Source organism: Aedes aegypti, chromosome 2 (genome assembly GCF_002204515.2).
Source record: "Aedes aegypti strain LVP_AGWG chromosome 2, AaegL5.0 Primary Assembly, whole genome shotgun sequence".
Lineage (NCBI taxonomy): Eukaryota > Metazoa > Arthropoda > Insecta > Diptera > Culicidae > Aedes > Aedes aegypti.
In genome coordinates this window covers 38,887,792-38,957,155 of record NC_035108.1, presented here as the reverse complement: position 1 = coordinate 38,957,155, position 69,364 = coordinate 38,887,792, and the positions used below count along the sequence as shown (strand labels likewise).

The 69,364-nt window shown below is 38.5% G+C and overlaps 1 protein-coding gene across 1 annotated transcript; it reads right to left on the bottom strand.

Annotated features, from left to right (window-relative positions):
* Positions 1-8,886: 8,886 nt before the first annotated feature.
* On the bottom strand, positions 8,887-54,729 carry LOC5580002 (JNK-interacting protein 1). The gene is made up of 5 exons (XM_021840595.1): positions 54,389-54,729; positions 24,057-24,466; positions 23,282-23,997; positions 23,040-23,224; positions 8,887-10,758 (listed from the first exon to the last, which is right to left on the bottom strand). Exons 1-5 carry the CDS (start codon positions 54,469-54,471, stop codon positions 10,686-10,688), a joined length of 1,467 nt encoding a protein of 488 aa, XP_021696287.1. The 5' UTR covers positions 54,472-54,729; the 3' UTR covers positions 8,887-10,685.
* Positions 54,730-69,364: the final 14,635 nt, after the last annotated feature.

The following is a 69,364-nucleotide window of genomic DNA, read 5'->3' as shown; positions in this document are numbered from 1 at the left end:
TGAGAATTCAAGAAGGAATCTGTTGGAAATCCTGAAAAGATCGTATTGAGAATCCTAGATAGATTATTTTGAGAATTTTAAAAGAAGTCTGATGAAGTTCCTGGAAGAAATCTAATAGAATCCTGAACGGGTTTTGGATGAAAATCCTGGAAGATACGAATGAGAATTCTCGAAGTGTTCTGATGAGATCTTGAAAGAATTCTGACGGGTGTCGTGATTTTTGGTCATCGCCTTCAGCGGTCGCGGAGGGACAGCAACGTGGTGCTGTGGATCAGCCATGATGGCTCTTGTGGGGAAGGAATCGACCCACTACTGCATCAGAACGAATCTTAAAAGTGGTACTCAGCAAATAATTTGAAAATCTCTCCACTCCCCATACCATGGCTAAAGCCTCTTTTTAGGTGTGAGGATATTTCTGCTCCGTCGGGGATAACGCCTTAGAGGCACACGCAATTACTCTTGGGCTGAAATCTCTATCAAATTGGACTAGGACCGCACCCAGACCGTGAGTGAGGCATCGACGTAAAGCTCAGTTTTGTCGGTCTGGTTATAGTACCCTAAGGTCTTGATTTTCGTCCAAGCGGTATGAGTAAGGTATTCAAACTCCCGATCTAAATCCTCTGACCAATAAAACTGATCCGCTCGAGCTAGCTCCCTCAATTGCCATGTTTTGTCCGCTCGATGAGGAATGAATCTATCAATATAATTAATCAAGCCAAGGAAACTCCTAGCTTCATCCTGGTTCTCTGGCTTCCGAAAGTTCTGAATTGCACGACTCTTCTCGTCTTCTACGCTCCATACCGCAGCGGATAGATGGAAACCAAGGAACGGCACTTCTTTTTGGCTTATCAAGCATTTGTTCTGATTAATGCTCACATTATGGTCTTCCAGACGCTTCAAAACTTCCTTTAAATTCACATCATGTTCTTCCTTAGTCGCTCCAAATATTAGTACATCGTCTAAATAGTTTACCGTACCCTTGTAACCAGACAGAATAACTGACTGCATGATCTCCTGGAATATGTCCGGGGCGTTACACAGACCAAATGGAAGTCGCCGACATCTGTGTTTCTCCAGAGAAAAAGTTGGTCAAATGTCGACAGAGTTCATCCAATTCGACGTGGAAGAAAGCATTTTTGAGATCAAGAGTAGAGAACCATTTTGCTCCATGTAGGGTAGGTGTACCAGTTATGGCCATAGTGGTTCCCTATTTCGCCATACGTGATATTTTGAATGTCTCAACATTTTGAAAAGTTTTTTTGTGTTTTAGCAGTAAGATATAGGATGTATCTTGATGTTAAAACATTCAAAAAGATTAAAAATGTAAAAGCTATCCGAATTTCACTTATGGCCAAATAGGGAACCACTATGTCCATAACTGGTACACTTTCCCTAGTTTCATTAATATCGACTCAAAAGTGGGCATTTTAAACGGCGTCCAGTAGATACACTTGTTTGGGCCTCTTAAATCAACAACCAAGCGTATATCATTTTTGCCTTTAGGCAAGCAAAACGAACGATCCATGTCGTCTGATACTGGTTCAATGATTCCAGACGCTAAAAGCTTGTTGAGTTTCAACTGCACCAATCTCTTGAATCGTGGAGGTATATGAGCCTATACACGTTTCTCGCAGGAGGCATATCTTTGTTGTAATATAACAACACCGGTGGAACGTTAAATTTTGGAAATTCCTTGGTAACTGAGGTTATCAATCCCTTCACCATTGCAAGTTCAATTTTCCAGATATTGCCAAATCCGCCAACGGGCACTCTCAATCCAATATCCAACAAGCTGTATCTAGCTGCTGTTCCAAAACTCAATAATGATCTCATCTCTTCTACGACGTAAAATTTTTCCAGACAGACTGGCCTATCTTGAGATACATACAGTTTCGCCGAAAACGTGGCAATCACATGAATCTCCCTATGTGAAGCGTAAGCACGCAAAGTTTTGTCCGATTTGTAACTTAAATTGAACAATTTATTCGTTTTAGACGGATTGCTCAGTATCTTATCGAGCGTTTTTGTGTAACGGTATTCACTTGTGCACCAGAATCGATAAAGAAAACCACACGTGTACCGGCTATGTGGCCGACGACGTATGCATCTTTTTCAGACGGAATATCAACCGTTGATATTTCACAATTATTTTTTTCCGAATGTACTTCATCAGATAATTGTTTGACTCTCAAACATCCTGGTTCCTGAAATTGAATACCATACAGAAAATATTCTTCAAACTTTCTTACTGAACATATTTTGTCTCTCATTCCTTGATGTTTTTTGGGAACGCATCCTGTCAATTTCATAGCTTATTAAAGTGGATTTCAAGCGTATCAATGACACATCCCAACTCTTCTAAGAGAAAGCGAGATACTTCTCGGACAATTGTAATGAATAATCATCGGAATTTTCAGAAATGCAAACCTTTTTTTTATTTCATGTTATGCAGCGTTGCTGGGGGGTTCATCTTTTGGTACTCCACCTCGTTGAATAATTCCATTTCACGGTCTCGGGCCATTGCAATCAGGCTGTTGATGTCCCCCTGACTAGTCCAATTCCGCTGAGCCAGCACACGAACACGACTATCAGAAGCGCCCTTGAGTAGGGTTCGCACCACAGCCTCCATCTCTTCTTCAGACTTACCGTTTTGATTCATATTACGGACAGCTTCTAATTCCGGACACTCTACTTTGTATGGGAAACATTTCACGCGAAATGTTTCAATTTTTGCTGTTCAAAAGTTCTCAATTTCTAGGCTCGTTTTAGTAAACTTTTTCCATAAATATCTTTGAAAATTTATAATGCCCAACTACCTTAGATGTCTCTTTGGTGGTTTAACCATTTCGATTGATGATTTGACTGTTCCATTAATGATTATCATGAGATGTCCGGAATTCGAATCAAAGTGTCCGGAATATGAGGCAAAAGTGAGGTAGCGTCCGGAATAAGAATCATGAAAAGGCCACACATTTTGATTTCTAGAAAGATTCGCGAATTAGGCGAAACTGACAAAATGTACACAATTTAAGAAACTATAGCGGTGGAATTGTAGCTTGATTGTCTATTCACTGCACTTGAACTTTTCCCCTTTCGATAATTTAACTATTAAAAAAACGCAAATTTGTAGAAGACGAAACTTCACCTGATGCAAAACCACACACTGTATTGATTACGCCTGTGTTTTTGTTTATCAAAGTGATGGGCGCATCTGAAATCGAAATCAAAACACGGCGAGAGTAAACGGCGACACTGCAAACAAAAAAAAAACAAGGCGTACATGGCGGGCTTAATTGAAACCAGAATGAAAACACGGCGCAAAAGTAATAGGCGACTAATAATAAATATCTAATAATATCGATTACAGGCTCATAACATTGGGCGATACTGGCATTCTTGAGAGCGTTTAAGGCGAAACCTTATAATATTTTTTTATTACGAAATAGCTAGGAAAATTGAAGGAGATGTGTGTGGTATTGATGAGGATTTTAAAACTAGGTTTATGAAATGTGTATTAAAGTGAAATAGTTAAAGTTGGAGTATATATTCTCCAATTGGGATTAAAAATTGCACATGCAAATTTCATTGGTTATTTTCTCATTGTTATTGATTTGTCAGATAGGCCCTTATCGCGAATCCCTCCCGATTTATTTAAAATTATTGAAGTTGCGGAAGCGTATTCTTCACCCACCGTTCGAAAGTAAAGGGCTTCCGACGCTCGATAGCGCTAAGGAATCATACAGAATGATTTATTTTGTATGCTTTATGCTGGGTTATATTTCCCTGAGTCCTTAAGTGTCCGTAATATGAATCAAAACGGTATAGTCGCAGAGTTTTGCAGCCGCCGCCACGCGCCTACCGTGGGAAATGATTGATTCCCCTGCACGTTGTATCATATTCAGTAGCTTTCCACGCTGTCCGATAATGTAATTTCTCGATCCGAAATAGTGATCAAGCCGGGCGATAGCGTTGGAGTAGGGTTAGATGCGTTCATTGGGCATCTCCGGTGTAGACGACGTTCCTTTCATTATTTCCAACAATTTTGGACCGGCTTTGATCCGAAAGATATCCATCTTGGCCCGCTCGTCAGATGCGCGCATCAAATTGAATGACGCGGCAAGAATCTCTTTCCAATGCTCGTAGGCCATCTTATCCACATCGGTTTCTCCCTCCGAAGGTTTGCATTCGGGGATGTTCAGGGAACCGAGAGACATATTACTCATCGTGCTCAATAAGGACTCGTTTTCCAAAGCTTGGTTCGACCCAAAAACTTCGCTGGGTCTTGAACTATTCTCGGTACTCGCCTCTGAAGCGGTTACTCTTTCGGATCTGATGCTAGCCAATTCGGATTTGACTGCCTCCAATTCTTTCGTCTGCATTTTTTTTGGTAACCTTGCTTGATTTCCTGCGAAGGAGAAAAAAAAACTTTCCGTTACCTTCTCTTCGTCAAGCTTTCAGGATGCTCTGTCTCGACTATCAGAGATCACAAAATGTAGCTAAATACTGCCTCGTCTACAGTATCGCTCTTTTATCTATCATAGTTTACAGGAAACTGCCTCGCCTACTGTAACAGTTCCGATTGGATACTCTGTCTCAACTACCAGAGCTCCTTCAATATTACTGTCTGAGTGATCCAACGATACTTACCTGATGGGAGCTGCCGATGGTCTGCTATCACATGCGCCATTGTCGTGATTTTCGGTCATCGCCTTCAGCGGTCGCGGAGGGACAGCAACGTGGTGCTGTGGATCAGCCATGATGGCTCTTGTGGGGAAGGAATCGACCCACTACTGCTGCCGCTGCTTCGTAGCGATGCTTTCGCTACAACGTCCGAACGAAGAATGAGCGGTAGTGAGCTAGCACTAGAGATGGTCGGGTCTCGGGTTTTAAAACCCGAAACCCGACCCGAACCCGAACCCGACGGGTTCGGGTCGGGTTCGGGTTTGAAAATTTTATTTTTTTCGGGTTCGGGTTCGGGTCGGGTTTGAAGGCTACAACATTATCGGGTACGGGTCGGGTTCGGGCTTGAAAAAAGTCGGGTTTAGTCGGGTTTGAGTCGGGTTTGGTGAGAATGGTGAAACGAGTAACAACCTAAAAGCTTCCCAATGCATCAGAAACGATGAATTTATAATCTTTTAAAACTCGGGTCCTATTCGGGTTTATCTATGAAATTATTTCGGGTTTCGGGTCGGGTTCGGGTTTGAACAGCGGAAATTTTTCGGGTTCGGGTCGGGTCCGGGTTTGCTTTTCAATTACAGTCTCGGGTTCGGGTCGGGTCCGGGTTTTAAGAAATAAAATAAGTCGGGTACGGGTCGGGTTCGGGTTTGAAAAATGTGAAACCCGACCATCTCTAGCTAGCACTACTGCTCTCATAGCCAAAGAGTGGGGAAGGAATCGACCCACTACTGTTGCCACTGCTTCGTAGCGATGCTTTCACTATGGCGTCCAATCACAGAATGACTCATGGCTCATTCGTGTGCTCGTTTTCTAGTTACGGATTGGACACAAATACTCCGCCCCCTTTGTTAGTGTGATTAGCCTCGCAACAACAAGATAATCAGCGTTTTCTACTGAATGAGTGTCATTCTTCCGATTTGAAATGAAAAGGTAAAGTTTCATTTCTGATGATTTTATTATTAACTTGCTTTTCTTTTATGCACATTTCCAACATAAAATTCAATTAGGTCTTGTTTTCACAAAATTTTAATACTATTGTATTTACTTGCACAGCCAAGGATGGAAATCTAGTGATCATGATAAAACAAATGATGCATCGTGGTTGTTCTTTGTCGTGCGATCATAGCAACAACGATAAACCCTTAGTCGTCAAGCCATCACAACAAACTTCGTTCCGGGAAAAATGAATCGCTCGGCATGTGTGCTAACGATCAATTGTTCGCAAACCGAATTCATAAATTATGGAAGATTTTTACGCTTTCACTCTGCGATATGACTACTAGCATACCATTTTTGATCCTAAAGTCAATCGTGCATGGAATGCACTGTGTTTTATTTTCTCTATTTCATGCGCTTTTCGAATAGCGCCCAAACCGTTGATTTTAGGGATATAGTTTGTTCGGTGAAGTTTCTTGGTATATTAAAGCGCAACTTTTGACGAAAAAAGTTTTGTGATCAATCCACCTAGCAGTGAGATAGAAAAACTATTTTTTCAAAACATTTAGATGGACATATGGTGTCTTCGGCAAAGTTGTAGAATTGGCAATTTGAAACAACTTTGTCGAAGACACAATTTTTCTATCTCTTATACTTTTTGAGATATATGCCGTTGTATGTGAATGACCCCTAAAATCATATTTTTTATCATAACTTTTTTCCAAGATTTTTAACATTTTTTGTGTTTTCTACAAAGTTGTTTGTCATAGAAAAACCCGTGTTTTTGCTGAACATATCATCACCCTTTCTTTTGAAGTAACAAAGTTATTCATGAATTACTCTTTTTTCAAGGGGTAGTTTAGGCCTCTATAACTGGCTTCGGCGCAAAATGGTGCAGACAACTCTTACAAATCATGAAGATACCATATCTCCCCTTTCGGCAGTTTATAAAAACTTTTGTCTATAAGCGTCTTTGCATGGGTTTTTACTATCAAACAAATAAGCCTTATTAAAACGAATTCGACTGATAATTCTTTTACTTTAAGAGATAGAGAGGTGCAATGTTCAGCAAAAACACGCGTTTTAAGATGTTTAATAACTTTGTAGAAGACATGGAAAATGTTAAAAATTCAAGTAAAAAGTTATAAACGAAAATGATTTTAAACGATTTTTTTCATACAAATTTGTGTACTTTAAGTTAAAGAATTCGTAACTGTTTTACAAGATTTTTAACATTTTTCATGTCTTCTACAAAGTTGTTAAACATCTTAAAACGCGTGTTTTTGCTGAACATTGCACCTTTCTATCTCTTAAAGTAAAAGAATTATCAGTCGAATTCGTTTTAATAAGGCTTATTTGTTTGATAGTAAAAACCCATGCAAAGACGCTTATAGACAAAAGTTTTTATCAACTGCTGAAGGGGGAGATATGGTACTTTCATGATTTGTAAGAGTTGTCTGCGCCATTTTGCGCCGAAGCCAGTTATAGAGGCCTAAACTACCCCTTGAAAAAAGAGTAATTCATGAATAACTTTGTTACTTCAAAAGATAGGGTGATGATATGTTCAGCAAAAACACGGGTTTTTCTATGACAAACAACTTTGTAGAAAACACAAAAAATGTTAAAAATCTTGGAAAAAAGTTATGATAAAAAATATGATTTTAGGGGTCATTCAAATACAACGGCATATATCTCAAAAAGTATAAGAGATAGGAAAATTGTGTCTTCGACAAAGTTGTTTCAAATTGCCAATTCTACAACTTTGCCGAAGACACCATATGTCCATCTAAATGTTTTGAAAAAAAAGTTTTTCCATCTCACTGCTAGGTGGATTGATCACAAAACTTTTTTCGTCAAAAGTTGCGCTTTAATATACCAAGAAACTTTTCCGAACAAACTATATCGCTAAAATCAACGGTTTGGACGCTATTCAAAAAGCGCATGAAAACGAGAAAATAAAACACAGTGGAATGTGAGAAAGTTTATCCGTGAATTTTAAATTGATTCGCATTAATCGCAACTTGTTACAATATCCGACAAACCTTTTGTCCTACGACAAACAGTTAATCGGATGCTCGATATATCTATGATTAGCGCGCGTGGTGAGGTGTTGAAATCATGTTGCTGCAAGAGCAATGGCCCTCTTGGACCGTTCAAATACCGTGTTGTTTGTCGTTAGAGCTGATTTTTTTCCATCCTTGTGCACAGCTCATTTATTCTACAAAGGGAATCTTTGAAGGATTGTAATAAGAGTCCTGGAAGAGTTCAAATAAGAATCCTAAGAGTTCTAATGTGAACCTGGATCAATTCTAATGAGGAACGATTCTGATGTAGATGCTGAAGCAATGCTAATACAATTCCTGAAACGATTCTGATGAGAATTCGGATCGATGCTGATGAAGATCATGGGAGAATTGTAATAGTAAACTTACAAGGGTTCAAATGAGAAACCTGGGAAGATTTTGATGAGAATCCTGAGAGGCTTCTGATGAGAACCTTGACAAAACTCTGATGGGAGTCATGAGAGAATTTTGATGAGAATCCCAAAAATCCCAAGACGATTCTAATAAGAATCTAACAAAAATCTAACAAAAATCCCGTGAGAATTCTGATGAGAATCCCGACTTGAATCTTGAATCCGTTTACCGCTACGGCTAACTGGGCCCCGCAGGGCTAGCCGACCCTGGACTTTCCGGAGAGTCGTTTGTGTCCTGAGTTGCGCGGGCACTGTATTATTCAACGATTAATTTCAGGTTTACATGCATTATTTGTCTAGCTATCTAGAGTCATTTTGTTTTCAGAAACCTTAAAATACAAAACGTGGGGCCTTCCTTAGCCGAGTGGTTAGAGTCCGCGGCTACAAAGCAAAGCCATGCTGAAGGGGGCTGGGTTCGATTCTTTGTCGGTCCAGGATTTTTTCGTAATGGAAATTTCCTTGATTTCCCAGGGCATAGAGTATCATCGTACCTGCCACACGATATACGAATGCGAAAATGGCAACTTTGGCAATGAAAGCTCTCAGTTAATAACTGTGGAAGTGCTCATAAGAACACTAAGCTGAGTAGCCGGCTCTGTCCCAGTGGGAACGCTAATGCCAAGAAGAAGAAAATACAAAACTTGCGGTAAAATTTAACACGATTCTCATGCCGTTTCAGAGTGCGAATAGAAATTAAAATTGCTCTACATGAAATTTGAACCCCTCTATTGACTGTCCATCAGAAATAATAAGAATGGCTTCGGAACTCAAGTAAGATTGAAGTCAACCACAATACATTTCATTTTCAAATTTTGTTTTATTACTCAGTAGTACTGTTCATAATGGGGCTGCTGATGTTTCTGGGTGTTTGCATATTTGCTGGTATGTAGTTATCCATTATTGCATCAGAGGATTTTTTTTCCTATGTTTCCGTACAAGTCATTTCTGACTGACATTTTTCAGTAGTTTTGCAGGAGTGTATAGGGTTTTCATTATTGTTCGAAAAAGAGAACTATTTAAGATGCTTCTGGTTTGTGTGTCTAGTGTCAACTATTGAAAAATTGTTTTTGCAGTGAAGTAGCAAACTTGTTTCCATTTTCTGGTGAGAATGTTAGTTTATTGTAGGTGAGAATCGATAGAATCAGATTCATCCATTGTTTTGGATTTGTTTATTATATGATGTATTGATTAGTTTCTTTCATCCGACATTAAGTACTCAAATAATATAAATTTTCACTGGTTATGTAATACTTAATCTCAATGTTTTTGAATTTGATGTCGTTATGTTTTAATTCAAATTATAAAGCATTTTTTATACATAACAATTTTCAGTATTCTTCGCCATTATCAACTTTCAGAATGAATTTGCATGATTTTGTTTGATACCGCTGCCTAATTTTGCAGATTTTGTTTGGATTATATATGATGATAACATTTGCTCGGAGTATTATGAAATATTTATTATTTAACTATTCTTACGCTTTGATGCCTTTCCACGGTCACTTCTTACTCGTTCTGATCCTGCCTATTTCTCATTCTATTACAATTACGCAACTCTTTCGAACAATGTTACTAACTCTCAAGCACGTGCAATTGTGGCAGTAAAGAACTCGAAGACCAATGACAACGAATAAACAAAAGCGTCCTGCAAAGCGTAGTTTCAAATTAAACCTAGATGAAAATAAAAGCTTTTTCGAACATTTTACAAAACTTTTGATCTGCTACATATGATGCTCATTGGAATGCTAATGTTTGATTATTCAGAGGTGGATTGCACAGCGTCAAAGAACCGTCAGTCCATTCCTTTTACTTTGTCCCTAGAAGACCTTAGGCAACTGTTCAACATGCTTGTGTTTTTGTATTTTGTATTTGAGTATCTTGCTTTTTATGTATATAACTGCTACTGTCCTTCTCAACCTGCGCCATAAAAATACATCTTCCAGCTTTACAAATTTAGTCTAGTATGTACAGAAACAATTATCCTCACAATCAACCATTGTTTGAGAGTACAAAGGATGCGTGCCTTATTGTTGTGTGGCCTATCTTCGAGATAATGATTTTGTTTTCAATAGTGAAAAAAAACAAATAAATGAGCATTGTTCTAGTACTACGTCGTTCTAGCACCACTAGTAGATTGATCGTGAAAGTTGCTCGAACATGTTTGGCTATGATTGAAGGAAATGATATCGATTACTGAAATGAGTGTCAGAACATGACGATCTTATGAAATATGATCATAAATGTGATTGAATCGAACAACTTCTCCTTGGAAGAATCTCCTTGCCCTAATTCTGACCGAACTTCTAAATGTCATCCCATTTTAAAATTGATAAACTTCGGAAACATTGGATAGCGAAGAGAAAGATCGGAAAGTTTTCTATTAACGTGACTAGCGCCAAGCGCGATTTTGCTCTAACATATATACTCTGCTCATTTTTGCTTCGTTAAATGCTTCATTATCAAAAGGAAACTATATACGCCAAAAACTCTGTTTAATGCTTTTCTTCCACGAATGAGATTACAATACTCTTTGGTTCAATAGTACTCTTGTGTGTTGCTCTTTTTTTTCGCTCCAAGACTTCCGTAATCTTGCCGCTTACTCTATGTAGATGTCCTCGATTGGATATGCAGTTTCTATAAACTTCTGATAGAATCGTTGAAATGCTCTCCTGAAATAAGAAGAAGGTATTCAGTTAGTCTCACGATTCAGCCCTGATTGTTATTTTCTCAGTTATTTTTATCGTTAAGCCAATAGAGACAAGGTCGTTTGGTTTCTGTAAACCTGGACCTAAACTGTGTTCGAAAATGTATGGAAATAGTCTTCCGAAAATCTTAGGGGTTCACGTAAACGAGCCGTCAAAAATCAAGCAAGATCAATGAGAAAATATGCAATCAATGAGATAATTCGTAAATTCGATGTGAAATGAAGAGCAGAGCGACGAAAAGGTTCTAGTGGACTAACTTAGTTACTTTTCAGACGTAATCGAATTCAGTATCTATTGTAGCACTAACGGCTACTATTCCTCATCAACAATATTCGGCACGCGCAGTAACTCCTGCATTTCCGAAAGGGTATGAGCTTGGTGGTGCTCTTCTTTAGGACTGCTGGTGATCAGAACGATGACTGCAGCCTGATACTGAAGGAGAAGAACGTGAAACTTCATAAACGAAAAACGAAAACAGAAACGGAAGACCCCTTTTTTCGAAAAATCAATCCGGCTGGGGTAAAGGGAGTATAAGTAGTTGGAGCAGTTATGTCGGTATTAACGACATAACTGCTCCAACATGAAAATAACATCGGAAATTCAATTTTTCAAAGGGGAGCATCTAGAAAGACGAGCATTAAGTAAGTTCGGTCAATCGTTAGAAAATGCATTTCGCCGAAGTTGGATTTTTCTCGGAATGCATGCAAGATACCCTACTTCGGAAGTAGGGCGCATTTTACCGCGCAGACAATACTTGAAAGATGGAAATGGTACTGCAATCAACATATGAATGGTACTGAGAGCGCAGACAATTAGGTTCAAAACAACGGAGGAAATGTCTAAATCAGCACAGCGGATGATGAATCCAATTCCAATTTGAAGGTAATTGAGATTGCCATTCAACAGGTAGTTATGCTGTTATGCCAATAGAGACAAGGTGGTTTGGTTTCTGTAAACCTGGACCTAAACTGTGCATGAGGTCTCCCCGAAAATGTATGGGAAATAGTCTTCTGAAAATCTTAAAGGTTCACGTAAACGAGCCGTCAAAAATCAAGCAACATCAATGAGAAAATATGCAATCAATGATAAAATTCGTAAAATAGATGAGAAATGAAGAGCACAGCGACGAAAAGGTACTATTGGACTAACTTAGTTACTTTTCAGACGTAATCGAATTCAGTATCTATTGTAACACTAACGTCAATTCTGACCATTATCTGGTGATCGTTAAAAACTATTCCTCATCGACAATATTCGGCACGCGCAGTAACTCCTGCATTTCCGAAAGGGTATGAGCTTGGTGGTGCTCTTCTTTAGGACTGCTGGTGATCAGGACGATGACTGCAGCTTGATACTGAAGGAGAAGAATGTAAAACTTCATAAACGAAAAACGAAAACAGAAACGGAAGACCCCTTTTTTCGAAAAAAAAATCCGGCTGGGGTAAAGGGAGTATAAGTAGCTGGAGCAGTTATGTCGGTATTAAACAACATGCAAATAACATCGGAAATTCAATTTTGCAAAGGGGAGCATCTAGACAGACGAGCATTAAGTACTGTAAGTTCGGTCAATCGTTAGAAAATGCATTTCGCCGAAGTTGGATTTTTCTCGGAATTCTTGCAAGATACCTTACTTCGGAAGTAGGGCGCATTCGAGAGCATCCAGATGCGAATTTAATGCACCACTTCCGAAGTTAGGTATCTCCCATAAATACTGAGAAAAATCCAACTTCGGTGAGGAACCATTTCTAACTTTTTATCGCGCAGACAATACTTGAAAGATGGAAATGGTACTACGATCAACATCTGAATGGTACTGAGAACGCAGACAATTAGGATCAAAACAACGGAGGAAATGTCTAAATCAGCACAGCGGATGATGAATCCAACCCCAATTTGAAGGTAATTGAGATTGCCATTCAACAGCTCAAGAACAATAAAGCTCGAAAGGATGATAACGAAGCTCAGGTAATTATAGAACACACTATATATCTCCAAAGAATTCTTCTATTTCATTAAAGAAATTGTTTGCAGCAATTTAACAAATTATCAAAATTTACATCCCGGGAGAAACTCCTAGAAGAATCATTTGAGATTTATCTGATTTTTTAGAGCAGCTTTGAAGGATTTTTTTCACATGAAATTAAGAATCTTGCCAGCAGAAATCCTTGTATAATTTTCAGAGGAATCATTGGAAGAAAACCTTACAAACTTAAACGCAAAACCCTTGAAATGTTCTATAGAATGAAATTGAACGACTCCAGAAGGAATCTTAGTGTGAACCTTAGAGCATAAATTTTGTAAAAAAGAAGAATTAACTTTGATCACTGGATAAATCGATGAAGTAGTTCTTGGATACATCCTTGTAGAAATTCCTGTAGAAACTTTCAAATCAAAATCTGTAGAATTGTTAGGAATTTCTTAGAAAATAACCTACTTGAATTTCGGATCAATCTTTGGAAAAAATGGGTTTCAAGAGAAATGAAAGAAAAAACCATGGGAAATTTCATAAAGAAATTTCTGGAAACAACTTGCAGGAATTATGGAATCCTTTTAAAGCAATCATAGTGTCGTTTATTACTACATATGTGTAACATTCGACAAAGTCGGCGTTAAAAAAAAACTACACTTGAAGCAAGTATTTTGAAAAATAAACCCCAAGAATTAAATTATATTTATAAAAAATGTTACAATTGAAAGCGAACACGATTTTACAGAAGCGTCTAGTTTTATTCCGTGCTTATTACTAACTCTACAATCTAGTGAAAATAGTAGTTTACGGAACAAGTTGCAGAATGATGATTTTTACAGCACGAGTCGTAAATTTATCCTACAAGGCTTGCCGAGTAGGATAATTACGACGATTGCTGTAAAAAATGAGTTCTGCAACGATTTACGTACAACATTTTTTGCAATTTCGTAGAAAACCACTTGAGGGTATCAGAAATAATATCGGAATGCATTCACCATCATTTTACAATTTCTGAAACATGGTTGTGTAATGATTCATTACGCAACTCAAAACAGGTGCATAATGATAAATCGTTGCGTAATGAATCATTACTGCACTGGTTTCAGTTGCGTAATGAATATTCCCGCACTGCAAACTTCAGTGCAGGGAAGTAGGTCGTTTCATGACAGATTGGCGTGATGAAAATCAGCCTATTACACACTTGACATAAAATACCGAATTTGGTAAATTATTCACCGAAATCTCAACAGCTGATTAATCGGTAAACGATTCGGTAAACTCACAATTACCGAACAATCTGTAAATTGCAAACTGTCAAAATTACTGACCGTTCGGTAATCACTTACCGAAATACGGTAATCCGTGCCCAGCTCAGTGCACCGGTATTTTGCTGCGTTTTGTTGCATTTTTATCGAGAAAAAAGGTAGAAGCTACGACATTTGGTTACTGGAATGATTTATTTCATATAAATAATATGTTGAATTGAACCCAGCAATAATTGATGCCAGAAAAAAAAAATCATCGTTATATCAGTAATGCGGAGCCTGTAGTGCCCTTTCCTTCGGTGTTTCAAATCAGAGGTAAACTTCGTCGGTGGGTAAACTATGAAGTGGCCTTCACAGCGGAACGATGCCTGTTGGAAGCTTTATTCATACTGCAAGCAATACAGTTTAGTTGAAAAATTATTAATTGCTATTCAATTACCTCTGCTATAGAATTTGCACTTCACCGCACCACACATCTGAAGGAAGTGTCATGTTTTGACTTTTCAATCTGCCAAGTTACCGAACTAGGTGACTTGATAGGACGATTACCGAAAACTCGGTTTTGTATTTACCGTCTTCGGTAATTTTTTTGACAATTCCATGCTAGTTTACCGAACTTCTGCTATTTTGTTCAAGCGGTAATGTCAAAAATCAACCAATTACCGAAACATCAGTAATTTCATAAGTTATCGATCGCTTTCGGTGATTTTCATTACCGAACTCCTATGATCTGTTTAAGTGTGTACGATGAGAAATTACAAAAAATCTTGTTAATCAGCAAACCATGTTTACTGCGATCCAACGAAAATTTGAATTTAAATTTGCATTACGTGCTATAACTTTTTTTTGCAATTTCTCATCGTAATAGGCTGTTTTTCATCACGTCAATCTCTCATGAAACGGACTACTATTCTGCACTGAATTATGCAGTGCGGGAATAGTCATTACGTAATTGAAACCAGTGTTGTAATGATTTATAACGCAACTAGTTTGTGTTGCGTAACATAACAATTTTTCAGAAATTATAAAATGATGGTGACTGCATTCCGATATAACTTCTGATACCCTCAAGTGGTCTTCTATACAATTGCAAAAAATGTTGTACGCAACTCGTTGCAGAACTCGATTTTTACAGCATTCGTCGTGATTATCCTACTCGGCAATCCTTTAGGATAAATTTACGACTCGTGCTGTAAAAATCATCATTCTGCAACTTGTTCCGTAAACTGCTAATGGTTGGGTGTCGTACTGGCTGAATATTATGGGATGGTAATATCGCCCTCCTAAGAGAGAACGTAGTCTTGAAGATGCTGAGGAGGTTTGACGGTTCTTGTTGGTCTCGATGGAAGCGGATTTGAACAACCGGATGGTCCTGGATGATTGATTGATTGATTCATTGTGGATTGTGGAGGTACTGATGAAGGCTTTAGCAGATCCAGTGTTGTACGCATTCGTTTGCCATTCAGTACTTCGGAAGAAGATTTACCATCGAGCAGATTGGATGGAGTTGATTGATAGGGGTACCGGGGGCAGAATGGACACTCCCTGTATCTTCGCATATGCGAATTATTTTACACTTTAGATGCAAACAATATTTCAGTTGCCTCTCGAAAGAGTATGTTGTCCACTAAAATTTCAGAACAAATGTTTTATACATTGATTTTAAACCAAAAAAATGGAGCATGATTTTATTGGGTTTAAAAATTATAACATTCACACCTCACCAAATAAGGTTTCAGAGGCAAATGACTGCAAGTTGACCGAAAATGTAGCTCTTGACTGAATCTTCAATTATTTATGTTAAATTCAAAAATATAGTAGATTTTTTTCTGCTGCTTTGAGACACTGAAAAACTTATATGAAAATTTCCTGTACTGTTGGGGCAATATGGACACCAAGTGACAAAGTAGATCTCACACTTTAAAGAAAAAGAAATGTAACTTCATACACAAAACTATCCAAAAACAATTAAGCATGCAATGCAATGATTATAATTCGGAACCACAAATCGGTTGAAAATCGTCAGTTCTGTATTAAAACTAATCTGGAGGCAATATTTAAGGCATCACTACGAAAAATGTCGTAAATTGGTTTTAATCATGTTTTCAGTGGCACAGTGATCTATCGCTATGGTTTCCTGAATGTGTACTTCATTTTTCGAGGTTTGGGAATGATCGTGGGACAATTTTTCTATAAACGTTAAGGTGTCCATACTGCCCCATGGGGGTGTCCACTTTGCCCCGCTAGCTTTGATAGTCACCATACCAAATATGAGCTTTTTTTAAACCCATTTTAGCAAACAAAATATTTTTTTCAAAAATTTGCAACAATGTTTAACAAATGCTTGAGAACTCTAAAAAGCATACTGCACATTGAAAACTCTCGCATAACTTCTGATCTCGCCCTAAAAGCCATTGGTAACCATGTGTGTAGCTCGTTGTTTCTGAGCATTTGAATGGATTTTCATGCTATTTAACAACGCTATGGGGAAGAAAAGATCGTTATCTACCTGCCCGTGATGTTGGTTTGGATGCTTATTCCTTCTTTTGCTCAGAAACAACGAGCTACACAGGTGGCTACCAATGCACTATGGTCCAGGGATCAGTTTTACGCGGAAAGATGCATTTTGAGCTTTAGAATGAAACATTAGACAAAAACGGTCTTCTGCGAAGTTGTTTGTATTAGTTAAGCCCTTTGTTTGGTTTTATTGAAAATTAGGGTGGACCACATTTTCATAGAAATTATGTAACTAACTTTCTTATTTGTAGAAATTATATTATACATGCTTCAGCAAAGTTATAGACCATTCAATTTCAAGCAACTTTGCCAAAAAAGTTTTTTTGTATCTCTTAAATTGACCGATTTAGAGCTTTTTTCCTGCAGGGACATAGGGTGGTCCGAACAAAACTGGTTTTCTGGCTCTAGAGTTTTCAATTCAAATTTCTCATCAAAGTAGTCTATGAAACACTTTTAGAGCTTTGAAAATGCGTGATTTGGTGAGTGAAGAAACTCGCTATCTCCTTCCGTTTAGGAGTTATTGTTGTTTTTCTCTCAAAAACATGCCTACTTTGATTGTGAATATCTCTGATTGGGGCAAACATAAAAAATATCTTTTGACGGCATTCAAAAGACAAAATAAAATTGTGTATTATATCAAAAAATTACAGATGTGTTATTTTTGTAACTCTAATAAAATGCATTGAAAAACAAAAGATTTTAAGCAGAAAAACTTTAATAACTTTTGAACTAAAATAGATATCAACAATCTTTTTGCATGAAAATTTGCGTTTTGATAAGTTCTTAAAGTCACCACTGTGGACCACTGTGCAATGGCTTTTAGGGCGTTATCTCAGAGTATGCGAGAACTGTACAATATTCGTGTCTTTACAGTCAAAATAGGAAAATTCCTTAGGGTGTCCATACTGCCCCGTGTTCCCCTACACCTGCAAAAAAGATTGAAGAGCTGCAGATGCTGGAAATCTTTCTCCCTCCTGGAATTTGCGAACCGATCTCTTAAGCGTGTCGACGAACCTTTCCGCTTGTCCATTCGACTGAGGATGAAACGGTGCGGTGCGGAAATAGATGATGCCCAGATTCTCGCAGAATGTACAAAAATCGTATCCAGTGAACTGCGTTCCGTTATCGGACACAATCACCTTTGGTACGCCGAACCTGGTGAAGCTCTCTTGGAGGAACCCAATCGTAGCGGATGCTGTGGTCGATTTTGTCCGGAAAATTTCCGGCCACTTTGAGAAAGAGTCGACGAATACCAGATAGCTGAACCCGTTGATCGGTCCGGCATAGTCGACATGGATGCGTTCCCATGGTCCTTCTGCGCTCTGGCACGGATGTAGTTCTGCTTGTGGTGACGATTTATGTGCATTTGCAAAACTGGAGCAGCGTCGAACATACTCACCGATAACGTCTTCGATGTTCGGCCATTAGACGGAGCTCCGAGTGATGACTTTTACTCGCTCGATACCAGGATGCCCTGCTTCAGAAGCTTTTTACGGAATCACTTCGGTATCACCAGTCGTTCCACCATCATCACACACCCTTGAAGTAGCGATAATGATTCGCGCCGGTGCACTTTCATGGAAGTATGATTGTAGCGCCGAATCTTGAATTGACTTGCAGTTGCTTGGCCAACCAGTTTTGATAAACCGGATGAATTTCTGCATTTTTGGGTCCTCCGATGTAGCTTGCTTCACCATTTGGAACGTGACTGGTAGTTGTTCGATGGTGTTATCCAAAACGTATTGCAGATCGGCCTCGACGTTGACTTGTACTACTTGTACTGGACGCTCGTGATTGCTGATGAGGAGCGATAGTACATCGGTGTAGCCGAAATTAGTTGTGGACACGAACTTGGTTTCGAAATCGTATCCGAGCAAAGAGTGAGTGCCCATCGCTTCAGCCGGTTGGCCGTGTGAATGGGAATTCCTTTCTTCGATCCGAAGACTTCCACGAATGGTTGATGGTCGATCTGCAACTTGTACAATCATACCAACAGCATGCGGTGAAACTTGGTGACAGAAAAGACCAGAGCGAGCGCCTCTTTTTCGGTTTGCCCGTAGTTTTGTTCGACTAACGATAGTGATTTGGAGGCAGCGCAATAGGCCGTCCCTTATTTTTCGAAAATGCGAAATGTTATAAGCTCGTCATTGTAAAGTGCTCGTTTTGGTAAGAAAAAAAATTAGGTGAAAATTTGACGTCCGTACGTGGACGCTAAGTGGTTCCCCAACGGCCCTGAAGGTATTAGACGTAGATGACCCCGTGCGCAAAATCGAGCTCGCTGCTCTAGTGCACGCAGCATGAGTACGAATCCCTTGGAAACCATAAATCTTGGAGGGGAAGCAGTTTTTTTTTCCCCAAAGCACAATATGACTCTGACGCCCGGGAGCTTTTGTTTTTTGTTCCAGTTCAGCAGAAATGTTCGCCTTTTTCCATTCTACCTGTAGGTAGGCATCCGATAGGTCGATAATACTGAACATCTTGCTACCGGCCAACTTGGAGAATATGTCTTCCGGCGTTGGAAGAAAATAGTTGTGCGGTTCCAGCATGGCATTTAATCCGGTCGAATAGTCAGCACAAATACGAATTTTATCAACAGGCTTCCGAATCACAACGATTGGTACTGTCAAGTCGGAGTACTCTACGGGTGAGATGACACCCAACAGCTGCAGACGATCGATCTCTGCGTCGACCAATGGAATGGTGTTGTACGGTACAGGGCGTTTGGGTCGGAAGACGGGCCTGGCATCTGGTTTCAGGTGGAGGCTGACTTGGGCTTTATGGCAGTGCCCAAGCAAGGTGCCCCGACAGACCGTTATTATGCAAAAAAAAAAAATGTCCATCAAATCTGAGCACAGGGATCGATTCCTGAGGTCATTCTGCACCTCTGGACAAATTTAAAAAAAATCCCTAGGAGGAATCTCGGGAAATCATGATTTGAAGTTTTTGACTTGAAAATTCAATAAAATCCATATTAAAATTTTGCAATAGCATTGAAAAAAAAACGCTCAAAAAGTTAGCCAAACTGTTCTTAACTGGTTTATAATTGATACCGTTGTTACAACTGACCTAAAATAACAGAGTGGCTTAAATATGTTTTTACATGGCTTAAGGCGAAGTAGGCCGTCATTGAAATTTATATGCGTCGTTGATGATTGTTGCTAATTCATCTCACGATTTCGAATCAAAGAAAATTATTTGGTTTTGCACTGACACAGCTGAAAAAGTATCAGCATACTTTATGCATGTTAGCGCATACAGTGATAACACAGCGTAACAAAAATGACATTTTTGCGTGTCTCAAGAATCAAATTAAGTGTCTCTAGTAGATTTAAGGTTGCTGAATCTGATGCCGTTCTCAGAAATATTCCAGCACGTCACAATTCTTAGCTACAGGTCGCCAAAGTTGTATAAAACACCTGTTTCATTAATGTTTACATAAAATTTAAACAATGAATTTTCAAAAAATGTTATGATCTAATCTACCCGGCATGCAAAATAGGACTTAAACTTTCATTTCAGATATAATTTGTATGAAATTGCACGATTAAAATGAGAATAAATCGATTTTTTCAACATGCTTGCAGTCTCCATACGAAATTCTTCGTTTCTCTTGTATGGCAAAATACAATACTTTTCTAAACCATCAAAAAATAACTTTTGAGCATCGGAAGTATGATGAACATTGATGATAAGTATTATTATACACATGAAGATTGAGTTCTGAGGCAAATTGAGCAAATAAATTGCCATACAAGCTGGAAAACTTGCATGCAAGTTGATTGAAATAGTCAAATCTACCATTTTCAACAGCCAATATCTCAAAAACTAGACGTGCTATGATATTTCTGTAAATGGCAAAGGATTCAGCAACCCATAATTAAGTAAATAGCGGTATTTTGGTGCTTGAGACAAAATCGTGTTCCGCAGTGTAATTTTTCAAGTCAATATAAACTATCAAGACTGAGTTTTATCACTTTGAAATGCAAGCTGAAAACTCATCATTGATGCCAAAACGAATGACTGGCTACTTAGCCTTAAACTCAGAGATGCATTTGAACTCGTTCTGTTCAAAGCTTGTGCTCACGAGAGTCGTGTTCAAGTTCAACCAAAAAGCGTTGTTTGAACACAGTGCACTGTTCATCGCCTGGCAACCATTTCTATTAGTCATTGTTTTCTCCGTCGGGTGTTGCAAATACTGGCAATTGGGCAAATTAGTATTGTTTGTACCTAATATATAAATAATTTGCTGTTTTTTAATAACATTTCTGTTCCAGGATCATACATCTACACACTTGGAAAAAACTACCGACTTCGGTAACCTATTTACCGAAATCTCAACAGCTGAACTGTCGGTAATTTGTTCGGTAAACGAAAAATTTACCGACGGATCAGTAATTTCGATGATGAAAAACACCTGTCAAAATTACTGATTAATTGGTAAAGTTTACCGATTCAATTGTAATCCAATTCACCGAAGATCTGTAAATTCCAGACCAATACTGAAGCCCCGATTTACCGAATGATTGTAAATTGGCGATCAGCGAATCACTTCTCAAACGTGATGCCGTCATCTAGGCCAAAAACGAACTCGCTGATGTTTGAGGAAAGCGCTTCCAGGGTCTGTTCCGGATTCGGCTGATTTGGAGCGCTGGGTGATCTGGGTGAATCGCCGTTTGGATGTCTCCGATCGGTTGCTCAGCACGTGTTGCGGCCGGTTCTCCTGATGCTTGCGCTATTGTCAAAGTTTCGGCTTTGTAATTTTCTTCGATTATCAATTTTCACTAAAACTTGTCGCCAAAATTTGCTACAACTGAAAACGAACTAGTTTTTACAAAAGCCTCTAGTTTTTGTAGATAAATTCGACTGGGATGTTTGAGATTTAAAATACGTTTATTTGGCTTTCTCAGTCATGGGAAAAAAAAAATCAAAACGGTATGTTTTGCTTTGGGCAAAGCAAAACATACCGTTTTGATTTTTTTTCCCATGACTGAGAAAGCCAAATAAACGTATTTTAAATCAAAAGCCTCTAGTTTTATGTCGTGCTCATTACTAACTCTACAATCTGGTGAACAAATCTTATTACTGTGGATACCGCAGCAAACCATAAGCATGCGATCCAACTCATATTTTAAATTCAAATTTGCAATACGTGCCATCTGAGACCCGAACCCGGCACTGCTCGGAAATCATCATATTGTTTATCAGATGAACTCACATTTTTGCAACTGTTCAATATGTTTCTAACTCATTTCCGGCACAGTCCTTATAAAAGATAATGGAAAAATCATTGTGCAATGCCTGAAATCAATTCCGAAGGAAATACCGATAGGGGTGTTACTGGAGGAATCTAAGAGTAAATATTGAGAGATATCCTTTTAAGAATTTCAGAAGCAACCCATGAAGGAATTATTACAGAATACTGGAATCTTTGGAGGAATCCCTACTGGAAAAGCTTCCACATTCATCATCATATTCACGGAATAATCCTTACAGGTATTTTAGGATGAATCCCTGGAGGAGTTATTTGAAGAATCGCTGGAAAATTTTCAGGATACATCATCGAAGAATCCCCGGAAAAAAAAAATGTATGGATGGAACTCCCGGAGAAATCCATAGAGAAATTATTGTAAGAAAGTAATGCTGGATGTTAATATTACACGAATCATCCTAATGTATTTCGCCGGAAAATAATGTTCGTCGATTATAACAACTCGTTCCTTTTCATTATAGGGAGCAGAGCTCCTTGGGCACTTCCATGATTCCCTTTGGCATTGGAGGTTTTTCTCATCAAAATGGTCTGATTTTTTTTTATAAATGATACGTACTTTAATACGACGCATATTGTGACCAAATACGAACTCAGTAGCTTTTAAAAAACCCCACTGCCGAAGTGAATCAAAAGTGCCACGAAAAGGATCCGGGCTCTTATCGCACATCTCCTTGATGTTTATAATTGGTTTTTTGATAAGTCTACAGGTTGTGCTCACAGGCTAAACATTCCATTGAGCTTCAATCGGCTATCATGAAACCATTCTTAAGTAGTAAAAACATGCACGACCTATCCATCAACCAGAAATAAATTTATTATTATCTTTGAGCTACGAAAAAATACATAAAAATTGAGTTTAACCCAATCCCGCCTTTACACGAGGTTAAAGGCAGGGTTGGGTATTAGACACTTATGATAGATCGCAGATATCTGTAAATCTTTTCTTATTTTTTCTCCATTTTGTAACTATCGTAAGAACGTGACCAGGGCAACTTTCAATTAAAGTAGAATGTGTCATTCTTGTCTAAGAGTCAGGGACCAATACCAATTCTCTAACTGTGGGATCATAAAAGAAAAAAAACAAACCTGGTTTTCAAATTATGATATTTAAGTAATGGACATGTTGAGTGGGTCATAAAGTAAAATGCAGGACAACAGCCCTACAGAAACGAAATTGGCTTCCGGTCAAAAGATGAGACGTCATCTATATGCTAAAACTACTTACCCAACGGCCTCGGCGACTGGTCTCGTCGATTCCGTCCCCTGGAACACGTGACATGCGAAACGCTGTACCGTCGGATGTTTGGTAATAAACCCAATATATCGGTGGTCCCGTGGATGAAACGCACAAAACGACACATTCTTCAGCGAGTAGAAGTAGTCGATGCATGGCCGTTTATCTCTCTTATTCTGAAATGGTCACCAATAATCAATGTTTGAAAATTACCCCAATAAATTCGAACTTACCCTCGACCGATCCACCATTCTCAAACCCTGATCGGAAATCTCCAATATACAAGCTTGTGCCTTTGGTGATTCACTTCCGTCCCCGACAATTTTCCTCACAGCCTGACAGACCACCCCGGTGCCCTTGTGGGCCAACGTTTCCACCGAACCTAAATAACCCAACAGATAGCGCTCCCGTTTCATCTCCACCGTCGATGGATCGAAGTCATTGTAGTCCAAGTCGACGGCGTAGGCCGATGGAAAGATACCCTGCCGACCGGTTCGCAGATTAACGCCTTCGCACCACAAATCCTCCGCCTCCTTCTGAACGTAGATGGGATCCCCAATCTCGATCTCGATCTCATCGTGGTGCCTTGGGATGAATTTGTGCAGCCCTCGGTGGGTCGCTTCCAGCATCTCCAGCTGACTGAACGGGACTCCACCGTAAGGAGGCGGGAAGGGCGATGTGACGGGGGAAGCTGCCTGCGGAGCCTGTGGGGACATGCTCTTGAAATCATTGGGGGAATGCGCCGTGCTGTGGCCACTGTCCACGTCACCGAGGCTCTGAAGCCGTTCCGAGTCCGGACTGGAGTCTTCATCTAGCAGGTAGCTGCATTTTAGGGCCAACAGAGAATTTTGCTTCAGGAATGTGTGCTGAGGGTTGGGTTTCTTGGAGGTCGCATTCAGTTCATCGGCCAGCGACGTTTGCCCGGATGACAATAGCTGCAGTACGGAAGCTGGAATGAGAAAGGGAAAAAGTCAATATTTCTGAAGCGACGTGTTAAACGCCAATTACATTTCTTATTCTTAGGTATTTCTGGTAGCTTACGCCGTCGTCGTTCGACCTGCCCGGGAATCCACGGTAGCGAACTGGTCCTAGCCAACTGAGCCGAAGTTGTATTGCATAATGCCAATTGCATTGTCGCCAGCTGATTATCCTGAGAGCTCTCGTGCAAGTGTGATTCCGTCGTCTTCATCTGAGCCTTGATGGCCGTAGTCTTGAGTCCATCGCCGATTTCATCATCCTCGGCGGCGCTGCTACTGCTACTGGTGCTGATAGTGGAGATGGTTTGGATGATTTGTTGCGTCTTGCTGGGAGTTGCCTTAAGCACCGAATCCGCTTCGCTCATCAGATCCTCGTGGTCCGAGCCATCGCTGCTTTTCGTTGATGGCGTGTCCTCATCTAGGTCCACGTCCGGAACGAGTCTATTTGACGGGAGAGAGGGAAAGGTGAATCGAATGAAATCAGGACACTGGAATTTACGCTTCGATGTTGAGTTCGAGGGAGCACTGCCTCGGGCGTTAATGGATCAGTGATGTTAATTAAAAAGCAATTTAGCAAACCACCTGACTGTGTCAATCCCAGCTGACCGAGAGGTAGCGGTCTAAATTGAGTGCAGGCCAGCAGACCTACAATGGTGATTGAAGTGAAGACAGGATTGCGGTGTATCAGCAGCACTCGCTCAAACGTATGGGGTGGGAGTGATTGTCTTGGCAGATGTTATCAAAATATCATATAGGTATGTTTGGTTCAGATATATGTAGTAAAAGCACTGTGGAAGTACTACTCAGCGGTAGCTCTCATGTAAATTTAATAATAATATGAACAGATTGAATCGATCCTATGAGAGCTGAACTAAATAGTTTTATGATTCTACTGTGCATATCCTCACATAAAATAAAATTTAAATTTAGGTCAACCTTTTTCCGATGCAGTTCTTTATTTGCTTTTGTCCTATTCCGACAAAAATCTCATGATAAAACTATAACGTAAATTCTAATCCAACTGTGGAGAAACTTGATTTCGCTCTAGATCTGCCATTAATGGGTGAATTGGATCTGAATCTATTCAAGATGGCATATTTGATGTATGAGAAAGATGATTGAAGTTTAGTGTCATGCAGGGTTAATAATAAAAAAATACTGTAGTTGTTGACAACACCGCTCAGAGCAATCATAAAAAGTGCAATATACCAAATCAGCTGCAAATTTTAATGCCTATCATAGTAGAAGAACAAGCATTGAGTAGATAATTAATTATTTCATTGATTGTATTTAAAAATGACAGCTGGCAACATCGCTATCGCATGACAGCTCACCATAGAAAGAACTTGAAACTGTTGAAAACCAGAGCTACAGGTCCAAAGCCTTGATACATGCAAATGCTTGTGATGGGTATAGCCGTGGTCATCAAGTAAAGAACAGATGGACAATGCTGTATCGTGCCAGCATTGACTACACCCTCTAGCACGATGTAGGTAGCGCAACCCTGGTTAGGGGCCCATCGAAGATACCACAGTTTTTGTTAAAAAAAAAACAAGTTTTTCTCTATAGGCTCAACCTTGGCACCTCATATCTGAGTGTGCAATGCAAATCATGCCCTAATATTTTGGGGATTTCTTAGCAGACATGTTTACAATGAAATGGCGAACAAGAATTGAAATTTGGGTCACATCACTTTTTTGATTATTGGCCTGATAAGCCATAGTGCTACGGTTTGGTAAAATAATTAAAAACCCATGCAATATGGGTATTTTTGGAACGGGCACGACGAGAAGATGACGGAAATCGGTGTCCGACGCCATTTTGAAATCCAAAATGGTGGCCTCTGGTTGGGTGAAATCATTTAAAACTAATGCAATACAGGTATGTTCCGTTTTTGTCACGTTCCGATTTCTTTCACAATTTATTCCGTTATTATCAACACAAAAATATTGATTTATTTTTTGGAAGGTTTAGAAAGTCAACTAAAGACTTATTTTGAAGCAAGCCCTATGTTTTTCAAATTCCTATACAGGTCGGACTCGATTATCCGGAGTATCGATTTTTTTTTGTTTCACTCCGAATAATCGAATCCTTCGGATAATCGAATCACTAAAAGAAAAATTAAAACTCGCAATAAGAGAACTTGAATATTTTTTTTTTTTTCGTTATTATGTTTGTATGATGCAATGGCGTATCCAGAAATTATTTCTAGGAACATTAGGGCTCCTGAGAAGAAAATACGTCCAAAACTGTCAAACCATTCATAGTGTATATTGCAATAATAAATTATCTCAAATTGAAAAAAAAAAAACTGAAAAATAAGTATATCAAAACACCCGGATAATCGAGTTGCCGGATAATCGAGTCCGACCTGTACCATTCAATGAGGGGTGCCTTCTGCTCGACTGCTATCCAAACAGTCCCAGAATGTACAAGCTTGACTAGGGCTGCTAGGCAAGATCGATGCATCTAACAACAGTCTAGACTTGTTCTGGTCATGTCCTAGCAACAGCTAGGAATTGTAGTTACAGTCATACCTCGATATAACGTAACCTCGATACAGCGTAACTCGATATAACGTAATTTTTACCTCGATACAACGTAACACCGCTAGCGCATGATGGCTCACCATAGTAGCATGTCCGAAAGAACTTGAAACTATTGAGAACCAGAGCTACAGGTCCAAAGCCCTGATAAAGGTGGATGGTTGTGATGGCTATGACCGTGGTCATCATGTAAAGAACAAGCGGACGATGCTGTATCGTGTCAGCATCGAGGAGGCAGCCCCTCTAGCACGATGTAGGTAGCGCAACCCTGGTTAGGTGGCCTATCGAAGACTCTTCACCAACCAAGAAAGGCAAAAGTAGAGCAAACGGATTGATTTTACGGCAACAGACCCGGCAACGAATAAAGGACAACGATTGGAAAGTTGGATCTTGGAACGTGAGAACTTTGAATGAACCCACGCGTGTTGGGCTCCTGGCTCGTGAACTGCGGAATGTCGGCGTGAACGTGGCAGCTATCCAGGAAATACGCTGGCCGAGAACCGGAGAACGCGAATTCCGAGCGGTGGACCCCATCGCCAACACTTCATTCAAGTACCACATCTACTACAGCGGTGGCGACAGAGCAGAACGTGGAGTTGGCTTCATAGTGATTGGGAAGCAGATGAAGCGAATTATTCGGTGGAAACCGGTAAGCGACCGAATCTGTGTGTTGAGAATGAGGGGCAAGTTCTTCAACTACAGCCTGATCAGCATATATGCGCCAACGAACGATAAGCCCGATGACATGAAGGATGAGTTCTATGAGAGCCTGGATAAGGCCTACGGAGAGTGCCCAAAACAAGACGTCAAGATAGTCATTGGCGACGCAAATGCGCAGATCGGGAAAGAAGATTTCTTCCGACCCGTTATTGGAACGGAAAGCCTTCATTCCGTTACCAATGATAATGGCCTGCGGCTAGTAACCTTCGCTGCTGCTAGAGGGATGGCAATCAGCAGTACCTACTTCGCACGAAAGAATATCCGCAAACCAGTGATGCATTTGAACGCGTTCAGTTCGCGTTCCAGTTCATTTTTTGGAACGGAGCGATCAAGTAGGCTTGCTCATTGTTCAGTTCAAAAAATTGAACTCTAATGAGCAAAAATTTGAACGCAGATTGTTCTGACAGATTTCACGGCATCTTATCGTGCCAAAATTGTTTATGAGGTGAACAAAGCAAGACATAATATATTCATTTATGATTGAATTGATTTTATTATTGATTCAAGACATTTTCCATGTAAATACCTAAATCTATGCTTTAATTACCATTGTAGTGCATTGCAATCTGAACGGGCCGTTCGAGAGCAGCGACAGGCTCCGGCTCGCAAGTTCACTGTCTACTGCGTTCTCGTGCATTTTTTGAACTTGCTCCGTTCAGTTTTGGCTCGCGTTCAGTTCAAAATGCATCACTGCCGCAAACACACCTGGCGACACCCGAGTGGCGATGCCTGCTCCCAAATAGACCACGTGCTGGTTGATGGGCGACATTTCTCAGATGTCATTGATGTCAGGACCTTCCGAGGCCCTAATATCGACTCGGATCATTATCTCGTTGTAGCTAAAATTCGGGCGCGGTTATCCAGCGTCACGAGTTCCGCAACGCACAGAACGCTACGCTTCAATATACAACGCTTGTCGACTGATGGGGTAGCTGCGCAGTACCGTCAGCAACTAGACGAGAAGTTGGGAAGAGTCAACGTTGCTGGAGACGTAGACAGCCTGTGGGACCCTATCCACGAAGCTGTGACAACAACGGCGCGGGAAGTGATCGGCACTGGTCAACGACGAAGACGGAACGACTGGTTCGATGAAGAGTGCCAGAGGGTGACAGACATGAAGAATGTTGCCAGAAGCCGTATGCTTGTGGCCGGTACCCGACAGAACAGAGAGCGGTACAGGGCAGCGAGAGCCGAAGAAAAGCGAATCCACCGCAGAAAGAAAAGGCAGCACGAAGAAAGTGTGGTAGCTGACGCACAAGAAAGCATGAACCGAAATGATATGCGGAGATTTTATGCAACGGTCAATGGTGCGCGGCACAATACCGTACCAGTGCCCGCCATGTGCAATGACCGAGAAGGGAATTTGCTGACCGATAAAACGGCGGTGGCTGCCAGGTGGAAGGAGCACTTCCAGCAATTGTTGAACGGTGAGAATGGAAATGTAGCGAGGAGCAGGATGAACATAGATGATGACGATCAAGCTGTGGACCCACCGACCATAGGAGAGGTTAAAAAGGCTATCAGCGAGCTGAAGAACTGTAAGGCTGCTGGGAAGGACGAGATCCCGGTCGAGCTTCTCAAGCACGGAAGCGAGCAGCTTTACCAGTCGATCCACCGAGTACTTCTTAAGGTATGGGAGGACGAAGAATTGCCCACCGGCTGGTTGGATGGCCTCATCCGCCCTATCTACAAGAAAGGGCACAGACTGGAGTGTGCCAATTACAGAGGAATTACCCTGCTGAATTCGGCGTACAAAATTCTGTCGCGCATCCTGTTTAACAGACTGAGACCGCTCGAGGAGTCCTTCGTCGGCGAATACCAAGCTGGTTTTCGTGAGGGCCGTTCGACAACGGACCAGATGTTTAGCTTGCGAATGATCCTAGACAAATTCCGGGAGTATAACTTGCAGACTCACCATCTGTTTATTGATTTCAAGGCGGCGTACGACTCAGTGAAAAGAAATGAGCTTTGGCAGATAATGTCTGAAAATGGTTTTCCGGCGAAACTAATTAGGCTGATACGTGCTACGCTGGATGGTTCGAAATCAAATGTTCGGATCGCAGATGAGGTGTCAACCTCGTTCGTGACGTTAGACGGATTGAAGCAGGGAGACGCACTTTCGAATTTACTGTTCAACATTGCACTTGAGGGTGCTATTAGGAGATCTGGCGTGCAAAGAAATGGCACTATTATCAGAAGGTCGCACATGCTCCTTGGCTTTGCGGACGATATAGACCTGATTGGAATCGATCGCAGGTCAGTGGAAGAGGCCTTCGTGCCTCTGAAGAGGGAGACAGCGAGGATAGGCCTGACCATCAATTCTACCAAGACGAAGTACATGGTTGCAGGTAGAGATAGAGTCAGGCATGGTGGTGTAAGTGTTGAGGTAGTGTTTGATGGGGATGTGTTTGAAGTTGTTGAAGAATTTGTTTACCTTGGAACACTTGTGACATGTGACAACGACGTTTCCCGCGAAGTGAAAAGACGTGTTGCGGCTGCGAATAGGGCCTTTTACGGACTACGTAACCAGCTTAGGTCCCGCAGCTTGCAAACCGAAACTAAATTCGCCCTGTATAAAACATTGATTCTTCCGGTGGCTCTCTACGGGCACGAAGCGTGGACGTTGAAAGAGTCAGACCGGAAAGCTCTCGGTGTTTTCGAGCGTAAAGTGCTGCGGACAATACTCGGTGGGAAACTCGAAAATGGTGTGTGGCGCAGACGCATGAATCACGAGTTGTATCAAGTGTACAAAGATGCGAATATTATCAATCGTGTAAAATACGGCAGACTTCAGTGGGCTGGTCACTTAGTGCGAATGTCGGAAGAAAGAATTGCGAAAATAATATTCAGCAGGGAACCAGGTAGAGGCCGGCGGCTTCGGGGAAGACCACGAATACGCTGGCTGTACGCAGTGGAAGAGGACCTGGCGACCCTAAACGTTCGGGGCATCTGGAGAAGTTTCGCCCAAGACCGACGAAGATGGAGCTCTACAATACGCCCGGCAATGGCGTGATGCTACGCTGTAGCCATCAAGGTATCAAGGTAGGTACAACGTAACTTTGTTTAGCTCCCATTTATTTTTTTTCATTATTTATAAAAAAACATGATTTATGAATGATTTATGATTTCCGTCATCCCCTCATCGTGCCCGTTCCGAAAATACCCATATTGCATGGGTTTTCTATGATTTTACCAAACCGGAGGCCGCCATCTTGGATTTCAAAATGGCGTCGGTATCAGGTATCAGGTAACAGAAGGCCGGCTCCAAAGGCACGTTCCCTACCAGTTGGAAGATTTATGCCATCGCCATATTTGAGCCTATTTCATCATCTACCCGATGGGAGAGGAAAGGGAAGGGAAAGATGGGAGGAAATAGGAGTGAGGTCCCTTGAAGAGGGAAGATCGCATAAGCGAAATGAGAGCATGTAGCTCCATACCACAATGGGTTCGAACAGCGCCCTAAAAAGGGCACTGCAAAACGCTTGAGCGTAAAGAGAGCCTATAGCTCATTACCACAGCGGGTTAAGAATAACAGAATGTCCTGAAGATTCAGGCTTCTGAATTCAGTTTCACCTAATAAGTGTGTACCAAGTGACTCCAAACTATTCCAATATTGCTTGTGCTGAGTTGCCGCCCAAGAATTTATCTGAAGCTTCACCCAGTACTTCGAAATTGGAATAGCCGGCTCAGGGCCAATGAAGTCACGCGATGCTCCATCGCGAGCTAGCTCATCAGCCAATTCTTTTCCAGCGATGGAAGAATGGCTAGCTACCCATACAAGGTTTATAGAGTTGACTGAATTCAGTTTCTCTATTTGAGTTCGACATGCGATAACAAGCTTCGACCTTGAGTTGGCCGAAGCGAGGGCTTTTATAGCAGCCTGACTATCTGAGCAGAAGTATATGACTTTACCCATTACGCGCTGTTGAAGTGCTGATTGCATTCCACACATAAGAGCAAATATTTCCGCCTGAAAAACGGTGCAGTTTCTACCAAGTGAGTAAAACTGATTCAGCCTTAGCTCACGAGAATATACTCCTGCACCAGCTCTACCTTCAAGAAGGGAACCATCAGTGTAACATACTACATTGTTTGATATACTTCTTTCCAAATAGCCAGACGTCCACTCTTCCCGTGAAGGGAATTGTGTGGTAAATGTCCTGTAAAGAAAGTGACAAGCAATTGTGAGATCACTTGGAGCAAGGACAATTTTGTCCCAATTCACCAAAAGTGTGTGTAGATCTACGATTCACTGGATTTTTCTTCAGTAGATCCAGTACCCATAAACGGTAAGAGCAAGAAAGTGCTTCTTGTTTAAGATATATGTGTAGTGGCGCAACGTCGAAAAGGGCCTCAAGCGCTGCTGTGGGAGTTGTAGAGAACGCACCAGACATCGCCATCAAGCACATCCTTTGGAGATGGCCTAATTTTGATTGGATTGTTCTCACTTCGCCCTTTTGCCACCACACAAGACATCCATATGCCAATATTGGTCGAACAACTGTTGTGTAAATCCATTTGATATATTTGGGTTTGAGGCCCCAAGTTTTACCAAAGGTTCGCCGGCATTGACCGAAGGCCATGCAAGCTTTTTTGACTCTGAAATCAATGTGAGGTGTCCATGAAAGTTTGGAATCTAAAATGACTCCGACATACTTTACTTGATCAGTCACATTAATCTCAGTGCCAAAAAGACGTAAAGGTCGAATTCCATCACGGATTCGTCTTTCCGTAAACAGAACAATAGATGTTTTATTCGGGTTAACCGAAAGGCCATATTGGCGACACCAACTCTCGACTACCTGAAGAGCACTTTGCATCAGGTCGAATAGGGTGCTTATGCACATACCAACTATCAGAGCTAGATAGTCGTCGGCAAATCCATATGTTGGAAAACCGCTATTATTGAGTTGCCTCAATAGCGTATCTGCTACGAGATTCCACAAAAGTGGTGACAAGACTCCCCCTTGGGGGCATCCGCAAACATTCAATTTTCGAATCGCTACTTAATGCAATGTCGAGAAGAGATGTCGGTTTTTGAGCATTTGATGAATCCAATTGGTAATCATTGTAGGTAGCCCATGGTTTCGTGCGGCTTCCAATATTGCATCGAAAGACACGTTATCAAAGGCATCCTCAATATCCAAGAAAACACCCAAGCAGGATTGCTTCTGAGCGAATGCTTTCTCGATATCGTATACAACTTTGTGTAAAAGAGTCACTGTGGACTTTTCAGATTGGTAAGCATGTTGATTCACATGAAGAGGCATATTTGCCAAATAAACATCACGGATGTGATGATCGATAATGCGTTCCAGACATTTCAGAAGAAAAGAGGTCAGACTGATTGCTCTAAAACACTTCGCTTCCTCATACGACGCACGTCCTCCTTTTAGGATAAACTTTACAGTAATATCACGCCAGGATTTGGGAATGTACCCGGTAGCAAAACTGCTTACAAGTAGCTTTTTCAAAACATGTTTAATAAACTCAAATCCCTTTTGGAGCAGAACAGGATAAATCCCATCCGCTGTTGGAGATTTGAAAGGAGCAAAACTATTAAGTGCCCATTGAATCGATTCAGTAGTTTCGATACTGCGAGCCGAGACCAGAGAATCGTAACTACATGAAAAGACATTTGGTTCATCCGTAGATGCTATGTCCACACATCCGGGGAAGTGTGTATTGAATTAACATTCTAAAACTTCTTCATCGGAAGAAATAAAGTCACCATTAGGTAAGCGAATTTCGTTCACTTGGAAATCCTTAGATTTTGCAAGGATTTTGTTCAGCCGACTGATTTCACTCAAACTGGAAACATTTGTACAAAGGTTTTTCCAGCCGGATCGTTCAGCAGAACGAAGAGCCTTCTTGTAAGCCTTGCGAGCCGACTTGAACGACTCTGATCCAGCTGAACGGCGTCTGTTCCAACTCCTTCTACATTGTTTCCTGAGTCTAGTCAGATCGGAATTCCACCATGGGGTCCCTCTTGTAGTCTTTACAGACCGCAGAGGACATGCTTCTTCAAAATCTTCCATAATGTAGGATGTTGTAGTATGAACGGCATCATCCAGATCACTTGGATTTTCAATGGACGGAGAATATCCATGAAATTTGGTCGCAACCAATTCAATATAGAGTTCCCAGTTTGTTGACCGGGGATTCCTAAAACGCAAAGTCTGCGCAGTTACATTTGAATGTTCAAGGAAGATGTAGCGATGATCAGATGATGATTCCTCATCTGATACATGCCAATTCGTCAACTCGTGACTGATTCTATTCGAGCAGAGCGTTATGTCTAACACTTCTTCTCTATTAGAAACCATGAAGGTTGGGCGATTGCCTATGTTAAGTGATCCAAGATCTGTACTACTTAAATATTCCATCAGACTGGAGCCTCTCAAATTGTTATCCGAGCTGCGAGGCCGCCATCTTGGATTTCAAAATGGCGTCGGATATCGATGTTCGTCATCCCCTCATCGTGCCCGTTCCGAAAATACCCATATTGCATGGGTTTTCAATGATTTTACCAAACCGGAGGCCACCATCTTGGATTTCAAAATGGCGTCGGACATCGATTTCCGTCATTCCCGTTCCGAAAATATCCATGAGAACATACCTTGAGTTATTTCTATTAGCTTTTTCCCATTATGCGCAAGATTTTGGTTTCGGTTTTTGTATAAATGATAGGATAGATGGGGATTGCTATAGAATGTTGCAGATAGTATATTTTTCCCAAAGATAGATGATAAAGATATGCTTGATCCATCAGTGATGAAAACATGCTGATACTATCTCCATCCAATTGAAAGAGATAATATAATCTATTTTCTATCCATAATTTTTCAAGAAGTGATATTATCCCTATCACTACCCATAGTGATAGTATTATTTGATGGTATCAACAGATAGACGTGATAATGGTAAATGAGAGGGATAAATTTGAAGCCTGTCCAGATTCCCATGAAATATATTTTTTTGTTTTCAAATTTGGTTTTATAGCGTAATTTTATGAATTTCAATCCTTTTTCTTGAGGCAAATTTTCATAAGGGTTTCCAATGTTTATCTATAGTTCAATTTCCTGAGTGCAGTTTGTTTGGGCCAATTTTTGCCAGGTAAATATTATCTCTCATTTGTTCTCATTTGTTAAACCTTTGAGAAGGACTTTGCAACAATTTTTGCATATGTTAAAAATATATGCACTATTTTACTCGTAATTAGGGCAAGATGCTTTATAACTTTAAGTTTTATAGAAAAAATGCAATATTCGGCAAAAAAAAACCTAAATGAAAACAACTAAATTTGCTTCAATATAAAAAAATATAAAAAGATTCGGAATCGATTGAGCATTTATGAAGTTATGAAGAAACAAAAATATTTTTTTTGGTAAAATGAGGAAAAATTTAGGTAAAAGTGTTTTTAACAAATACTGATTGATTTTAGACAAATTGAATGTTCTACAAAGTTATCATTAAGTTATCATGAAGATAATGGTGATAAAAGTTTCAAAATTTGTTGAAAAATAACAAAGTTATGTTTACTTCACTGAAGGTCATTTTTTATAACTTGTAAATTCACCTTCAAGCCGCTTGCGCCACCTCCAAATGTTAATATTTTTGGCTCAGATTTTGAGGTTCCTCTATTAATGTGATTTGAATTCAGTAGAGCACACGAGGCCCTTTCCTAAAGGTAAAAGGGAAGAGGTGTTTCGAAAAAAAAATGTAAATCATATTATTAACAAGAGTTTATGCCGTAGAGTAAAACAATTTATGAATAAGAGTTTATGCCGACACTCTCAGTGACGAAGCATTCATAGTTTGTTGAAAAATCGTATTTACGTCCCACCGTTGTAACAATTAAATGTGCATTCATACATATTTTACGGATTTGAAATAAACGAGCACGAAACGAGCTCACCATTTGATCCTTCATCCTCGAATGAGCAGCCACAATCCACTTTCAGCTTCACTTAACGCGTACAGACCAACTGAAAAAGAAATTCCTCTGGAGACGCGAGAAAAATAATACTTTTGCTTTTCATGCAAAAGATCGTTCTGATGTCACAAAACAAAAACACGAATACTTCGTCCACAAAGCATTGCCCGGCAAAAAACACGCAACTCGAGATGGAAAAAACTGAGGCCTGCTTGGGCTTTCCCTTTAGTAGGTACCTCATTCAATTCGGAATCTGACCGCTAGGTGGTATTGGTGTGCATGGAATTTTTACTTTTGTTTTGTAGATATCTCAAGAGCCTGTCCAAGATAGCGTTATCGACAAAGTTGTTCAGTAACTCAAGCGCTATTATTGTTCGAGCAAGTTGATTTAATATTTTGCCACCAGACAGTGCTAGTGGGCATGAAATTTTTGTTTTGCAGATATCTCAGGAGTCCGACCACTTAGAAAGACGGCGTCTTCGCCAAAGTTGTTCAGTAGCTCAAGAGGTATAATTATTTTAATCAATCTCTCATTTCAAGGCCTTTAATAAAGATAGTTTTGAACTACTGAACAAGACTGCCGAAGACGCCACGTTCCTAAGTGATCGGGCTGCTGAGATACAGTATTGGACAAAACATTTGCAACTTTTTCGATTTTCCATACAAAATGACCAACTTTGGTAAGCTATATCTCAGCTATTTATGGACCGATTTGAATGAAATTTTGGCAGAACATCAGACATAACTTGAATTTTAACATATATTTTTGAGTGATTTTTCCAACCACAAGGTCAAAAGCAGTAACGGTTTGACTAAAGTGAATTTTTTGACGATTTTTTATAAATGACATAACAAAATATTTTGAAGGAATAGCTTCATGGTATCTTCAGCAAAGTTGTAGCTGTTAACAAGATGAACAAGTTTGCTGAAGACAATTTGTGTGTGGAGCTATTAGATTTTGAGATAAATTGTTTTGAATTTTTCGTCGAAAATTACACTTTAGTTAACCCGTTATAACTTATAAACTCGTGATTGGAAAAATTGTTCAAAAATATATGTTAAAATTCAAGTTATATCTGATGTTTTGTGAAAATTTCATTCAAATCGGTCCATAAACCAAAATAAAATAAAGCTTACCAAAGTTGGTCATTTTGTATGGAAAATCGAAAAAGTTGCAATTATTTTGTCCAATACTGTATTTGCAAAGCAAATGTTCATGCTCATTGGCGTCACCTGGTTGCAAAATTTAGAATCAACTAGCTCAATCAATTATTCAATAACTTTGCCGAAGACGCCATTTTTATAAGTGGTCAGGATCAGCAAAACAAATGTTTCATGCACAATAGACCGATGCACGAGTTCACTATCTGACGTTTGAGCGGTGCCGTGTTATTTATGTGACCATGGCAACGAGTGAATTAGGCACCGCTCAAACGTCAAATTAGTGAACACGTGCATTGGTCCATAGCGCAGGCGGGTAGAAAAATCTCGAATCTTGTGGCTTGAAAAATGATAGCCCTAACCAGGTTTGGGAAAAAATCTGAAATTCATTCTACAGTAGCCGAACAAAGCCAATCGCAGTCAGCGAAGCCAGTGAAACTCACTCCTATCGCTGCTGTAGGCAAAGAGCCTTGAAAATTGCAAATTACCCGTTGCTAAGGGCAACTCAAAATTACTGTAGAAAAATGTTCTATTTCCCGCATTTACAGCCTTCAATGACACTACTGACTTCGGAAATTCATGTATCCAACATAGACTACTTGATGAGATTCACAATTTTGAACTACTTTATCAGAAGAGCCACGTGATTTTTGGAAAAACTCAAGCCTAATACTATTACCATTCCCAGCACTGGCCCTAACTCTCTTGTATTTTAGCATAACTCTAAACTTAACTGCACAACTCTAAACTACATTGTTCTAAAAACTTATTGTGTTTTAAATTCTAAAGAAATTCCATTTTTTGCCTAATTCGAACAGATTTTTAGCAACATGTTGGAAACTATCCTTCGATATACCTTAAAGAATTCTAGTTTAACCCAATTCCTCAAGTAATTTCCAAAGGTGGCTTCAGAACTTTCGCTACAAATCTCTTGGAAATAAGTCAAATAATATTGCGATATTTGTTCATATTTTCAACATGAATTCCTCTTGAGGTACAACTATTCCTTCTTCTTCTTCTTCTTAACATGAACGCCCACACAACAACAAACACAGAAGGTTACTTTTTATCTAATTTCTTTAAATGAAAAAGTTAAATAATGAATTCCTATACGTATGATTCCTGATATGTGAAAGCCCATTATGAATCTTCCAAATTTTTTTCAAAATAATGCAAAAATTTCATCCTATATTTCAATTTAGAGGAAACTTATATTTTGAATTTTACTGTAAGAAATATTCTTGAATACACCGCCAATATTCGCTCGCTAAAAATCAACAACTCTACCATATTGATTAAAAATGTGTAATCATTTCTAAAACCTAATATCTGATTGACGATTTTTTTTTGAGAAATTCTAATGGCAAAAAAAAATCAAATGCAAAATCCTTCATAAAATGTGTAGAAAAATTCATTTAAAGAATCACTAGTACGGTTAAAAAAAATCTGTGGAAAATACTTGTATGAATCTCTGGTGCATTACATCACGGAGGAAACAATAGTTTAATTCTCTGGAGAAATTTTCGCCAACAAGTTTTTAAAAGAACAGTTCAACGTATTCCTTCTAGAAACTATATTTTTAATTTGTTTGAATTTTGTGTTGTAGAAAGTTCTGGAGATAAGCGGGGAGCAATATCAAATTAATTTTTAGACAAATATAAAGAAAAACATAAAACAATGTCTATGAATAGGGTCGGAAAAAGATCTGAAGAGAACATCTCTGAGAAATCGCTTGGACAATTCATCTAACTGAATCCTTATTTATTACTCAGGAAGATCGTGTCGAATAGGAAGCCTTACCCAGGTAACAATTTGAAGCTTGAACTTCAAACGCTTTTATAACTAATCCAACACAGCTTTTGTTTGAACAAAAGCTGTTCATAGCCTGCACACACTGTTGTTCAGCTATTAAACATCTAATTCTGGCGATTTAATTCAGCGTTAAGCTAAATTGAAGCTTTATGGAAGGCTGAATAAAGGTCTATCATGCGCTTTTTCAACCCCCTTTCAATAACGATAATTCTATTTTTAGAACAGATGGCAGCCTTCGAAAGGTTAACCATCACTTATTCATCTATTGTTCAACAATAAACCAAAAAATGTTAAAATGTTTACAGGTTCAGAGTTTTAGATTTTATCAACGCAACTTACAATTTCAAACACATAGGGGAGATGTGTGCTGGATTTTAAAGATGATGATTAGTAAATATGCCCGATTGAGATTTAAACTGGGATCCACTGATTTATAACCACTTACCTTGACATCTGCTCCACATTAGACTGTGTGAGCAGTATTGAAAATAAGGGAATAACTTATTTACTTGTCTGAATAAGGGTTATGTTAAAGGTTGCATTGAGGCTGGAAAAGGGATATCAGTGCTATGCAAAAACACTTGAGCTAGTATTTTGTGTGTAGATTTTTGTTTTAAATTTGAATTCTCGATCATTTTTAATAACTGCTGTTTAAATTGTTGTCAACGAAAGCTGGTAATGATTACGATTCCGTACAATTAATTATAAATGTGACGAACGAATTCAGGTGTTTTTCTTTTTCGACAAACGCTATCCCCGTGTGTGCTTAGGGCATGTCCGCATGAATCAAATAATTTCCAACTGCCAAAGAGTTAAACCTCTAGTGGAATTAAAGGGTTTATTTAGTATCAAATTTGAATTTTATTTATATATGAATTTAACACTAAATAGATCAAATAATTATTATCAACAGAATAAACAGTTTTTCTGTTCAAGTAAGCTTTACTTTAGCATTTCTTTTTTTTTAAAGATACCTCCCAAAGATGTGTTTGATATTCCGACCTTGACGTTTGCTCCTGAGGAGACGGGCGATGAGGGCAGGATCAAACATGTCGCGCGTCATTCGCATAGTGAAATGAAAAAACGGTAGTAGTGTTTGATCTATTGATCGCGTTGCTTGCTCTTGCGTGGGCGAGCATCGGTGTACAATGTGATTATCGAATTATATCGCGAATCCGATTAGGCATGATTATATCATGGATCGCATCACCAACCATTGGTGACTCCCAGATCTTTATCTGATCCCACTAACCAAATATGCTTTCCATAACAACTGTGGAGATGCAGAGGTGTACTCGGTCTCTATTAACAACGGTTGTCTAACTAACATTCTTCCCTTCCCCGATGACCGTAAGGACGTGGCCGGCGCCGTTATTGACTTTTTAAATTTGAGTTCTCGATTTGTGCACATTGAAGAATGATTAGCTTATCCCAAGCCCCATTCATAAATTCCCTGTGCATCTTCGATTGTTCTGGTCAATCACGGAGTAGCAACTACGAATTGTACGGTCATCTATGCTCATGCTCTTTTTTTAGTAGTCGCCAATCAACGGTTTTCTGCCAAACATAATAGCAACAACAAGGCATTTTAACTTAAACTTTTTGATTTACTTCCTAATGAGGAACTTAGAAAAAAGACACGATTTCTGTTACACGGTGCTCCTTAGCTTTGCGGACGATATCTACCTTATTGGAATCGACAACAATCAAAAACGAAGTACATGGTTGCAGGTAGAGCTAGTGGTAGCCCTAGTAGTGTTGGCGCTGAGGTAGTGTTTGTGAGGGATGTATTTTAAGTTGTTGAAGAATTTGTTAACCTTGCAACACTTGTGACATGTGACAACGACGTTTCTCGCAAAGTGAACAGACTTGTTGCTGCTGCGAATATGGTCTTCTACGGGCTACTTAACCAGCTTAGGTCCCACAACTTGCAAATGAAAACCATATTCGCCCTGTATACAACATTGATTTTTCCGGTGATTCTCTACGGGCACGTAGCGCGAACGTTGAAAGATATAGAACGGAAAGATTTTGATGTTTTCGAGCATAAAGGCTTCAATCAATACTCGATGGGAAACTAGAAAATTGTGTGTGGCACAGACGCATGATCACGAGTTGTATGAAAATGCGAATATAATTAAGCGTATGAAATACAGCAGACTTCAGTGGGCTGGTCACTTAGTGCGAATGTCTGAAGAAAGATTTGTGAAAACAATATTCAACAGGAAAGTAGGTAGATGTCGTGGAAGATCACTAATACGCTGGCTGTACACAGTGGAAGAGGACCTGCTGACCCTAAACGTTCGGAGCAACTGGAGAAGTTTCGCCCAAGACCGACGAAGATGGAGCTCTACAATACGCCCGGCAGTGGCGTCACGCTACGCTTTAGCCATCTAGGTAGGTACTTCAGTAGTGTTGCTAGCTGTTGAACAATTTTGTATCTTACTTGAACAATAGGATAAAACTATATATTCATTTCTACTTTGTCGAAATATATAATGAATAGAATAGCTTTCTTGTTTTGACAGGGGCCCAGATAGCCGTAGCGGTAAACGCGCAGCTATTCAGCAAGACCAAGCTGAGGGTCGTGGGTTCGAATCCCACCGGTCGAGGATCTTTTCGGGTTGGAAATTTGCTCGACTTCCCAGGGCATAGAGTATCTTCGTGCCTGCCACACGATATACGCATGCAAAAATGGTCATTGGCATAGTAAGCTCTCAGTTAATAACCGTGGAAGTGCTCATAAGAACACTAAGCTGAGAAGCAGGCTCTGTCCCAGTGGGGAAAACAGCCAGAAAAGAAGAAGAAGCTTTCTTGTTTGTTTAATGTTTGAGATAATGAATCCCAAATTTCGTTTAAGCAATTTTACCAGCCAACTGTCAATAGGTGTCAAACTAATTCAACTTTTTCATCATTTTCGAAACTTTATTGTGCCCTAATAAAACACATAGTACAACACAACACACAATAAAACAAATATTTTTCGACCAAATTTGGAATAATCTGAAACCATAATTGATAACCCTACAAAGCTCTTGAAAGTTTTACCAAATGATCTAGTACATCGTCCTTTAACGTTTTCCGTTGTTCTTGACTTTTGTCACACCAAGTGTTTTCAAATGATGGTCTAGATATAAATATTAAACATTTTGTAATAATTTTATTACTTCCGTGCGGTCGAGATAATCTATAAAGGATTGGCATAATAAAGAGATAATGAGAGAAAACACTCTCATTTGAATGACAAAAATGTGACCCTATTCACGCAAGGATGGTACTGGCGGCTCTTTATCGCTACCCCAACGTGTAGCTGGTTCTAAAATGTAAACAACCATACAAAATTACGACCAAACAATGGTGAAGGCGTAATCAATTTTGTCGAAAACATCCATTTTGGGAATTCAGCAGAATTTTCTGATTAAATTTCCAACAGCGCACTGTAGTAGCACGTAGCAAAGAAATGCTTGCAAACAATATCCTTCAAGCGCATTTATTACCTGTAATCTTGAGAATAATATTTCTACTATTCCGCGTTAAGCCTTAAAACTGGTTCTGGACTTGGGTTGGTGGCTTTTCAATTTTACTCCCATTCGACAGCCGCCCTCCACCCTTGTATTCACGATCGTAAAACAAAAAGACCTTTTCCGGCTGGCAGTCGATGTTTTGCTCCAGTGAAATTTAACCAAATTCCATCTGAAAAGCAAACTGAAATTAATTTTGAACACTGTGTTTTTTCTATTCGTCCAATGCAATCACACAAAAGTTTTTTCGTCTTTTTATTCCTATCATTACGCTCCTACTAGGGCAGATGCTTGCTTTTGATCTTAAAGGGCATATATTTAGTGAGAGTTGTCATTGCCAATCGATTTTTTAATTTTTTTTTGTAGATATATCGTTGTTTGTGTCTCTGGAAGCTTAGATAACTTTGTACCTGAAGAGATCCTCAACTGGACCAAGATTCGAACCCATCACCTTCAACATTGCTCTTGCTGGACAACTGTGCATATACCGCTAATTCTGAAGAGGACCCTTAGCCTCTGCAGTTAAGGCGAAACTGGATTGGATTTCCATGTTCGGCTTTCACGATTTTTCATATTTTTTTGGTTCATTATTTTCAAAATCGGTTTTCGTCGAAAGATAGAGGAAGGTTCAAGGTATCTTCTGAATTTTTTTCCTAGTGGAAAATGTTTTCCGTTTTCGAGATTACCATTTTCCTGTGAAATTTTTTTGATTTCCCCTGAGCCAACTTTTGGCTTTGCACGCCGATATCTCGCAAAGTTGATATGGAAACGCAAAATTTGGAACTCGTCGAAAGATGGGGAATTTTACAAGGAAAATAATCGCCGAAGACACTATATGTGAAAAATGCGTTTTTCGCGAGATTACCATTTTTCTAGGGAGCGTTCCACGGAAATTTTCATCACCCAGTAGTATCATACGCATGCGTGTATGTGTAAAACAAGAAACCAGCAGCAGATGACCGGTTTGCTCGGTCGATTACGGACGGCACAAAACGGAGAACGAAAATCATCAAGGACGGGTGGGATATTTGAACAGATTCCTGCAGAGTTGGCATCATTCCTTCTGTACTCGTTTGCCTGTTGCAACCGTACAACCGTTGTCAATTTGTTTGGCTCTATAAAATCATCATTCGCAAGTCTATAGAAATAGTGGCTATACTCGCTATTTGTTTACTCACATTTTGTTTGCCCAAAAATCGTTATTCTTTTTTTTTTCAATTTTTATCAAACGTTTCGCAATACTTCTTACAATTTATTTGATACTAGTGAAATGGAAAACTAGCCTATATGATTTCAAAACCGTGTAGATCGAATTTTCGATTCACAAAATATAGTTCATATCTATGCTATATAGTTCGTCGGAAATAACAATTCTCAAAAACTCATATCTATGACTATAGAGATATTGACTGAAAATTATGATATTTTGCCCCACTGTGACAGGCTACCAAGGTCGTTCAGCCTAAAGTAAGTTATTTCAGTTCCTTGAGTAATTGTTTTGTTAATGTCCACCCGATTATGGCATTCTTACATTTTCCGTTATTTGAATTACACGCGATTACAATACTTCGGTAGCGGTACTTGGATGAGCTCACTACTACCAAGAAAATTTGAATTTGAAAGCTGGCTATGTTAATCCCAACGGAAAAGCCTCCAGTTTCGCCTTAAATGCCTAATTTCACCGAAAAACTGTCCTGCCCACATTAATCCCACTTGAAATTGAACAACTGCCACATCGCAAACCGAGCAGACACAGCAGCAATAAGAACGCTGCTTGACTTCGTTGTTCCGTTTGTTGAATATGAGCATCAGAGCTGCTCTGCAGCAGCATAGAACGATGACATCACGGGCAGTCGGTGGTGGTTCTGCGCTTAGCCTACATAAAACTGGCAATCGCACAAAACCTTTTCTTTGTCCATAGTATCTATCTATACTGCTAACCTACTGAGCAGTTAGCAGCAGAATAGCAAACAACTGTCATCTCTGGTCTATTCATGAACTTTTCCCATTCTATACAATCAGTTGGTAGGTATAGCTACATGTTCACAATTTTCCTTACCTTTCTCCAAAGTGCAACTGAAAGGAATGGACTCACCATCACGTTTAGCGTGTAGATTTTAATCACCAGCGTGCGGGGATTTCGCAAAAGTGACACAAACAGTAATCTTTCTCTTTAACCAACACCAAAAGGCGAACGATGCTGATGTTGGAATAAATCTTGGAAAATTTAGTGTGCCTTGGCAACATCGACACCTATCGCTATGTAACTGGAAGTGGGAGGATGTATACCCATATGATACTGATGCATTTGGAAAGAAGCTGGAAATGGCTCGATGGCATTTTGCTTTGGCTTCTGATAGTGATTCTTCGCTTCCGAGAAATGGGGGGTCCTTTTCGGAAAAGGATATTATTGGCTGAATGTGCGATGGTGACGACGACACAGTTGATTGGCTCTTTGGGGATAATAATAATCTGTTCGAAAATTTGTTCAAATCAGAAGCAGGGTGGTCGCTGTAATCGAAAAGGATTTACTATTGCAATAGTTTTTGGCAATCTTACTAGATTAGTTTTATTTCTAAAGAACCATCTGCATAGCAGAACCATCAGCAATCAGATGATATGTTATATGGGCACAGGATTTCGTGAAGATTAAGTGATTATTTTAGAAACAGCTTGCCAAGGTATACAGAAAAGTTAAAGCAATTGAGTAATTTTGAAGTTTCTCAGTTCAACGTAAAAAAACATAAGTGTGTGTAAAAAGTCCGCGGATACAAAGCAAATCTATGAAGCAAATAAATAAATTGAAATGTATCTGAAATCGATTCTCAAATGGTCCAGGATCTTTTCGAAATGAAAATATTCTTGAATTCCTAAGGTAAAATGTATAAACGTACATGTCACATGATTTAAAAATGCAAAACTTACAACTTTGAGCAACCTAACAACGTTTACTAAAATATACAAAAAATTGCCACTTTTATCATGAAGTTTGTAGGAAAGATGTGGAAGAAGATTATTTGTTTGTATTTTTGTATTTTAAATCGGAACCTATCCCAAATGTTATTGACAAAGCTAAAAAAATTCAGGTGAATATTTCTAAATAAATTTGAGGAACAGTATAATATTTCAAATAAATGATTGAAAATGAATCAACCAGAGTATTTGCTTTCAACTTTTCATCCCGTTCTTTTTTCTTCTTTCTGGCATTGCTCCTCAACTGGCATAGAGCCTGCTTCTAAACATAGTGTTTTAAAGGCGTTTCCACATTTAAACACTAAGATTTTTTCCAGCTAATTGGCCTTTTAAGAGTTGTTCATCGTTTGGCAAGTACAGATATACTCTTTTCCCCAGAAATTCCTTAAATTTTAAAACCTAAAAAGACACATTGTAGGTAGAAATAAGTAAGGAAATAGTTCGGGATTTTTCCATATTCTGTCTATCAGTCGGTGCAGATAAATATTCATCTTTTTCGGACCCATCTTTATGGCTTCAACTACGATGCTAGTCTTACTATCTGCTAATGGCAATTTCGTCTGAATCTTGAAAACTCATTAAGGTTTATCGTCTCCCGTTATAAACAAATTGTCGTGTTATTGGCGACGGAGAGCGACATTTAAACTGATGTAGATATTTCTTTCTTTGTAATGCCCCTCAATGTATGTGCTTTCAGGTGTTCATGGAAGCGCTGTTTCAACTTTTCATCCATAATTCTATTCTTAACGCTGTTCATCTTCGGTTGCGACTCAAAGCCTTTGCGGGATGCATCGAGCTTTTTTGTCTCATTTTCCATAAGATATTATTTTATATCTTAACAGAGTTCTCTTCAGACACAACACATATTCATTTGAAAGACACATTCACAGTTATGAACGAAAGACTCATAAAATTGTTGTCTATTGTTAAATTATTACAAAATTCTATCAGTCTATATTCAGAATCCTTCCAGTTCAGAATTCTCCAGGCCACTGTTAAGAAATCCTTCATGATTCTATTCAAAATTGTTAGGAGACTTTAAGGACCTCTCCCTGATTTTATAATTTTCTCAAGTTCCTGCATTAAATCGAAATCTTGATTCTGTATATAAAGGTGATTAGTCTAGCTAAATTTACTCCCACTCCTAATCCTTCCTATTTTATTCTATTTAGGATAATGTTATCCTTTATTTATGCAGCATTGCAATTTATTACCTAAAATAATTTCAAAAACATTTCGAAAAATTGCTTTTGGTATTTTTAATATACATCAAATTCGCAAAACGGGAGCTAATACACTTTCATCCAGAGGTTCTTTAGAGAATTTTAAAGGTCTTTTTCGGCGCGTTTTTTCCATATTCCTCAGGTAATGGTTCCAGGAAATCCTCAAAGAATTATTCCAGGAATTATCCGGAGAGATATTTCAGAAATTCCTTTGTAGATTTCTCTCCTAGAATTCATCCGGAAATTTCTTCAGCAATACCTTCATAAATTCTTCCACCGATTTATCTAGAAATTCCTTCATGAATTCATTCATTTGAATAATTCAGCTGAAAATTTCTCCAGGGATTCTTAAAAGAAATCTGTCAGAAATTTATCTGTAAATCATTTTGAAAAAAAGGGAAATGCTTCAGGAATTCCTTTAAAATCTTCCGAAAATTTTGAAAGGAATAATTACAGGTCAATTTTTTCAGCAATACCTCCATAAATTCTTCCACATGTTTATCTTGAAATTCCTCTATTAATTCATCCGTAAATTCCTCTAGAAATTTCTCCAGGATTTAATCCAGCGATAGTTGTTTTTGCAGTGATTCTTTTAGAATGTCTTTTAGAAATTTCTCAGAATATTTTCTCAGGAATTCCTCGAGGATTTTTTTTCCAACAATCCTCAAAAAAGATTCCTCCATATATTTCTCCGGAACTCTTTCGGGAATCCTTCCAGTAATCAGTCTGGGAGTTTCTCCTAGAATGTCTTTATTTTTTCCAGGATCTTAATTGGAGATTTTTCCAAAAACTATTCTTTTTCTTTTCAATGTATTCGAACCTAATGGGGGGAATCTCAATAAAGAATCAGGAATGAAGATTTGAGCATCTAGTACCTTTCAGCATCAACCTAATTGCTTATCTTTGATAGATACGCGTATTTCGACTACCACTTCTTCTTCAGTGTCAGTTCAGCTTCTTCAGTGTCAGTTGCTCGTATTCACTGTTTTGGGCTTTCTTCAGGTAAAATTCTACACTCAGGCAATTGAAATATTGGAATGAATGGGAACTCTTTATGGAAATTCCGAGGGAAACTCCAAAAGAAATTTCAAAGGAAATTCCGAAAAGAATTCCGTAGAAAATTCCACATGATATTCCAAAGTAAATTTCAAAGCCCCAAAAGAAATTCCAAATCAAATTTTGAAGGATGCTCCAAAGGAAATTATCAAGGCAATTAAAAAAAAAAATAAAAAGAAAAAAAAATCCATATGAAATTCCAGAGCAAGCTCCAAAAATAATCCCAAAGGATATTCCGAAGGAAATTCCGGAAGAAATTCCTAAGAAAATTAAGGAAGATATTTCGAATGAAATTCCAAAGGAAATTCCAAAAGAAATTCCGAAGGAAATTTCGGAAGAAATTCCAAAGAAAATTTTGGTGGAAATTCCGAACTTAGCTTCAAAAGAAATTTCGAAGGAAATTCTGATAGAAATTCTAAATGAAATTTCGAAGCAAACTCCAAAGTAAATTCCAAAAGAAATTCCAAAGGAATTTTCGAAACATATTACTAAGGATAATCCAGAAGAAATTTCAAAGAAAATTGTAAAGATATTTCGAAAAAATTCCAAAGCTTCAAAAAATTTCAAATGAACGTGTCTTTAGAGTTAATTCCAGAGAAAATTCCGAAGGAAACTCCAAAGGAAATTCGGAAGAACACTCCAAAGCAACTCCGAAGATAATTCTCAAACAAAAAGCAAAATTCTAGAGGAAATTCTAAATTATATAAATTAGTAAATTAAAAATCAAATTTCGAAGGATGCTCAAAAGGAAATTAAGAATTAAATTTCAAAGAAAATTCCAAAGAAAAGTACGAAGAAAATACCAAAATAAATTCCGAAGTAAGCTCCAAAAAAAATAAATGCCACAGGAAGTTTCAAAGGAAATTTCATAGAAAACTCCGAAAAATATTCCAAAAGAAAGCTCCATAAGAAATTCCAAAGCAAGCTCCAATGGTATTCCAAAGGAAATTCCGAAGAAAATTATAGAGGGAATTCCGAATGAAACTCCAAAGAAAATTCAGAAGAAATTCCAAAGGAAAATTCGAAAAGAAACTAAAAAGATTCCAAAAAAGTTCCGAACTTAGCTTCAAAAGAAATTCAAAAAAAAATTATCAAGGAAATTCCGTAGAAAATTTCCGAAGGAAAATCCAGAAGAAATTTTAAAGAAAATTATAAAGCAAATTACAAAAGTTATTTCGAAAGAAATTCCGAAGTAAATTCCAAAGCTTCAAAAACATTTCAAATGAAGTTCCGAAACCTTGCAAGATGGTAATTCCAAAGAAAATTCCGAAGCGAACTCCAAGAGAAGTTTGAAAGGATACTCCAAAGAAAATTCCGAAAGAAACTCCAAATAAATGAAATGAATGGAATATGAAGGAAATTTCTTAGGAAATTCCTAAGGAAATCCTGAAGGAAGCCCGAAAAGTAATTCCCACATTAATTCCTAAAAAAAACTCCAAAGGACATTCCGAAGGAAGACCTAAAGCAAATTTCGAAAGAAACTCTGATAGAAATTCCAAAGGAAAATAAAAAGAAATCGAAGGGAATTCCGAAAGAAATCCCAAAGGAAATGCCGTAGAACATTTTTTAGGAAAATTCTAAGGAAATTTCATAGAAACACTAAAAAAATTCTGAAGAAAATCTCAAAGAAAATAGCGAAAGAAATACCAATGGAAATTTCGACGGAAGCACCATAAGAAATGCCAAAGGAAATTTTAAAGGACATTCCGAAGAAAGTTCCAACCAGTGTCGTAAAAATTCAGCCGAATGATACCCGATCAGTGCGAAAACGAACAAAAACAAACTCCGCTAGCAAGAAGCCAATCTGACTTCGAGTGCGAATGCGACGAGAAAGAGAGTGGGTGCAACACACGCACACATTCAGTTTCACCCACTGTTGGTGTCATTTCAAAATTCAGTTTCACCTAGAGGCACTGAAATTGAAAATTGAATATAAAAAATTACAAATGAATTTTATATTACTGGTGTAAGAAAACGGCAATGTGATGCCTCCAGTTGATGAATCATGATTGTCTTTTAATAAAAAAAATACAACTTTTGCAATTTGCGGATGTTTTGTGGGGTATTCTGACGGAAATGATTTTTTTCACTAGTGAAATTGAAATTGAAACTACTGACATTCAACAGTAGTGGATGAGAATTAGTGTAGCAAAAGTAATTGAAAAACTGAATGCACGTTCTACCAGATTCGTGCATGTATTGTCAAACAAACATTCACACAAAGAAGAATTCAACGATGACGGAGCCTACTGAGGATCGGCGTTGTTGACTGTATATTGAAATATGCAGACACTGGTTCCAACAAATTAAATGACAAAGAACATTGCATACAAAATTCCGAAGAAAACTCCAAAGGAAACTTCAAAGGAAACTCCAAAAGAGATTCCAATGGAAATTCCGTGGACATTTTTTAAGGAATTTCGAAGAAAAATCCAAAGGAAATTCCGAAGAAAATTCAGTAGAAAATTCCAAAGGAAATTTCGAAAGAAATTCCGAAGTGAATTTCAAAGCTCCAAAAGAAATTTCAAATTTAATTCCAAAAGAAGTCTCTTAGGTACTTCCAAAGAAAATTCGTTAGGAAACTCCAAAGAAAATTCCGAAGAAAATTCTGTAGAAAATTCCAAAGATATTTCCAAAGAAAATTCTGAAGGAAAATCCGAAGTAAATTTCAAAGCTTCAAAAGAAATTGCGAATGAAGCTCCAAAGGAAATTCAAAAGGAAATTCAAAAGGAAATTCCGAGAGAAATTCCAAAGAAAATTTAAAAAGAAATTTCGAAGGGAATACCAAAGGAATTTTTTTTAGGAAATTCCAAAGTAAATTTCGAAGGAAGCTCAAAAAGAAAGTCCAGAGGAAATCCAAATGAAATTCCAAAGGAAATGACAAAGAACATTCCATAGAAAATTTCGAAGGAAACTCTAAAGGACATTCCAAAGAAAATTCTGTAGAAAATTCCAAAGATATTTCCAAAAAAAAATTCTGAAAGAAACTCCGAAGAAAATTTCAAAGCTTCAAAAGAAATTGCGAATGAAGCTCCGAAGGAAATTCAAAAGGAAATTCCGAGAGAAATTCCAAAGAAAATTTAAAAAGAAAACCCGAAGGAAATTTCGAAGAAAATAACAAAGGAAATTTTTTAGGAAAAACCAAAGTTAATTTCGAAGGAAGCTCAAAAAGAAAATCCAGAATAAATCCATTTTCGAAGGAAACTCCAAAGGAAATTCCGTAGAAAATTCTGTAAAAATTTCCAAAGAAATTTCCAAAGAAAATTATGAAGGAAACTCCGGAGTAAATTTCAATGCTTCGAAAGAAATTGCGAATGAAGCTCCAACGGTAATTCCAGAGGAAATTCTGAGGGAAATTCCAAAGAAAATTTTGAAGAAATTTAAAAGAAAAGTCCGAAGGAAATACCAAAGGAAGTTTCGAAGGAAATACGAAAGGAAATTTCAAAGGAAGCTCAAAAAGAAATTCCAAAGAAAATGACAAAGAACATTCCATAGAAAATTCCGAAGAAAACTCCAAAGGAAACTTCAAAGGAAATTCCAAAGGAGATTTCGAAGGAATAAAAGGAATCCAAAGGAAATTCCAAAAAAAATCAATAGAAAATTCTGAAAAAAAATTCTAAGGAAATTCCGAAATGAATTTCAAAGCTCCAAAAGACATTCCAAATGGAATTCCGGAAGAAGCCCCCAAGGTACTTCCAAAGGAAATTCAAAAAGAGATTCCAAAGGAAACTTCGAGAGAAATTCAAACAGAAATTCCGTAGACAATTTCAAAGGATTTTCCGATGGAAAATTCATAGGAAATTTCAAAGGAAATTCTAAAGCAAATTCCGAAGAAAATTCCAAAATTAATCCTTAAGCTTCAAAAGAATTTTTTAAATGATATTCCGAATAAATTTCCGAAGGAGATCTCAAAGTAACTCCAAAGGAAATTCAGATGAAAATTCCAAAGAAAATTCCAAAGCAAATTCCAAAGGGAATTTCGAAAGAAATTCCAAAGGAAATCTGTAAGCAAATGCTAATGAAATTCCGCTAGAAGCTCCAAAAGTAATTCCCAAAGAAAGTCCGAAGGAAAACCCAAAGCAAATTCCAAAGGAAATTCCGAAGGAAATTCCAAAATTAATCCTAAAGCTCCAAAAGAAATTTTTAAATGAAATTCCGAATAAAATTTCGAAGAAGGCTCCAAAGTATTTCCACAGAAAATTCCAAAGAAAATTCCAAACGAAATTTCGAAGCAAATACCGAAGGAAATTTCACAGGAAATTTCGGAAGAAATTCCAAAGAAAATTCTGGAGGAAATTCAAAAGAAAATCTGTAGAGAAATTCCTAATGAAATTCCGCAAGAAGCTCCAAAAGTAGTTCCCATAGAAAGTCCAAAGGACATTCCGAAGGAAAACCCGAAGCAAATTCCAAAGGAAACTCCGGAGAAAATTCCAAAATTAATTCTACAGCTCCAACAGAAAGTTTTAAATGAAATTCCGAATAAAATTTCGAAGGAGGCTCCAAAGTAATTCCGAAGAAAATTCCAAAGTAATTCCAAAAGAAATTCCAAAGCAAATTCCGAAGGAAATTCCACAGGAAATTTCGGAAAAAATTCCAAAGAAAATTCTGGAGGAAATTCAAAAGAAAATCTGTAGGGAAATTTCTCATGAAATTCCGCAAGAAGCTCTAAAAGTAGTTCCCATAGAAAGTCCAAAGGACATTCTGAAGGAAAACCCGAAGCAAATTCCAAAGGAAACTCCGGAAAAAATTCCAAAATTAATTCTACAGCTCCAACAAAAAGTTTTAAATGAAATTCCGAATAAAATTTCGATGGAGGCTCTAAAGTAATTCCAAAGGAAATTCCAAAGAAAATGCCAAAGGAAATTCCAAAGGAAAAACCAAAGGAAATTCCAAAAGAAATTCTCAAGGAAATTTCAGAAGAAATTCCAAAGGAAATTCTGGAGGAAATTCAAAAGAAATTCTGTAAGGAAATTCCTAATGAAATTCCGCAAGAAGCTCCAAAAACAATTCCCAAAGAAAGTCCAAAGAACATTCCGAAGCAAACCCCAAAGCAAATTTCGAAGGAAACTCCGAAAGAAATTCCAAATAAATCCAAACGAAATTCCGAAGGAATTCCAAACGATATTCAGAAGAAACCTCCCGTATGAATTTGTCGAAACAACCGAAGGAGCTTGCCAAAGGAACTTCCTGAAGCAACTTTCTGAAGGAAATGCCACAGAGAATTCCGGAAGAAATTCCAAAGGAAATTCTGACGAAAATTAGGTAGGAAATTCAGAAGGAAACTGCAGAGGACTTTCGAAGGATACTCCAATTCCGAAAGAAGTTTCAAATGAAGTTTCGAAGTAAATTCCAAAGGAAGCTCCGAAAGAAGTTCCAAAGAAATTTCCCGAAGGATCTTCCTGTAGCAACTTTCCGAAGAAAATTCCATAGAAACTTCTGAAGAAAATTTCACATGAAATTCCGAAGAAAATAACAACTTCTCGAAAGAACTTACCGAAACAATTTCCAAAAGCACCTTACCGAAGGAGCATCCTGAAGCAACTTTATGGAGGAAATTTCCATGGAATCGCCTTTAAGAACTTACAGAAGAATCTCATTTATACACTAGCAGAAGGAAATTCCGGAGAAACTATCTACAAGACTTCCGGAGGAACTTCCTGATTGAACTACAACCTTAATGGGGGGACGTACTTTTCCGATGGACATCTGGAGGTAGAGGATTTTAGAAGAAACTCCATAGAGGAACTTGCGAAGCTGTAATATATTGGCAAAGTCATCAATTAAATGTGATAAGAATATGAAGTAGTAAAAACATAATATCAACTGTCAATCAACATCACCATAATATCTAGTGTGAACGGGTTTCGTGGAGGGGGGAGGATGTCTGGTTAAAGATCACGGTCTTTCTGTATGGGCAAAAAAAACTGCATGGTTTTGGACAGCCACCTATGTTAATGTAAGGAGAAATGCTCTAAATGAATCAATTTATCAACTAGAGAATAACTCTTTTGACAAAGGAGTTCGAAATTCAATGACAAAGCATGTATACCATGATTTTTACAAATAAAGAAGTAGACTGTAGAAAAAAGAACGGCGAATCCAGTATCCAGAAGGTGGTGAAAGCCGGAAGGGTGCGCTGGGCAGGGCATGTTGCAAGACTACCGGACAACAATCCTGCAAAGATAGTGTTCGCGTTGAATCCGGTTGGCACAAGTAGGCGGGGAGCACAACGAGCGAGGTGGCTTGATCAGGTGAAACAAGATCTGGAGAGCGTGGGCCAAAATCGAAGTTGGAGAGAGGCAGCCAAGGACCGAGTAAATTGGCGTAACATCGTTAACGAGGTTTTATCAAATTAATTGATGTAACACCAACTAAATAAATAATAACTTTAGAATATATAGTAACAGAAGCTCACTTATGGATAATTATATGCTTACTAAAATCATAAATATCATGATTCCGAGTAACCGGCATCAGTTATTGTAATGATTGTGTATATTTGTCATAAAACTGACTGATAATAGTATCTATTTTTGCTTCAGTTGTTAAAGCAAATCCTTCATTACTGAACACTTCTAGGATAAATTCAAAGCAACAGCTGTCCAAAGGTTAATTCAATTCTCCAACTATTATATTTCAACAAATCATTGTTTTCCTTCTCGGAATCATCCATCACAAGAACAACACTCCAATCCCACACAGCCCCGAAAAGTAACAGATTGATATTATAATGTCAGCTTAGTGCGAAAACGCATTATCCTTACTCTTTATGTTATTTCTTCATGGAAGTCTGCAACGGGATCAAAAGATTTCCTCGAATAGCAAAGAAAAAAATATGATATCGATTCATACATGTTGATTTTGGATTCACTATGGATCAGAAACATGGGAGTATAGATTGAGTTCAACAGCAAGCTTTCGTGGAATTTACCCTTTCATGTGATCCAATATGATAAACAGGGCAATGCCATATTTGTCGCAATCCTTACACCACGAAAAGTCGATATTCATGAGCTTATGCGGAGGGTGTGAATTTGTTTTTCAAGCAAAACTTTTCCATTTGTTGAGCTCCCACCCACCCACGGCTTCAAACAGAGACGATTATTTGTGCTGGTAATTACTTCATTCTTTGGATCTTGTCCAAGTTGTCAATGGACAAAGCATAAAAATAGCATGAATCACTTCGTCACGAGTCCAGAAGTGTGCGTGGTAACGGTGGGATTTTTTGGGGGAAGGGAGGTGAACGGTAAATCGCTTCGAAGGTTGCTCTTTCGCATATGCATACTGAATAATTCCAAATCGAAATCGATCCTATGGGCTACAATTTCTGGATTGCAGCTATCCCAATCACTGACAATCAAGGACCAGGACATTCGTGCGTGGACAGATATTTCCGAATAAAAACTACTACTCACGAATAGAATGGGGCCGGAGTCTTGCTGTACGAGGGCAGTTTATCCAAGTTTTGGCGAAATTCTTCGAAATCCGCGTCGGCCATCCTGCTCTTGTGGGGCACCGGAGCAGACCCGGGCAGGATTGGACACAGGATCACTCCTTCGCGGACGCGAACGCTCCCTCGACGACGGACACTAGTTTCCACGAAATATCAATTTTCGAATCGCGACGAGTAAGAAATTAGCACATTCGCCAGCAGAGGAACGATGGAAAAATCTGTCGATTTTTCAGCCAGCACCAATTTTCCACATTCACGCGCACACACACCGAAACCCCGACTGTGTATGTCGCAAGGTTCGCTCTCTCGTTGGGTACGTATTCCTGGCTGAGGATATGGAGCCCTTCTTGGGCTTTCGTCATCGCACTTAGAGTAAAGTGGGGCAAAAGTTCCAGTGGGGGAAATATTTCTTTTTGAGATTTCCAGCAGAGTTAAAAGAAATGTTGTGGTGGTTCGAATGTTCTTTAACCTTTCAGTCGTCGCGCGGTTTGTCACCGCCAAAATCACCACGCTGATGCTGTATACTACTATCGAGGTTTTTCCACCAGTGTTGTACAAAATACAACAGCGCGACGGCTGAAGTGTTAAGGTGATTATGAAACGAAGCCAAACTTTGAATTTCCAAGTGCACAAGACTGGGGAATCTGACAAAAGTTCGCGTTGAAAATCAATCACTTGCTTGCTGGTGGTGACCAATGGGATACATTTTCAACACGGAGCGCTGTTTGGTTCTCAAGTCTTGTGCTTTTGAAAATTTGAGGTGTGGCTTCGTTCTATAATCACCTTAATTTAAAGAATTTCACTTTAAAAATTATAAAAATCGGTTGAGTTTTAGGAAAGTTGTGACACATCTTAATTTTAGCATGGAAATTGTTATTTTCGATCTTGATTAGAATATAGCATCGTAAAAATGCTTCGAGGTGTAGAGTAAAGTGGGGCAAAAGTTCGAGTGAGGCAAGAGTTTCTTTTTAAGATTTCTAGATCTAGCCCACCTTACTCTATGCGTTTTTATATAAAAGTTTTAGTTCTACCCCATAGTGGGGCAAATAATAACTTAAGCTCAAATATTCATAACAAAAAAAAAGTCCTATAAATGATCTTTTGGGTCAATTGACAGATTCCATCTACTAACGGGTCTTCAATGTAAAATAAAAAAAAATCAAAACTTTTCTGTAATTAAAGTAGATAAAGATCATAATTTTTTTTCTAGACAAGAAGCAATTCTCTTTAAAAAATGGGTGGATTGTTTGTTATCGCTCGGGTGCTGTCATGGAAGAATGCTCACCATTGCTGAGAAAGCACTGTACAGTGGGGCAAAAATTCGTATTAGACAATGATTTTAAAACTAATAAAAACCTAAAATTGATAAACATTTCAGTGTAAGTTTGGTTTTTTAAACGAAATGTAGCCAAAAGTTTAGAGGTCCACTGAGCGGAGTGTTTTTTTTTTTGGCTGCTATAAATTTTCTGAAAAAATTGATTCCCCACCATACTCTAAGGTTGGATCACACACTGTCAGAAATTCATTCTACGGGAAATATGCCACTAAGTGCAGTCTGGTGGCTCATCTTCAACAGAGCCCCTTAGGACAAAACAAGAGAGCTTGACACATAGTACTATCCTTTGGTGTAAAGAGGAAGAGAAGTGCACTTTTCTCTGAGAGAGAGAGAAATATCAAGTGGAAATGGCTTGAAATCAACAAAAGAAAGACCATAAAGAACGTGACGAAAAACGAACAATAAGTGCATAAAATGGATAATATCTTTGTAATCCCCACTATTTTAAGTAATTTAATCTGTTGAAAACAAAACCGCATCATTCAAGGACGGCCAATACGATAGCAAAGGGTGGCAAAATTCCTCTGTACGAATGAGCCCATACGCTCAGTGGGTGGTAGGGCTGCACACATAGGACTCGAGGCGCCACCGAGTATTGATTGTTACGGAAGAGGCCGACGATGGAGAGCAAGTGAATCCAACAACATGTGACGGTTGGAGCGAGCGATTCGATGGAGGGTTCTGCTTGCTCACTGGACATGCGCCCTCTCGGGGTGGTTTATGGTGGGTGTTGTAAATAATGTTTTGATGTTTTCGAATCAGAAGGGATTGTTTGACATTAGAACGGTGAGAGGGATGAAGAGAAATTTGTGACATTTTGTGAGATTGTCATAGTCAAAAAATGACTCTGTCAAAAATCATAAGTAAGGTTTAGATCTGAGCTGCAAGAACAGGTTTTGGGAATGCAGATGCTGCAAATTCGAATTTAAATTCGAATAAATCATATTAATAAAAAAAAAGTTCTATATTTATACTAAGAGGGAATCAGAATCCATACTAAGGTGCTTATTTTAAAATGGTTGAGCAATATACAGGACGCGTCGAGGCCCTATAACATTGGAAGGCATAGTCAAAAACAATTCATGGCACAACCCAACTAACAAATCAGAGTCACAATAAGCATGTTTAATTATTTGTCGTTTTATTAAAAAGTATCGTACTTTTAAAACATGTTCGCATATTTATCGATCTACAGCATATCTAAAGTTTTTCTCCAAATATTTCAATCGGTAATCTCAGAAAAACATATTATGAAAATAATATGTGGAAAATAAAATCGATTTGGTGACAGCAGTGTTGCCAATTTTGATGATTGTGTTCTCTGATATTCCGTTTCCACTTTTCGGCCGCTTCTAGTGCCGTTTCGCCTTCTGGAACATCTTCACAACCTGGGACACAATGGAATGGTGGATTCCAAGCCTTTTGCCGATACATCTGTGCGATAGACCAGGATTATCGATCACCGCTTCCAAGAATTGCTAACGTAGCTCTTCTAGTTTCGAATGCATCTCAAAAACTACTTGACAGACCGCGATAAAAATTTATACACATAAACATAACACTTCAAACTTGTATTACCCAAAACTTCACTAATTTTAACCCACGCGATAAAAAGTTACACCCAAAACAAATCTTAATTTTGAGAACAAAATCAATAATAACAAATTTAATAATAATAACAAAATCATAAAAAATACATTCTATAAAAATTTTCAAAATATTGTATTGCCCTATCTTTCTTATTTAAGATTTCTCGTCAAAGTAGTCTACGAACGACTTAACAAAACGCAAAATTTCATGCAAATATTTTGGTTCAAAAGCTATTGAAGTTTTACTGCTGAAAATCCTTTGTTTCTCAGGTCATTTCATTAGAGTTACAAAAATAACACATCTGTAATTTTTTGAAGAAAAACCAATTTTATTTTGTCTTTTGAATGCCGTCAAAAAATATGTTTTATGTTTGCCCAAATCAGAGATATTCACAATCAAAGTAGGCATGTTTGTGTGAGAAAAACAACAATAACTCCCAAACGGAAGGAGATTTCTTCATTCATCATATTACGCATTTTTTAATGCTCTAAGTGTTTCATAGACTACTTTGATGAGATATTTGAATTGAAAACGCTAGAGCTAGAAAACCAGTCTTGTTCGGATCACCCTATGTCATCGTAGGAAAAAAGCTCTAAATCGATCAATTTAAGAGATACAAACTTATTTTTGCATTTCGGCTTGCAGTCACAATCAAAAAGCGTTGATAATTTTAATTCATCGCCGACGTTTCGATCCTATGGTTTGGATCTTCTTCAGGGCTCGAAGTTAGCCACTTGTTAAGTGTCGTAGCTTTACACGGAAAACTAATACAAATAACTTTGTAGAAGACCGTTTTCGTCTAATGTTTCATTCTAAAGCTCAAAATGCATTTTTCCGTGTAAAACTGATTCCTGGACCACTCTGCATTGTCGAATAGAAGCTCAAACATGATCAATATTCAGCTATGAGAGGTTAATAATTTGCACTGGACGGTATTACTATTATTATTATTTATTTGTTTTATTTTTTATTTGTTTTATTTGGAGCAGGGAAAAGCCTCTCGGAGTGAAGTTCCTTTTGAACCTCTTCTCCGAAAGACATAAAACCTTCCTCGTCAATTGTAGGATGGCGTCGATGGCAAGGCAGAACGCTGACGATTGGCAGATTTAGATGATTTTTAATATTCCATACCTGTCACACTTTTGAGTTATAGACCGGGTTGCAAAAATAGTATAAAATACTGATATAATTCATGTTTGAATGAAATTTCCACTGATTTATAAATCAGGTTGAAATTCCAGTCAAACGAGCATGCAAAATAAGAGCTCATAAGCAAAGAATACTACTTGCGGCTTAATTGAACTATGTTACTTATCTCTTCATTCGTTATTATTGTGATGTTCGCCCTAGGCTGCTTCATCTCATATTGATAAGTGATTTTCATTATTGAGCCCACAAGACTGATTTCAGTTATGAACAAATCAAATAAATCGACATAAAAGAGGTTGATTTGTATTAAAGTTAAATGAAATATATCAATTATGCATTTCAAGCATTATTTTTCAAAAATCTGATGCCAGTGGACTTTTAAACCATTGATTAGGCGAATAGTGTTACTATTTGATAATTTGGGAAAAAACAATTTTTGTTCCACCAAGCACAAATCTTAGATACAAAATAAAAAAAAAATTATTCTATCATTAGATGCAAAATTATTCCACTTTCATCATATTGGATGAATGTTGAAAACTGCGAGATATATGTAACAAATTTATTTGGATGGTCAATAGAAATTGACAAAAGGTTGAAGTCGGAGTAGACCAAGTGTTTTAAATCATAATAAAGGTTGTCGCGCTAAAAATGCGAGAAAATGCAATATATGACATTTTATGTAATTTATTACATTGTTCGGCATCGAATGATTCTCTTTCTCATCAATTAATGACATTTGATAAGTTTTACATAATTCTTAGCTATTTGTAAGATTAAGATAGTCAAAACAATCAACAATCAGATAAGAGTGTTAAAACGCACTTAATAAAATGATAATGAAATATCTTTAAGTCCGTTAAGTTTAGGATAAGTTTAAGGTGAAGATGAATCGAAGCCAAATCTCAAATTTTCAAGAGCACAAATCTGGAGAACGGAATACCCGTTTGAGCTGAAAACTCAATCAATTGATCACCATGAGCTCGTGACCAATCGATTAAGTTTTTAGCTTAAACGGATGTTTGGTTCTCCAGATTTGCGCTTTTGAAAATTTGAGGTTTGGCTTCGATTCATCTTCACACGCTTTGAAAACCTTAAAGTTTCAACATGATTTCTATGATGCATTTTGCTAAACACTCTAATTTTCTACAAATAGTTCACTCCATGTCAAACTTATTCCATCAAAAAGTGTGATCTTAGTAATAATAATTAATCTACATCAGAAAATGCATCGATAATTTCTCTCAGGTGTATTTGTTAATATGAGATATAAACGTAGAAATTTTCAAAATTACGTTATTTTGTACTTCTTTTTGCATAAAAAAAAAATACCCTTACCGCGCATAATTATTATTTTATAAAAATTAATGGCATTGTATGGCATTATAATTGATCAATATTGTGAACACAACTTCTTCAAAAAGTATTTCCTTACCAACAATAACGCTCCCTGTAGGTAGATTAATCATCATGCCCAATGTATCCTTTAATCATCGTTAATTGCTAATGTGGCCATTAACTCCGAGGTTTCAGCACTCCCCCATTCTCAGCAAAGTACCTTGAAAATTAGATTCAAAACTTGCACCAAGAATACGTTTCGATGAATAAATTCATGAACCAATCCATATCCTTCTGGGAATATGACGTCATTGCTCTGATGGTCCCCATTATCAGTGAAAATTCTCTGAATGAAATGGAAGAACAAACGAGAATACTTATTTGTTAAAAGCTCACTTGGCAAACAAATCTGAAAATATACGTTCCAAAACTGTTTGCAAAGTGACTTTGTCCGCAGATTTGTAATGAAACCATTTGTATTTTTATGCTCTTTCCACATTGTTTCCCCTTATTTTTAGATCCGTTTTGCGTGTTATCAGCAAACCATCCGCCCGCACATCTAAGACCTTGCTTTTCCTAAGAGAATGACAACCAGCAGAAGAATCCACTCTGAGTGGCCACAGCGGATGTGAATGAGCTGAGGGAAATTCTATCCTCTTTTCGTGATTGTCTGCTTTGAATCGGGGAGGACGAACGAAAAAGGATTCGAATGGGGGTGGAGGAGTTGAGCAAAGGAAAAGCAACAAGTGATGCGTAGTGCAAATTTCTGTCTTTTGATATCGTTCTTGCTTGTTCACCCCGATTTTCCTTCTGAGCGAACTCTCTGCTCCACACTTAAGCAGTGATTGATGTTTGCCTAGCCATTCTACCTCCGGTTGGTGTTATCGCAACGAGGGATTCCACTGGGCAGGATGGTTTTAATTTGGAAGGAGTTCTGGGTTCGAAAGATAAGACATATTGTCTCTCAAGGGGAAAAATCTGTCTTTTTAAGTTGACGATAGAAATCACAAAGAAGATTGTTTAATCAAAAATTCAGATACCACGATGGTCAGTTTTCACTAAGGTGAGGGAAATCGGACAATGAATTCAATAAAACTGACCTTTCTTCAGCATACATTAGCACTGCCTTTCGGCTAAATAAATAGTGATTTTATACAATGTAGAAGCATTGCAATGAGAACCTGTGAGTGCAATGTTGGTTTTATCGATTGATACTAGGAAACAGTCAAGGTGTCAAGTGTTCCATACATTTGTTTTTTTTTTTGACGTAGAAGTACGTCTCTCTTCTCTATACAGGAGTGAAATTGGAATTTCAAAACCAAGAGCGTTACGTTGGCATGAAATATTTTAAACGTTTATAACTTTTCGCTGGCTTAACGAAATTTCTTGATTAGCATCTCAATCGAAAGCCAAGACATCAAAGCTTCATGTCGTTTACTTACTGAATCCCACATACCTGTCCAAATAGTTTAATAACTGTTTTAAAAGAGAACGTTGATTTCAAGCAAATCTATAAATAGGGGTGGCTAGAGAAAATTTGACGTCATTTGCTTTTCACTCTCCGATTGGCTCGCATCTCAGCAGGCGACAGATCGGCTTGTTCTGACCGGGCGTGCTTCTCAGGCATAGACATCGATAGCGAAGGACACCCCCGTTTGTCTTGCTTCACTCAAATCAAACTGTCGAGCGAGCGAGAGAAGATGCCGTCCGAAGCTAAAGCCATCACCGCTGCCGCCACCTAGAAGAAGAAGAGGAAGCAGTCCACAGGAGAAATTGCGGTCGAACTGTGAACATGGTCGGGCGAGTCATTCTCGCTTTGTGGTTCACCGCTTGTTTGCGTTCACCCAGCCATCGTCATCGCCGCCGCAAATTTCATCGGCCGAGGAGCTGTTGACCCACGCTTCAAAATTTCGACTCGTGATGAAATCATCATTGGTGGTCAAGAAGCAATCCCGTTAGGAGCAAATACCAGAAGCCCCTTGAGTTTTGCTGGTCCGAGCAGTGTTATTTATCCGTAACAACATTGAAGCTAACAAAGCCATCGGTTCTTTTCAGAGCCATCAAATTTGTGGAAAAGAGTTAAAAGAGAAATATTTCCGACTTTTTTTATAACTTCTAGTATTCCTAAATCAATTTCACGGCCTCATACAAAATTTAATTTGTCGTGAATAATTTATGACTCAATCATATGAGATTATACTCGCGGACGCTGCTGCAGTGCCGTCGGGGTGAGTGCTCAACATTTCACAACGATTGCAAAATAGAGTGGCTTTTCCAACAGCGCCTTTTATGTTCCATATTTTATGGGAACACTTTGATTAGGAAAATTATCCCATGTGACAAAATTGCGACATATTTAGAATGCTTTTGAAAAGACATTCTCGTTGAACAATTGTAATAATTTTGGCATCCATGGATCAGAAATTTACCGTCATAATAAAGAAAACTATTAATTATCAATAGCTCGTATTGAATATTTAGGGAATGCCAATCATTCCAACAATTCATGTTCGACCAATTTCTCCCGTATTAGTATTCTCCGCAATTTTCAAGTAATTCCAAGCAAAACACATTATTGGCACATACCCATTTCCCAGATTGGTCGATCAGAAAGCGAAGAGCACAAAAAGGAGGAGCATCATCTGCTATTCCAAGGTTATAAAACATGCTGCTTTCGTTGGATTCAGTTTCATTCCATTTCCGCTTTCGAGCTGGTAAGAGCTCCTCCGAACTTGCTTAGCGAGAAGTACCTCGCTGCTAGAAGCCTGCTGAGCTGTTAATCCAGAATCTGGTTTGTGAAATCGCTCAAGATTTCAAGATTGAGCTACGTTTCCATATTTCAACTAAATCCCTGTGATCCGCCACCCTGTTGCTGTTGTGCAACTGAGAGCTTTCTTTGCCAAAGTTTCCATTTTTGCATTCGTATATCGTGTGGCAGGTACGATTATACTCTATGCCCAGGGAAGTCAAGAAAATTTCCATTACGAAAAGATCCTGGACTGACCGGGGATCGAACCCAGACACCTTCAGCATGGCTTTGCTTTGTAGCCGCGGACTCTAACCACTCGGCTAAGGAAGGCCCCAACTTATTCACATGCATTTGCAATTTTTTCGATTTTCCATACAATATGACCAATTTTGGTAGGTTAGATCTCAGTTATTTATGGAAATATTTTCGAATGAAACTTTCACAGAACATCAGATGTAACTTGAATTTTAACATATATTTTTGAATATTTTTTCCAATCACAAGTTTATAAGTAATAACGGTTTGACTAAACTGTAATTTTCGACGAAAAATTCAAAACTTTTTATCTTAAAATCTGATAGCCTTACACAAAAACTGTCTTCAGCAAACTTATTTATCTCGTCAAAATCTACAACTTTTCTGAAGATACCATGAAGCTATTCCTCCAATATGTTTAGATATGTCAATCATAAAAAATCGTCAAAAAAAAAATACTTTAGTCAAACTTTTCAACGTGTGATTGGAAAAATCGCTCAAAAACATATGTTAAAATTTAAGTTATGTCTGATATTCTGTTAAAATTTCATTCAAATCAGTCCATAAATAACTGAGATATAGTTTATCAAAGTTGGTCATTTTGCATGAAAAATCAAAAGAGTTGCATTTTTTTTCTCAGCGAAGAATTACACCATCAACGAAAATAGCGCGAAAGCAATAACCAATCGCGTGCGAGTAGCGAACGGAGAGACGAAACAACCAAGCGAGAGCCCCACCACTGGCCATCGGTGAACGGAGCTCGAGCAAATAAAACCACTGGTTGTTCTGCTCCCAGCTCATTCACAAATCGAACGGCATAACGAACGGATCAAGCAGCGGAGCAGCAAAGAAGAGCGCGTGAAAGCCACAGCAGTGTGCGAGTAGCGAACGGAACCAGAGAGCAAAAGCAACAACTGAAAATCATTCAGTGGACGGATTAGTAGTCAGCGCCAACCGGCGACCTGTTGGAAAAAAAATGCCAGCAAAATATACACCATCTGCCTCTCCTTACCATTCATATTCTTGTACTTGATGAATTCAATGAAATGGTTTGGTTTGGCGATGGAGCAAAGAGTTATTAAGGATGATTTTACTTAACAAAGAGTTGTTGATAAATATTCCAATCAATAAGAGTTGTTTTGAAAAAGTTCACTTTTATCAGAAATTTCCTCGGAATATTTCTGCTTTACCAAAGAGTTGTTAATGAAATTCCTGCAGCAAAGGGTCGAGTTTCTCCCCACGAATATTTCCAGCCAGGACCAGTCATGGAGGACAATCCATCCCGAGCATCACGGCCCCCGCTTCCAAAATTCTCGAGTACGGAAATTGGAAAATTAATACATAATGCTCATCTTATACATCCCTTGCCAAGACATCAATTTCATATAGCCTATTTCTCAGATTAACGCAATAGACTAACATGTAGAAAAATTTCAGATCAATAGTTGCTTATTACAATTGGTCAGGAAACAGTTGATTGAACAGTATTTAAAATCTGTCGCAATTTTAATACATTTTCCAATTTACATACTCGAGAATTCAGGAAGTGTTCCCCCATTATATGATAAATCAACGATGCTGTTAGAAATACCATACAATGCTGAGTAGCATGATGTTATTACGGTCCGACGGCGCTGCAGTGGTAAATTCTCAAATTCATGTAATTATGTGGGGTAAATTATGTGAACCAAATTGTAGTTTACCGCGATATTTAGATCATTATAGATAAATCAGTAAATATCATCCAATAAACCCATTTGTGAACGTATGTTGGCCCTGAAAAGGGCCGATTGAGCTTGGGATGCTGTGACCACGAGTTTACCACGAGGCGAAATCTAGAAGCGCGGATCGGTCAACCTAGAAATCTTGAGCGATTCCACAGACCAGATGCTGGCTTGGCAGCTTGAAGATTAACAGCTCAGCAGATTTCTAGCAGCGAGGTACTTCTCGCTGAGCAAGTTCGGAGGAGCTCTTACCAGCTCGAAAGCGGAATTAGAATGAAACTGAATCCGGCGAAGGAAGCATGTTTTATAACCTCAGAATAGCAGATGATGGTCCTCCCTTTTGTGCTCTTCGCTTTCTGATCGACCAATCTGGGAAATGGGTATGTGCCAATAATGTGTTGGGCTTAGAATTATTTGAAAATTGCGGAGAATGCTAATGCGTGAGAAATTGGTCGAACATGAATTGCTGGAAGGGTTGACATTAAGGTTAAGATAAATCGAAGCCAAACCTTAAATTTTCAAGAGCACGGATCTGGAGAACCAAACATCTGTTTGAGCTGAAAACTAAATCGATTGGTCAGTCGCTGGTGGTGACCAATTGGTTATGTTTTCAGCTCAAACAGGTGTTCGGTTCTCCAGATTTGTGCTCTTGAAAATTCGAACTTTGGCTTCGATTCATTTTCACCTTAACTATATATTCAATACGAGATATTGATAATCAATAGTTTTCTTTATTATGACGGTAAATTTCTGATCCATGGTTGCCAAAATTATTACAATTGTTCAATGAGAATGTCTTTTCAAAAGCATTCTAAATATGTCGCAATTTTGTTACATGTGATAATTTTGCTAATCAAAGTGTTCCCATAAAATATGGAACACCAAAGACGCTGTTGGAAAAGCCACTCTATTTTACAATTGTTGTGGAATGTTGAGCACTCACCCCGATGGCACTGCAGCAGCGTCCGCGATTACAGTCTAAAAATGTTGAGTCATAAATTATTCATGAAAAATGGAATTTTGTATGAAGCTGTGAAATTGATTAAGGAATATAAGAAGTCATATATAAATTCGGAAATATTTCACTTTTAACTCTTTTCTACTAATTTGATGACCCTGAAAAGGGCCGATGGCTTTGTTAGCTTCGATGCTCTTACAGATAAATAACACTGCGGGATGTTATCAGTTGATTGCCATGATCAAACGGGGAATCCTCTACTCAAATGTATAAATTTGAGCAAGTTATTTGCTTATACGACGAACCGAAAGTTTCGTGACGTGCATGGCGCACAACAGTAACAGGTAGTGGATCTCCGGGCTTAAGTCAAAATCTGATGATGCCGCCATGACGATGACGATTGCTGGGTGAACGCAAACAAGCGGTGTACCACAAAGCGAGAATGACTTGCCCGACCGTGTTCACAGTTCGACCGCAAATTTTCCTGTGGACTGCTTCCTCTTCTTCTTCTTCTTCTTCTTCTTCTTCTTCTTCTTAGCGGCGGCAGCGGTGATGACTTCGGCTTCGGACGGCATCTTCTCTCGCTTGCTCGACAGTTTGATTTGAGCGAAGCACAAACGGGGAGGTCCCTCGCTATCGATGTCTGTGCCTGAGAAGCACGCCCGGTCAGAGCAAGACGATCTGTTGCCTGCTGAGATGCGATCCAAGCGGAGAATTGAAAGCAAATGACGTCAAATTTTCTCTAGCACCCCTATTTATAAATTTGCTTGAAATCAACGTTCTCTTTTAAAACAGTTATTAAACTATTTGGACAGTTATGTGGGATTCAGTAAGTAAACGACATGACCCTTTGATGTCTTGTCTTTCAATTGAGGTGCCAATCAAGGAATTTTGTTAAACCAGCAAACAGTTATAAGAGTTCAAAATATTTCATGCCAACGTAAGGCTCTTGGTTTTGAAATTCCAATTTCACTCCTGTATAGAGAATTTTTATTTTACTTTCAAACTGTGCGGCATAATCAAATGCAAACGCATTCAGTTCCCGATGGTTAGTGCCTGTGTTTTAACTGTTCATAAGTCGCAAGGTGGAACTTTCCCCGAGGTCGTGTACGACTATGACAAAAGCCAGGATCAGCAATTGGTATATGTTGGTTTGTCGCGGGTTACTTCACTGCAAGGACTATTTTTGACAAACTCTATCAATTCTTCCCATTTCCATCACGCCAAAGGCAGCAATTCCAAAGGTTGACTTGAGGAATGAGCTGCAGCGCTTAGGCGATCATCGATTAGTGACGCTTTGAGACGTGAAATACTGGATTATAGCGGCCAATCCTACATATTGATGAGTATCAATGTACAGAGCCTAAATGCTCATGCAATGGATATTGCTACAGACCAAAGCACTGGACCGATTCTATCGATTATCACGATCGAAGCACCCGAGGTATCAAACATCTAATCTACTGGAGGAGTTTGGCGAACTACAGTTGGAGCCAGAAACCGATCACCCAACCAAGCAACACAAGGAAGCAACGACCAAACAAACAAATTCAATCATCTGGCATTATTCCTGGAACACTATACACTGGTTCTCGAAACCACAGAACGACAAATGGTTCTTTTCAGGACTACCAAAATGAGTCCAAAAACAGTTAACTTCTGAAAACTTCATCCGATCAATAACAACACAAAACTAGTACACTTACAAATTCATACACATGACAAATCAAATTATTAATCATCGTAGTTCTACGTCAACCCCGCGGTAATGTAATAGACATTACCCACCCCATTTTTTTCAATTCTAAATCACCTAAATATGGAGACCAAAAGTTTCCTCCACCGCCCTGCGATTGATTCAAATGAAGTCGAAATCTTCCGCAAAATCGAGAAGTTACAAATATGTAATAATAGCAGTGTTCCTCTGCACGGCAGAACTTTTTATTGTACCTTAGAGTTCTATGCTATTTTCAATCCCTTGCTCCATTTATTCTAACGAAACAAACAAAGTTGGCTCCTCGTCTGCAATCCTAACACTTGCTACAGAGTTGCACGTATCAGTTTCAATCGGAAATCATGTTCAGACATTATCTGCTATAGTTACAGAAATTAAGAGGATCGTCCACAAGGTTAACAGCTGGTTCGTTATAAATATGTACTTTTCCCTGATTTAAATATCTACGTGAATCTTCAAAGACGTAAATTTGTAGGTCAAGAAAAGTAATTTTCTGTCTTTTAAGACATTATTTCGTACGAAGTACAAATATTTTCGGACTGAGTGTTGAATGAAGGACTTAGATACGACTTCTAGTATATTTACATGGTTTTAATCCACACCCTGGTAGTGCATGTGGTCGGTGTGAAAGGTTTCTATCCTTGACGAATGTTCTTTAACGCCTTTAACCCGTTGCAAAGTCAATGTTTGGTCGACCTATTTTATTGCTTTGTTAGGGCTGCGCCACCATGCGCCTCTAGATCTGCCTCTGATGCTATGTTTTGCATTGAATCTATGGCAAAAGACAAAAGTTCAAATAGCAAGAAGATCAAAAGGCAATAGGTCAAAAGGACAAATAGATCTAAGAGGAAAAAAGGGACAAAAAGCTTTAAAGCTTTTTTAAAAGAAGTAAAATTTCCCTAATCAATTTTCGACCTTTTTTCCATTTCATATTTTGTTATTAGAACTTTTTTCCTTTCGACGTTTTGTCATGAGACCTAATGTCTTTAAGCCTCTTGACTGAAACCTAGAGTCTAACTTCCGCTTGCAGAAGTCGTTCTAGCCCCTTTGTAGAGCATGATCGTCCCACCCCCATTTTCGTTCCCAAATTACTGATGTTATCAGCTTCTGGAGACATTGACGTTGGCGCTCAACCTTGGAGATCCAGTAGTGAGGATTAGCGGAATTTGGGGCAAGTGTGCCTCCCTTAAGCAAATTGTTCTCTTACTTTGCCTAAAACTTACAAAACCTACCAATTTAATCTTATTGTGTTAGTTTCGCATCTTTTCTTAAGCACTGTACCATTTTAAGGTGAAGGTTCATTGAGCACGTAAACATAATGTTGCCACTCACTAAAGCCACCCGCTAAACCACCCTCTTGAGCCACCCAACACGGCGGAGCACAATGTTATGTGCGTCGGCCAAAAATAAATCATCATGTACCATGTATACCTTCACCTACAGAATTATGTAGGCAGTATTACTTGCACACGATTCATACAAATGTATTATTGTCGATATGAATTCTTCAACAACTTCCATAAAGCTCAAAATCACAATTTATTTCATTTGGTAGTGAAAACATATATTTTGACCAAAATTATAAGCATTTTTCACACCATGCGTGTGTTGTTTACTTTTTTGGCAGTTTTCTCCTCTCTTCTCTCGCTTCTCACGGACGAAGAAAGTTGCCATCAGTATGCATTTTGAATTCTACAGTCAATTGTACTGTATAATATCTAATATTCTTTTTTGCTGTTAAATTGCGTCGTACATTATTTTTCGCACGCCTGGGTGTTATGAAATTGTAAAATACGTGGTTGTAGCAAGTGTATGAATATTCAAACAATTTTAATTCCAAACATAAAACTGACATCACTTCCAATCAGTGAGAGCTGCGCATCCGATTCATAAACAATGTTGCCCCAGTGAATTCGTATTCCGGTGTTATTTTTCGAGCACAAATCGGTGAACTTAAGTGTTTTATTGCTCCCAGGAGCACGGCGCGAGAAACAATGAAGTGTTACAAGTATCGCATCAGATTTTTGAATTATCACGGTGAGTAGAAATATCATGAAAAGTGAATTTTAGAACGGGCACCGAAAAGCCTTCAAACAACAACACG

Coding starts and splice junctions, on each gene's coding strand:
- LOC5580002 (XM_021840595.1), bottom strand. CDS start 54,471: ATGGCCGACGCGGATTTCGAAGAATTTCGCCAAAACTTGGATAAACTG. Junction 24,467..54,388: donor ACTCCGGCCCCATTCTATTC/GTGAGTAGTAGT, acceptor CCCGTCAAATAG/ACTCGTTCCGGACGTGGACC. Junction 23,225..23,281: donor GAATGGTGGATCGGTCGAGG/GTAAGTTCGAAT, acceptor TGACCATTTCAG/AATAAGAGAGATAAACGGCC.